The sequence below is a fragment of the Cibotium barometz genome, chromosome 5 (genome assembly GCF_041138505.1).
Source record: "Cibotium barometz isolate CiBa-2024 chromosome 5, ASM4113850v1, whole genome shotgun sequence".
In the NCBI taxonomy this organism is placed as follows: Eukaryota; Viridiplantae; Streptophyta; class Polypodiopsida; order Cyatheales; family Cibotiaceae; genus Cibotium; species Cibotium barometz.
Window position 1 is genome coordinate 10230777 of NC_141050.1, and position 72089 is coordinate 10302865.

Consider the following 72089-nt stretch of genomic DNA (forward strand, 5'->3'; position numbering starts at 1 on the left):
TCCTCTCTCATTTGGTAAAGGATAACCGCCATTGGATGAAACATATATGACTCATTGATCGAGTGACCTTCTCTTCCAAGGCTTCCATCCTTGTAGCCATAGTGTCAAGTTTATCATTGAACTCCACATTTGTAGCCATAGTGTCCATCTTTTTGATTTCCATTAGCATTTGTAGGAGGGTGTCATTGGACACAAAGTGTGAGGATTGCGGGGTATACTTGGGGGCACTCCCAACATTCATTTCTTCCTCCACTTCTCTTGAAGCTTGCCCAAAAGTTTCCTCCTCCACATCCAAAATGCCATACTCCATTGCTTCCTCCCCTTACCTCCTCAGAAGCCAATGCATTGCACCTCGGTCCCTTGGGTTTCGGTGACATAAAATCCTTGTTTTTAGAAAAATGGCAATAGATTGGGGTAGGGTTGTCGGATTAAAGAGATTTCATAGCTTGATAGAGAGCTAATGAGATACTCTAAACCCCTATGCAAAGACTTAAAATATTTGAAGTGTGCTACTACTCTCTATTTTAGGGTTCTCATTGTTATTGGCTTAAATCGTATTTTGACTATATCTTGAGGTAGAGAAATCAGAATTTAAAAATTTCTTGCTCACATCGAAGCCCTTGATGAGTTCTACAAGTAGCCTGTGTGATTAGATCTATGAGACCATAAACTCCCTATGACTGAATTAGGGTCTATCAGTCCTGGCAAAACCCTAATTTTCACCCTAAAGGAATATCGCGTTTCAAAGGTTAAGGGCTTGTTGGGTAGGTCTAAGGAAGTACTAAGGGCTTGTGTAATCACCTTTAATTTAGTCCTAAAGGATTTTGATTGAATTAGGGTTTTGATAATTCTACAGAATCTTGCCCATGTGTCCTTCTTTAGTGACCAATGTTTTCCCGCTTGCCCCAATTCACTTGTTCAAGCGTCCAATCATTGGCATCCAAAAGCTCATAGAATGTGCTCACCAATGCGCATAACTCCAACCATGCATAGGATTTTGGAAAGATTTCAGCATGGTCTCCTTTGTATTAGGAGCCAAATCTCAATCTCCTAAGCATGAAATTTCCAGCATCAATACTCATTGGTATCTTGCATAAACTGCATAACACATTGCCCCAATGTTTGCCTCATCCAATAGGCATCAAATCCATACACAACCCAAGTGGATCACTACAATATATGTAACCAATGTCTTCGATGAAGTGCATCGAAGCTTGCTAATCTCCTAGCCAAGCTCTTCCCACGCTCATACCTAGTCCGATTCTAGGCACAAGTTGGGGCCATGTCTTTACCTCCAAGTACCTAATCCTCCACCGTACCACTTTACCACGGCACTCACGGAACGGTGGATTCAAGCAATGCTCCCCTCGGGCCTCTTCTCCAATGCCCGAGGTACCCTCACAACATACTAGATGCTAGGAATGGAAAGTTGTGAGAACAATTGTGATGTGGAAGTATGCTTTGCTTGAATGTAAAAGCAAGGAAGATTACTTACAAGCACATGGCATGACTCATGCCCTTTTACAACTCATTCATTACAACCAGAGAGCATGGACTCATGCCCTTTCAATCAAATCCCATGAAACTTCCATCCATCCAACAAAACCACTCAACTTCAATCACCACAACAATAGCATGTGAGGGTAAGCAAGATCAATAGCCCAATCCACAATTCTTATGCATGCCCACACTCCATGTGACTCCTCATAGCATTGAGATGGCTATAAGTGGCTTAATAGCATCCAATACCCTTTGCAATACTCAAAGATATGAGAATATGTATCATATCAACGCAAGATTGGTGCCAAGAGCTCATTCATGAGTTCCATAACCCTTCCAATGCACAGAATCATGTGATTCTATGCAAACTCACATGCTCTTGATGGTATGATGGATATGATTCTATGCATTGGGAAGGGTTATGGAACTCATGAGTGAGCTCTTGGCACCAATCTTGCATTGATATGATACATATTCTCATATCTTTGAGTATTGCAAAGGATATTGGATGCCATTAAGCCACTTTTAGCCATCTCAATGCTATGAGGAGTCACATCATAAGAGATTGTGGATTGAGCTATTGATCTTGCTTACCCTCGCATGCTATTGTTGTGGCGATTGGAGTTGAGTGGTTTTGTTGGATGGATGGAAGATTCATGGGATTTGATTGAAAAAGCGTGAGTCCATGCTCTTTGGTTGTAATGAATGAGTTGTAAAAGGGCATGAGTCATGCCATGTGGTTGTAAGTAATCTTTCTTGCTTTTACATTCAAGCAAAGCACACTACCACATCACAACTTTCCATTCCTAGCATCTAGTATGTTGTTAGGGTACCTCGGGCATTGGAGAACAGGCCCAAGGGGAGCATGGCTTGAATCCACCGTGCCATGAGTGCCGTGGTAAAGCCGTACGGTGGAGGATTAGGTACTTGGAGATAAAGACATAGCCCCAAATTGTGCCTAAAATTGGACTAGGTACGAGGGTGGGAAGAGCTTGGCTAGGAGATTAGCAAGATTAAATGTGCTTCATCAAAGACATTGGTACATGTATTGCAGTGATCCACTTGGGTTGTGTATGGATTTTATGTCTATTGGATGAGGCAAACATTGGCGCAATGTGTTATGCAGTTCATGCAAGATACCAATGAGTATTGATGCTGGAAATTTCATGCTTAGGAGATTGAGATTTGGCTCCTAATACAAAGGAGACCATGCTGAAATTCTTCCAAAATCCTATGCATGGTTGGAGTTATAAGCATTGGTGAGAACATTCTATGAGCTTTTGGATGCCAATGGAGTATTGGATGCTTGAACAAGTGAATTGGAGCAAGTGTAAGATCCCTGTTCCCACCGAGCAACAGATTCGGGATACTAGCAGCGGAAGTAGCACTTCTCGCGCGGGACAGGGGTCCCACATTCAGGGCCTCACCCACACGGATATCCGGATAAGAGACTAATCCATCGGTTGTTCTAAAACCGAACCCGAAAAAACTTCCTTTTCCGGAAAGCACGGGCGATTCCACCAGGATAACTTTTTACTCTAACGTAGTCAAGATCATTTCTGATCGAGCTGATCCAATTACATCTATAAGATACTTGGTCAGATCAAGGAAGAAACTTGCACTTGGATCATTGAGATCAACGCTTTTTTTCCCATTCAAGAGACACAACCGTTGATTCCTATCCATAGAACAGTTTTACTGTCCGGGATTTATTTTATCTATCGTAAAAACAAAAGTTTGAGTCTCGATTTACGGATCCATCAGTCCAGCCTAACCCCATCCGATCCCATGGGTTAGCCAACCGCCCAACCACTGTAGTGATGGGATCCAATTAAGAATTTGGTTAGGTTTTGTCCCGGGTACCAAGGAAAAGAGTTCCAAGGCCCCCTAGCCGGATGTTCATGCAAAAATAAACTAGTCACACCACTCACACACCCAATATGAAATTGCCTTTTCACAGATTCAACCAGTTTAAAACAATCCTTTAATAAAACCATAGTATCACTGATCATCATCTTCCAATTTATCCAGTTGATTCTTAATTTTCCCATCATTCCTTCATCAGAGTATCTATGGCATCATTGGCAACTAGGACGCTCACCACCTGTCCACACAGGGGCCGTTTCCTAATCCCTAGCCCATAATACTCGGCAATATAATCTCTTATCAAGATGGACTCTCGTTGAAGATCAGCAAGATCAACCAACAGATCCATATAAAGAGCCATGGACTCATCCATTGAAGACCAGCAAGGTCAATCAACCAGATCCATGCTCGATTTCAGAAAACAACTCCTACTCTTGTTCCAATATCTTCCTCGACGCACGCGTGGGTATCCTAGGCGACCCAGAGCCCGAGCACCGTATGGTCAGCACCCTCTAGGATCCTTCGCAGGTGACCTAGCGCTTCACTCATAGGCCGCTTCCTTGGCCCCTCATCCACCGTATCGGAAGCTCACCATTTTAATCGCACCGAGGCTGGTCAAGACCTCGGCCGACCTTGCTACACGAGACGTCCTTCCATTGACTCCCCGTCAGCAGTTGCAACTTTATCATCACGACCTTAATCACAAGACGGTCAAAATGCTCCCCCCAGCATTCTTGACATAAAACAATCATTTACAAACAGCATTTACAAACAGTTTACAATACAATTTCTATTTTAACTTTCATTTTTCCACATTATCCCTCATCAATCTACATTACTTATTCCATATTCCATTTATATGTATACTCATCCCATCACATCATTTCCATCTCATCACTTCAGATTCCCTCACATCACATATCGTATATTCACATCCATACATCCACATCTATATGCGTACATTCACATCTACATGCATACATCTACATCTCTATGCATACATCCACTCCACATTCACATTCACCTCCATACATCTACATCTACATGCATACATCCACCTCCACATTCACATCCACATCTATACATCTACATCTACATGCATACATCCACCTCTACATCCACATCTACATCTATACACCTACATCTACATGCATACATCCACATCTCCATTCACATCTACATCTATACATCTACATCTACATGCATCCATCCACCTCCACATCCACATCTACATCTATACATTTACATCTACATGCATACATCCATATCTCCATTCCCATCTACATCTATACATCTACATCTACATGCATCCATCCACCTCCACATCCACATCTACATCTATACATCTACATCTACATGTATACATCCACATCTCCATTCACATCCACATCTATACATCTACATCTACATGCATACATCCATATCTCCATTCCCATCTACATCTATACATCTACATCTACATGCATCCATCCACCTCCACATCCACATCTACATCTATACATCTACATCTACATGTATACATCCACATCTCCATTCACATCTACATCTATACATCTACATCTACATGCATCCATCCACATCTCCATTTACATCCTCATCTACACATCTATTTCTACATGCATACATCCACATCTCCATGCATACATCCACCTCCACATTCACACTCACATCCATACCTCTACATCTACATGCAAACATCCATATCTCCATGCATAATAATATTCTTTTAATTAATCTAGGATGATAGTTCCTAGAATATGGTAGGAAGTCCTCTTTTTATGCTTTGAATGAAATTATTTTATGCGTAATTTCTATAAAAATTTTGCCATAGCTCTGCTACTATGACTGATAAATCTCAATTTTTTCTAAGGGATAAGGCTCATTATTAAAGAAATAATTAGAATGGTCTCTAATTGGATCATCAATCCATAATGGATTGAATCATCGATATACATAAACTAAAAGTATAGAAAAAAGCCATTAATTTGGCCTCAAGCATAGCTTAATCTTGGATTAAGGAAAAGCCTTATGAAAAGCTTCATTTGGATTGAAAAGGGTCATGAGTATGACCATTTCTTAAGTGAGAGAGAGAAAGACCATTAGAATTAAATATAAATAGAATTTTATGTAATTCTTTACTATCATTAATTAATTAACTTCAATAGCATTTCAAAAACTATATCAATTAAGCTTCTCAAGCTTGAGAGGGGTTGAGAAGAGAGAACCATTGAGAAATTATAGAAAAGATCAAAATTCACTATACTTATCTTATAATTTGCTTGATTCTTTGATCACGGTAGAGGCCCCCAACCAATCAATTGGTTTAGTATGTTGATGGAGCCACCAATGGGGATTGAAGAAAGAGAGAAGTATCAAAAACTAGTGAATTATTAAAGAATTCACAGTTCTTGGCTTAGGTAGAGTAGAGTAACAATGCATAAGACACTATATCTTTTTCAACAAGGGAAGGCTTCTATTTATAGGAAAAATTGAGCTCCTAACCAAACAAACTAATTCTAGAATTTTCCAAGTTAGTTTGGTTGAATTTGGACTAGATTTGGACCTAGTTTGGTTACTTTTTGATTCGATTTGGTTCCATTTTGATTTGGTTTGGTTCAAGAGATATGAGAGATAAAAATATCACATTATTTTTGAGTTTAAAACTCATTCAAGCATGTGAAATATGCACCTCCTTTAAAGAACTCCCCTTCCTTACATATGTGTCAAAATTCTATTGCTCATAGTTTTTTTACTAATAAACCTTGTACATTTTCAACTCTTCATCTTATGTGAAATATACACCTTCTTTAAAGAACTCCCCTTCCTTACATATGTGTCAAAATTCTATTGCTCATAGTTTTTTACTAATAAACCTGGTACATTTTCAACTCTTCATCTTATGTGAAATATGCACCTTCTTTAAAGAACTCCCCTTCCTTACATATGTGTCAAAATTTTATTGCTCATAGTTTTTTACTAATAAACCTTGTACATTTTCAACTCTTCATCTTATGTGAAATATGCACCTTCTTTAAAGAACTCTCCTTCCTTACATATGTGTCAAAATTTTATTGTTCATAGTTTTTTACTAATAAACCTTGTACATTTTCAACTCTTTATCTTATGTGAGCATTTACTCATTTTTGGATACCCAAAATATCTCATATTTTTAATATTGCTCATAGTTTTTTACTAATAAACCTTGTACATTTTCAACTCTTCATCTTATGTGAGCATTTACTCATTTTTGGGTATCTTCTTTTACAATTTGGATTTATCTCCTCCCTACACATGGATTGATGCTATTGGCCCATAGGAACCTTAATTGGACCATAATCCAAAAATTTCTGAAAATCTAGACCCTTAGACTAAGGTTCTTTATACTTATTTCCAATTAATTCCAATTGCACATTGGAAAATTCTTTTTGAATTTCTGTTTCAGGGAAACTTATTTTAATAAGATGAGTTATTTTTCTATCCAAAAATATTCATAATCTGAATATTCTCTCTCTAGAATAATTTTCTCTCTCTAGGCTAAAACAGTTAGAAACAAGGTCTTTATATTTCTGAAGAGGGATTGATTACAGGGGAAGATACTAGACATCAAAAAGGGGTGGGGGAGGAATCTTACATTCTACCCCACTTAAAAAATGCGAGATGTCCTCATCTCGCAAACTGGGATAATTTCGCAAGATGCACGAATATGAGACTTAGAGAAAAATTTTAATCAAGATTAACCACCAAGAAAAGTCTTAAAGAAAGCAAGATAAGAACAAGATATAAACTTTATTCATTCTCGGAACTTATACAGTAAAGATAGAAGAACTCTTTACACTTCCATAAGCCCGTCCATCATATGGTCACAAAAGCAGCACTCACAAGCTGCACAAGTATAGGGTAACTCATCTATGGGGATGATCCTACTGGTTATTGCCGCACCTATCTCAGTGGTATGAGGTGATCTAACAAAAGGACCTCTGAGAGGCAAGCCAAAAACGGGATAAAGGCATATCTTCTCATGAGGAAGAAAACACGCCAGTAAAGAAGACCCGCTCAGAAAACCCAAGATGCCTTGATCTCATGACGCAGTAGTATCGGGGACCCAAACCCAAAGCTATAATAACCATGGCCAAGCGGACATTGTTACGAAAGTGCTGCTGTCCCCAGGGTGTTACCCTAGTTATGTTTTGATAGGTCCGCCATTTGGTCTGAGCTACAGAAGTTCCTAGGTGAGGAAAAAGTGAGCGCTCATACTGTTCTATAAAGTCTTTCTTCACAGACTCTCTTGCGTCTTGAAGGTGAGAAATCATCAGGGATAAAACTAATTCCTGTTGCCAAGCCATGAAGGAGATTAAGAAAGAAAGGAGATTGATGGGAGTAAGATTACTGTGAGCAAGTTACGACTTATATAAAGGAAGGAGCTAGCGTAACCTAGAAGCCAACGGTAACTTGCCACTGAAGTTTTTCCGTCTTTCCATGATTTGAGTTTGACACATTTTTCTATAGAAGGCATTAAGAATTTTGAGATGAGGAGATAAAAGAAGCTTGTAGGCTAAGTCACCTACTTTCATTGAATTCAGATATAAGGGTCACAATATCTGGGGGATAACTTCTTATACTCCCCAAGAGATAAAGAACTTCTTTTGGGCCGTACTCGAATGAAAACCAAAACCTTGGTATCCAAAACACCGATTCTCACTTCTGAACTCATTGTTCTAAATCCTTAAAACAGGTGGGACTCCTGAGAAGTATTCTAGGGAAGGGTCTTCCTTTTTTAAACAGAAACTTTCTTTTAATTTAGAGAGGGAATAATTATAAGATCAGAAAGGGAGATTCTTACTCTTGTATACCTCGAAGGTTGGGGAGGAATCTTACATTCTACCCCACTTAAAAAGTGCGAGATGTCCTCATCTCGCAAGGTAGAGGACAGCTCTTTTTCTTAAGATCCAATTTTATTCTGGGGTTTCTTATATTCTGGTCAACCCAACAGAACACTGGGATAAATATCCCTTATATAGAACTCATCATTAAATAACAATTCATTCAGATCATATCATTCATATCTTTAACATGATAATGGTCCATTAGACCGAAAAGTTTCCTTCGGAACATTCCTCCACGGAAATTTCAGTCAAGCAAGTTCTCAATTTGACATCCCTTAACTTGATCTACCGGTCAAGTATTAACAGTAGCAATCTAACAGCACAACCCACTGACCTCATAGTGATTTGCTGAATTCATTATCATCATTCTAGTTATGAATATCATCACAGGGACTCGTCCCATTCCCCCTCATTGTGGTTTCATTATATTTCAACTAATTTTTAAAAATCAACATTTTTCAATCAGCATTTTCAATCAGAATCCAAATCAATTCATCAATTCTCAAACAGAATTAAAAATCATATCAATCACATTCGAAATCATCATCTAGATAGCATTAACGCTTATAATTTCAAGTCTTAGATTTACTCATATATACTGTCAGTAAAGAGCTACAGTATACTCTCGGTATATACGGGTAGTCACGGCCCTTGGAATTATAAGGTAAATACTATCATGTCTAGGCCTCAAGCAAGTCAAGGATTCTATATAATTGCGGCACTTCCATCTGAAGACCCAATTACCAAAATTACGAATTTTCGTTTGAATATCAAATTGTATGAATTATCTAACACAATTAAAACCTTTTTGTGTTTCTTGATAAATTTTTGATATATTTGTCTTCTCAGTTGATCTTTATTAACCAAATGCTTTGATACCAACTCTAAGATCCCTGTTCCCACCGAGCAACAGATTCGGGATACTAGCAGCGGAAGTAGCACTTCTCACGCGGGACAGGGGTCCCACATTCGGGGCCTCACCCACGGATATCCGGATAAGAGACTAATCCGTCGGTTGTTCCAAAACCGAACCCGAAAAAACTTCCTTTTCCGGAAAGCACGGGCGATTCCACCAGGATAACTTTTTACTCTAACGTAGTCAAGATCATTTCTGATCGAGCTGATCCAATTACATCTATAAGATACTTGGTCAGATCAAGGAAGAAACTTGCACTTGGATCATTGAGATCAACGCTTTTTTCCCCATTCAAGAGGCACAGCCGTTGATTCCTATCCATAGAACAGTTTTACTGTCCGGGATTTATTTTATCTATCGTGTAAAAATAAAAGTTTGAGTCTCGATTTACGGATCCATCATGCAATATAATCTCTTATCAAGATGGACTCTCGTTGAAGATCAGCAAGATCAACCAACAGATCCATATAAAGAGCCATGGACTCATCCATTGAAGACCAGCAAGGTCAATCAACCAGATCCATGCCCGATTTCAGAAAACAACTCCTACTCTTGTTCCAATATCTTCCTCGACGCACGCGTGGGTATCCTAGGCGACCCAGAGCCCGAGCACCGTATGGTCAGCACCCTCTAGGATCCTTCGCAGGTGACCTAGCGCTTCACTCATAGGCCGCTTCCTTGGCCCCTCATCCACCGTACTGGAAGCTCACCATTTTAATCTCACCGAGGCTGGTCAAGACCTCGGCCGACCTTGTTACGCGAGACGTCCTTCCATTGACTCCCCGTCAGCAGTTGCAACTTTATCATCACGACCTTAATCACAAGACGGTCAAAATGCTCCCCCCAGCATTCTTGACATAAAACAATCATTTACAAACAGCATTTACAAACAGTTTATAATACAATTTCTATTTTAACTTTCATTTTTCCACATTATCCCTCATCAATCTACATTACTTATTCCATATTCCATTTATATGTATACTCATCCCATCACATCATTTCCATCTCATCACTTCAGATTCCCTCACATCACATATCGTATATTCACATCCATACATCCACATCTATATGCGTACATTCACATCTACATGCATACATCTACATCTCTATGCATACATCCACTCCACATTCACATTCACCTCCATACATCTACATCTACATGCATACATCCACCTCTACATCCACATCTACATCTATACACCTACATCTACATGCATACATCCACATCTCCATTCACATCTACATCTATACATCTACATCTACATGCATCCATCCACCTCCACATCCACATCTACATCTATACATCTACATCTACATGCATACATCCATATCTCCATTCCCATCTACATCTATACATCTACATCTACATGCATCCATCCACCTCCACATCCACATCTACATCTATACATCTACATCTACATGTATACATCCACATCTCCATTCACATCTACATCTATACATCTACATCTACATGCATACATCCATATCTCCATTCCCATCTACATCTATACATCTACATCTACATGCATCCATCCACCTCCACATCCACATCTACATCTATACATCTACATCTACATGTATACATCCACATCTCCATTCACATCTACATCTATACATCTACATCTACATGCATCCATCCACATCTCCATTTACATCCTCATCTACACATCTATTTCTACATGCATACATCCACATCTCCATGCATACATCCACCTCCACATTCACACTCACATCCATACCTCTACATCTACATGCAAACATCCATATCTCCATGCATAATAATATTCTTTTAATTAATCTAGGATGATAGTTCCTAGAATATGGTAGGAAGTCCTCTTTTTATGCTTTGAATAAAATTATTTTATGCGTAATTTCTATAAAAATTTTGCCATAGCTCCACTACTATGACTGATAAATCTCAATTTTTTCTAAGGGATAAGGCTCATTATTAAAGAAATAATTAGAATGGTCTCTAATTGGATCATCAATCCATAATGGATTGAATCATCGATATACATAAACTAAAAGTATAGAAAAAAGCCATTAATTTGGCCTCAAGCATAGCTTAATCTTGGATTAAGGAAAAGCCTTATGAAAAGCTTCATTTGGATTGAAAAGGGTCATGAGTATGACCATTTCTTAAGTGAGAGAGAGAAAGACCATTAGAATTAAATATAAATAGAAATTTATGTAATTCTTTACTATCATTAATTAATTAACTTCAATAGCATTTCAAAAACCATATCAATTAAGCTTCTCAAGCTTGAGAGGGGTTGAGAAGAGAGAATCATTGAGAAATTATAGAAAAGATCAAAATTCACTATACTTATCTTATAATTTGCTTGATTCTTTGATCACGGTAGAGGCCCCCAACCAATCAATTGGTTTAGTATGTTGATGGAGCCACCAATGGGGATTGAAGAAAGAGAGAAGTATCAAAAACTAGTGAATTATTAAAGAATTCACAGTTCTTGGCTTAGGTAGAGTAGAGTAACAATGCATAAGACACTATATCTTTTTCAACAAGGGAAGGCTTCTATTTATAGGAAAAATTGAGCTCCTAACCAAACAAACTGATTCTAGAATTTTCCAAGTTAGTTTGGTTGAATTTAGACTAGATTTGGACCTAGTTTGGTTACTTTTTGATTCGATTTGGTTCCATTTTGATTTGGTTTGGTTCAAGAGATATGAGAGATAAAAATATCACATTATTTTTGAGTTTAAAACTCATTCAAGCATGTGAAATATGCACCTCCTTTAAAGAACTCCCCTTCCTTACATATGTGTCAAAATTCTATTGCTCATAGTTTTTTTACTAATAAACCTTGGTACATTTTCAACTCTTCATCTTATGTGAAATATGCACCTTCTTTAAAGAACTCCCCTTCCTTACATATGTGTCAAAATTCTATTGCTCATAGTTTTTTACTAATAAACCTTGTACATTTTCAACTCTTCATCTTATGTGAAATATGCACCTTCTTTAAAGAACTCCCCTTCCTTACATATGTGTCAAAATTTTATTGCTCATAGTTTTTTACTAATAAACCTTGTACATTTTCAACTCTTCATCTTATGTGAAATATGCACCTTCTTTAAAGAACTCTCCTTCCTTACATATGTGTCAAAATTTTATTGTTCATAGTTTTTTACTAATAAACCTTGTACATTTTTAACTCTTCATCTTATGTGAGCATTTACTCATTTTTGGATACCCAAAATATCTCATATTTTTAATATTGCTCATAGTTTTTTACTAATAAACCTTGTACATTTTCAACTCTTCATCTTATGTGAGCATTTACTCATTTTTGGGTATCTTCTTTTACAATTTGGATTTATCTCCTCCCTACACATGGATTGATGCTATTGGCCCATAGGAACCTTAATTGGACCATAATCCAAAAATTTCTGAAAATCTAGACCCTTAGACTAAGGTTCTTTATACTTATTTCCAATTAATTCCAATTGCACATTGGAAAATTCTTTTTGAATTTCTGTTTCAGGGGAACTTATTTTAATAAGATGAGTTATTTTTCTATCCAAAAATATTCATAATCTGAATATTCTCTCTCTAGAATAATTTTCTCTCTCTAGGCTAAAACAGTTAGAAACAAGGTCTTTATATTTCTGAAGAGGGATTGATTACAGGGGAAGATACTAGACATCAAAAAGGGGTTGGGGGAGGAATCTTACAACAAGCGAGAAGCCCTTGGACACTTGGGTAAGATTCAGCAGAATTGTCAAAACCCTAATTGAGTCAAAATCCTTTAGGACTAAATTAAAAGTGATTACACAAGCCCTTAGTACTTCCTTAGACCTGCCCAACAAGCCCTTAACCTTCGAAATTTGATATTCCTTAGGATTTTGCCAGGACTTATAAACCCTAATTCAGTAAAAGAGATTTTATGGTCTCATAGATCTAATCACAGAGGCTCGTAGAACTCATCAAGGGCTTCGATTTGAGCAAACAAGTTTTGAATTCCGATTTCTCTAGTTCAAGATATAGCCAAAATATTATTTCAGCTTATAACCCTGAGAACCCTAAAACAGAGAGTAGTAGCACACTTCAAATCTTTTGAGTCTTTCCATAGGGGTTTAGAGTATCTCATTAGCTCTCTATCCAGCTATAGATCTCTTTAATCTGACAACCCTACCCCAATCTATCGCCATTTTTCTAAAAACAGGGATTTTATGGCACTAAAACCCAAGGGACGATCGAGGCGCAATGCATTGGCTTCCAAGGAGGTAGAAGGGGAGTATGACATTTTGGATGTGGAGGAGGAAACTTTTGGGCAAGCTTCAAAAGAAGTGGAGGAAGAAATGAATGTTGGGAGTGCCCCCAAGTATACCTCGCAATCCTCACACTCCGTGTCCAATGACACCCTCCTACAAATGCTAATGGAAATCAATGCAAAGATGGACACTATGGCTACAAATGTGGAGTTCAATGATAAACTTGACACTATGGCTACAAGGATGGAAGCCTTTTAAGAGAAGGTCACTCGACCAATGAGTTATGTTTCATCCAATGGCGGTGGTTATCCTTTACCAAATGAGAGATATGCTTCATCCAATGATAATCAAGATACATGCAATGATAGGCAAAATGACGCCTATGGTGATTTTTTTGATGAAGGGTATGTTCAACAAGAGGAGACCAATGGTGGCCAAGAAGATGAAGAAGAAGAGGATGCTTTTGAAGAGGAGACCAATGGCCAAGAAGAGAAAGAATATGCTTTTGAAGAAGAGCCTTCTCTCTATCGTTTGGACCTACAAGTGGCCAACCCTTCATCCTCTCCATCTACTTCTTCAATTCCTTCATACCCTTTACCCTCAACATCGCACTCTTCAACTTCATCAACTTTTTCATTCCCTCATGCTTCTACAACCAATCTTGTTTGGACACAAGGCAATTGTAATGCAAGGGCAAGCATGCTCAAGGAGTGGCAAAAGATGCATGAAGATATGCAAGGGCTTCGTCACTCAAGAGTTCCAAGGAACATTTGAGGGTATAAGAAGATTACCATTAAGGGATGTTGCTTCTTTTGATAGTTTTTCTTCATTTGGGGGAAGGATGAGAAATCTTCTTGTTTGCAATGCCAAATGGAAATGATAGAACTTCCATATATGAAAGTCCAGCTTAACTTGGGAGAAGAAGGGGATGGAATACCTTCCTTGGTGTATACTCTTGTACATGAATTGAATTGCAAAATGGAAAAGAGAGGGTTTCCATTCACTCCCGCATTTGGGCTTTGCATGGAGATGGATAGTGAAGATCTTTTGAAGGTTGCTATAAAGTCCCAAGTCAAAGAAGAGTGTGATGCAATTTTTGGACAGATTGGTACATATGGTTTCATCACTAATTATCTTGGCAATTTTGATATGATATCATAGTTGGATAGTTCCCATGTACCACAAGAGAAGTTCCATGCATCATGGAAACACCTTTTTGTGATGCTATGTGGATCGATATGGTTGACTGCATGCTTATTATGCAAGCTAAAAATTTACAGCTCTTGTGTTTGGAAGATAATGGAGTTCTTTCCTCCTCTATGAGCAAGTTTGATACTTGGCCACATGGATTAATGAACTGGGATTCTTGTGGATAGCTTGTATGCAAGAATGGAAACTCTTTTCCACTTTACAGACGGTGTTTTCTTGCATATTTTGAGAATAAGGATGCACCTATGTCATGCAGTGTTGATTCATGCGTGGATCTTAAGCATGAAGAGATGATGATGCTTCCTATGATTTTAGAAGAGACATATATTCCTAAGTTGGAAGAGGCAAGTGATTATGGCATGGATTATTTTGATGCCTACACCACTTGGAAAGATGATGGATTGGAAATCAATTGCATAAAGGAAGCTATGTCATATGAAAGCTTCTCTTTTTGTTGATGTTATGGACTTATGCTCATATTGGTTATGCATGGGCATAAACTTCTACATAGAGCATTGGGAAGTAGCATCTATGTACTCTCATTCATTTTCGCATGATCATGAAGATTTCTATTTTGGAGGCTTGGATTTAGAGCCACATGGGGATTTCCAAAGATCATTACTCATGAAGGATGCATTTTCCGTGGATATTGGGAAGTAGCATCTATGTACTCTCATTCATTGTCGCATGATCATGAAGATTTCTATTTTGGAGATTTGGATTTAGAGCCACATGGGGATTTCCAAAGATCATTACTCATGAAGGATGCATTTTTCGTGGATATTAGGAAGTACCATCTGATATTGGGGATGCCCATGTGGAAGTATTTTGTTTTGATGGGCCGGATTTTGATCATACATGTCCTTTGATGGATTATCCACTTGGTGATATGCTTTTTGGGGAGATAAATCCCCACTATGTTTTGGTGGATCATCATGTTGACATGCCTTATGATCCGGAAGGACTCCTATGGGTAGATGATACAGTTTTGAAGCTCACATGGACACTCATGGATTGTATGGTTATAAGTGGACACTCATGGATTGTACGGTTATGCATGGGCATGATGTTTTGCATTCGGGGGACCATGGTCTTATTCTTCCATGTGATGGTATAGTTATCCACATGAGGCATACTTGGGATCCAGGTGGAATTTCTGAGATTTTACCATGTCTCATTCCATATGGTCCGAGTACTCTATTGGTTTTCATGATAATGGACATATGGATCACATTACCATTTGATCCGGGAGGCTACATCATTCTCGGATCACTCTTGTCATGGCAGTGCCTTACGGGGGAGATGCTTATGCCTTGGCTAGCATGTTTGGCCATGGCATTAGAGGCTGCTTGGCAATCAATGGAGCATGTACAACAACATGGTTTGCTTGATGGAAGTATTCCTTGACCAAGTGGCATGTTTAGCATGTGGAGAATGGGCATTACATGAGGATTACATATGCTGTAATTTCTGGATAGCTTTGGTTGGATCCATTGTTGTTGGGACCATTATTCTACTTCAACACACTTGGAAGATCATTATGGTACAAGGCAAAGATGTGGGATTAATTTGGCTGAGGTTATGCATCAATTGCAGGAGGCCATTTTATGGAGATTTCATGAAGTATTTTCAAGGATCTTCACCGACAACAAAGCTGCCATAACAGTCTCACATGATTGCATTGGAGAAGGAGTTTGTGGGCTTCACTACATTTGGGTTTCTTCTTCCAAATGTACTTCAAGAGCATTTTTGGGAACCTCTTTACTTCTCAAAGGTTCAAATTGCGGCCATACTTGAAGTGTAAATATTTTGTATGATTTTGAGGACAAAATATTTGGGAAGGGATGGTTTGTCTCATGAACCTATAGCATACATGTAAATGGACCCATGGGTAAAACACTATAAATAGGGCCTTGGTTACATGGATAGGACCTTTTGTCATTTTACTAATTTTGGACATTCCATTGTACCTTTGGCTCCTACTATGGAGATGGCCATCTATGGTCAAGGCTCATGGCTAGCTTTCAAGCCATTGTCTTGGTGAGAGGTTAACACACTTAGGCTATTGTGTATCTTTCTCTATGCTACATACACATATGGATTATCTCTCTTGTTCATTTTTTGCTATGATGCTTGGAAATACTAATTTCATGTGTAATAGATGCTAAAAATCATCTTTCATGTGTTTGATTTCATCTTTAACTCTAGATCCAGATGAACCTATAGCATACATGTGAATGGGCCCATTAGTAAAAAACTATAAATAGGGCCTTGGGCACATGGATAGGACCTTTTGTCATTTTAGTAATTTTGGACATTTCATTGTACCTTTGGCTCCTACTATGGAGATGGCCATCTATGGTCAAGGCTCATGGCTAGCTTTCAAGCCATCCTCTTGGTGAGAGGTTAACACACTTAGGCCATTGTGTATCTTTCTCTATGCTACATACACATATGGATTCTCTCTCTTGTTTATCTTTTGCTATGATGCTTGGAAATTCTAATTTCATGTGTAATGGATGCTAGAAATCATCTTTCATGTGTTTTACTTCATCTTTAACTCTAGATCCATTCCATTTGGTATCAGAGCTTTGATTTTGATCCATGTTCAAGGTTTTTGGTGCATGAGATTGGTATTTATTGATGCATTTCTAAAATTTTTGGGTTTCTTGAGGTTTTTGAGCTTACTGTTGATTAATTTTTGATTAATCTTGTGGGAATAGTGGGGTTGAGATTTGCTTTAATGGATTCTCAAGTGATTTTGGGAAGATTTATTCAATTTGGACCAAAGTTTGGAGCCTTGGACCAAATTTTGGGGCAGGTAGACCAAAATTTAGAAAACTTTGAATTAATCACCTACTAATCACTATATTATGATGATTATAAAATTATACTTCTTCCTTAATTTTTCCATCACCATTGCTCCTAAATCTTGCACCATTTTGATTTAATTTCTTGGGGCTTTGATAGAGCTTGATGAGAGGATGAGAATGAGTACCACATTATGGGGTAATTTTTGAAATTTTTACACATTTTCTTTCCCTCTTCCTCATCTTCTTGCCAAAACCTAGATCTCAAAAATTAAGGCATACTTGCTTGACATTTCTTGGTCCTTTCTTGGAGCCATTTCTTGGTTTTCTTGTTGGTCTTCTTCTTGGCATTCTTGGAGCTAATTTTGTGCTTAGGGTTTGCTAAACTTTTAAGCTTGTTAAGCAAAGGAGACCTTGCTCTATGTCATGGAAGGACTGAGAGGGGCAAAGATGGACGAATTAACGGGCTAATGGTGGAGCTCCTGAATCAACAAGCGATGATTAGAATCGACTGCTTCAAGCACATCTAGCAATGATCCCAATCGGCCATTTCAGACACCTCATTCGATTCGAATTGACCGTTTTAAGCTCATTCAGCAGCGATTTGAATCGATGTTTTCGCAAACTAGAGGCTGTTGGAATTGTCATTTCGTAAGCTGGAGGCTGCTCAAAACATCATCTTCATGAACTGAGGGCTACTCAGAGGAAAGACAAGTGCAGATGGTGGACTGAATCATCAACAAGCAAAACGACCTGAGCGGCGCAGATGGCGGCCTGAATCATCAACAAAGGGAAACAACCTGAATCAACCTGACGACCTGCAAATGTGTGTCATGTAGGTGAAGTCGAGTTTCTTTTGATTATCATTCACAAAAAATCTGCTTGAAAACACATGTATGCCATCCTCATGAACTATTGAAGGGAAAAAAATTTGAAGCATTAAGATACATTACATTCCATTGGTGATGCCTATGTTTCTATTGGCATAGCCTATAGCCGAATTGAGTTCATTGGAGCTATGTTGGTCTTATCAATGCTATGGGACATGCATATGTGATGGTGTAGAGATTGACCCACATGCTCTTGATGGTTATGATGGATGTGATTCTATGCAAACTCACATTCTCTTGATGGTTATGATGGATGTGATTCTATGCATTGGAAGGGTTATGGAACTCATGAATGAGATCTTGGCACCAATCTTGCATTGATATGATACATATTCTCATATCTTTGAGTATTGCAAAGGGTATTGGATGCCATTGAGCCACTTATAGCCATCTCAATGCTATGAGGAGTCACATGGAGTGTGGGCATGCATAAGAGATTGTGGATTGAGCTATTGATCTTGCTTACCCTCACATGCTATTGTTGTGGTGATTGGAGTTGAGTGGTTTTATTGGATGGATGGGGAAGATTCATGGGATTTTATTGAAAAAGCATGAGTCCATGCTCTTTTGTTAATGAATGATTTGTAAAAGGGCATGAGTCATGCCATGTGGTTGTAAGTAATCTTCCTCGCTTTTACATTCAAGCAAATCACACTACCACATCACAATTATTCTCACAACTTTCCATTCCTAGCATCTAGTATGTTGTGAGGATACCTTGGGCATTGGAGAAGAGGCCCAAGGGGAGCATGGCTTGAATCCATTATGTCATGAGTGCCGTGGGAAAGCATCATGGTGGAGGATTAGGTACTTGGAGATAAAGACATGGCCCTAACTTGTGCCTAGAATCAGACTAGGTATGAGGGTAGGAAGAGCTTGGTTAGGAGATTAGCAAGCTTCGGCGTGCTTCATCGAGGACATTGGTACATGTATTGCAGTGATCCACTTAGGTTGTGCATGGATTTGATGCCTATTGGATGAGGCAAACATTGGGGCAATGTGTTATGCAGTTTATGCAAGATGCCAATGAGTATTGATGCTGAAATTTCATGCTTAGGAAATTGAGATTTGGCTCCTAATACAAAGGAGACCATGTTGAAATTTTCCCAAAATCCTATGCATGGTTGGAGTTATGGGCATTGATGAGCACATTCTATGAGCTTTTGGATGGTTGGAGTTATGGGCATTGATGAGCACATTCTATGAGCTTTTGGATGCCAATGGAGTATTGGATGCTTGAACAAGTGAATTGGGCTATTAGTCCACTAAGGACACTTAGGCAAGATTTTGCAAAATTGTCAAAACCCTAATTGAGTCAAAATTCTTTAGGACTAAACTAAAAGTGATTACACAAGCCCTTAGTACTTCCTTAGACCTACCCAACAAGCCCTTAACCTTCGAAATCCGATATTCCTTTAGGGTGGAAATTAGGGTTTTACTAGGACTGATAAAACCTAATTCAGTCAAAGGGAGTTTATGGTCTCATAGATCTAATCACATAGGCTCGTAGAACTCATCAAGGGCTTCGATTTGAGCAAACAAGTTTTGAATTTCGATTTCTCTAGTTCAAGATATAGCCAAAATATTATTTCAGCCTATAACCCTAAGAACCCTAAAACAGAGAGTAGTAGCACACTTCAAATCTTTTGGGTCTTTCCATTAGAGTATCTCATTAGCTCTCTATCAAGCTATAGATCTCTTTAATCCGATAACCCTACCCCAATCTATTACCATTTTTTAAAAAACATGGATTTTATGGCACCGAAACCCAAGGGACGATCGAGGCACAATGCATTGGCCTTCGAGGAAGTAGAAGGGGAGGAAGCAATGGAGCATGGCATTTTGGATGTGCCGAAGGAAACTTTTGGGCAAGCTTCAAGAGAAGTGGAGAACGAAATGAATGTTGGGAGTGCCCCCAAGTATATCCCGCAATCCTCACACTCCGTCTCCAATGAGACCCTCCTACAAATGCTAATGGAAATCAATGCAAAGATGGACACTAAGGCTACTGTGGTGGAGTTCAAGGATAAACTTGACACTATGGCTACAAGGATCGAAGCCTTGGAAGATAAGGTCACTCAACCAATGAGTTATGTTTCATCCAATGGCAATTATCCTTTACCAAATGAGGGATATGCTTCATCCAATGATAATCAAGATACATGCCATGATAGACAAAGTGACGCCTATGGTGATTTTTTTGATGAAGGGTATGTTCAACAAGAGACATGTGAAGAAGAGTATGCTCAACACTATGCAAGTGATTGTGACGGTGATGCTTATGATGATTTATTTATGGGTAAAGAGCATGCTTTTCAAGATGCATTTGGCCATGTATGGTATGAAGACAAATATGGAAATGTTGTTACTCATGGGACAATATAGGAAGAGGAATGCTTGTCAAGGTGAAGGCATGTATTATGGGCAACATGTACATCCTTATGCTTATGAGAGTATGCACATTATGATGTCCATGAATTGTCTTCACAAAGTGGTTATGCTTTTGAAGAGGAGACCAATGGTCAAGAAGAGGAAGAATATGCTTTTGAAGAAGAGCCTTCTCTCTATCGTTTGGACCTACAAGTGGCCAACCCTTCATCCTCTCCATCTACTTCTTCAATTCCATCATACCCTTTACCCTCAACCTCGCACTCTTGAACTTCATCAACTTTTTCATTCCCTCATGCTTCTACAACCAATCTTGTTTGGACACAAGGCAATTGTAATGCAAGGGAAAGCTGCTCAAGGAGTGGCAAAAGATGCATGAAGATATGCAAGGGCTTTGTCAAGAGTTCCAACAAGGAACATTTGAGGGTATAAGAAGATTACCATTAAGGGATGTTGCTTCTTTTGATAGTTCTTTTTCATTTGGGAAGGATGGAAAATCTTCTTGTTTACAATGCCAAATAGAAATGATAGAACTTTCATGTATGAAAGTCCGGCTAAACTTGGGAGAAGAAGGGGGATTCCTTGGTGTATACTCTTGTACATGAATTGAATTGCAAAATGGAAAAGAGAGGGTTTCCATTCACTCCCGCATTTGGGCTTTGCATGGAGATGGACATTGAAGATCTTTTGAAGGTTGCTATAAAGCCCCAAGTCAAAGAAGAGCATGCTGCAATTTCTGGCGTTGAGATATCGAGCTCATCTAGTGAGGCGGTGGACATTGATTACCCGCTTGGGGGATAGGCCCACACTTACACCACTGGCATGGTTGGTGAGATCTTGGGTGATATGCGGCCAGTGGGATGACAGGCTGTGTGACAGCCATTTTAGAGACTGGCATAGTTATAGCGCCAACTCATTTAGTCGGGTTCACACTATAGAGAACCCTTGTATGTATTGGTTGAGTACCTTTCATATTGTGTGTACTCTTATCTTTGTATTTGGTGTGTTGAGTGTTGAGTAGAGAAGAAGAAGATTTTCAGCCTCTCACCTTGTGTGTTCTCTATTAGGGTTTTGTGAGTGTGTGTGTGTGCTTACAAGAGCTCAAGATCTTGCAAGGGGAGACCCCCTGCATCTTTTCATGGTATTAGAGCCTGGTTCGTGCTAAGGGCTGAGGTGCAAGCAAGAGAACCATAGGAAGCGGTACGAGGGTAAGAGCTTCAACTACTCTTCCCTATTTGTGTTGGTGACTACACCCTTGTCGGGAGCTCTACGGGAGGCACCGGTAAACGATCTCTGATTGAGGAGCTTTCTTCGCGGGAGTAAAGCTATAGGGCAACTATACTGTCCTATCGGACAATAATTTTTTGGGCCAAAAATGCGTTTCAGGCGCGTCTGGACCTCCGTTTTTCAGAAAGCAGACGATTGCAGGTAAGTCATCGATTCTCTGCAGAACTCTGTTTTAAGAACTGCAGGAAGACAGATTGTCTGTGCAGACACTGTGGGTGCTGCAAAAGAGGTCAACAGTTGCCATTGGGTGTATGTATGCACATTGAGGTCATTGGTTGACATTTGAGTATACTGCAGTACCGCTGCAGAAAACATAGTAGTTTGTGCAGGAAAAACCAAAGTGCTGTTTCTGGTAAATTTGTGTATCTGGCAAGATGTCAAATGATGGCATAACCCAGATTGTGGTTGAGAAGCTTGATAAGAATAACTTCCATGCTTGGAGGTCCAAGTTGACGAATTTCCTGATGGGAAAGGGCTATTGGGACTACATAGAAGGTGAGCATGAAGAGGCACCAGAGATACCGGACATAAATCCAACAGCTGCAGATGTGAAAGAGTTTAAAGACTGGAACCAAGGAGCCAGGAAAGCTATGTATTGGCTCTCCATTAGTATACAGGACACCATGATTGGGCACATTCAGGATGCCAAGTCCCCCAAGGAGGCGTGGGACACCTTGGTAAAGCTCTATGAAACAAATACCAAGGCACGTAAGATACAGTTGAAGAATGAACTTCATACTGTGGAGAAAAAGAGCATGTCTGTGAATGACTATGTGTTGAAGATAAAGGGTATTGTGGAATCCCTTGCATCTATTGGTGTGTCAGTAGATGATGATGATAAGGTGGAAGTCTGTCTACGTGGTCTCGGTCCACAATACAAGGCGTTCAAGACGTCTATTCAGACTCGGGAAAACATTCCCAACTTTACAGATTTGGTGTCTATGCTGATTATAGAAGAGAAGAGCTTGGGTGAAGACCAACAGTCTTCACAAAACAAAAATAGTTCAGAGCAACAGGCCTTCTACACAAGTTCAGGTAGAGGACGAGTAGAGGAGGCCGTGGATGCGGTCAAGGAGGTGGCCAAATAGGTAATCAGAATTATGGCCAATAGCAACAGCAACAACAGTCCCAGAATACACAACAACATCAACAACACACAGGTGGAAGAGGCAAATTCAGAGGCAGGGGGAGTCAAAGAGGCCGTGGAAATTGGCAAAGGTAGTATAATGATGCACGTGAATGCTTTTATTGTGGTAATCCTGGACATGTGCAGGCAGAATGTTATAAGAAGCAGGCTGACATGTAAAATGGGAAATTGCAGCAGAACAACTATGCATCCTCAAGGAGAAACAATGAGGATAATGAAAGGTTGTTTGTTATGCAGCATGTCGTGAATGCCATGTCTGAAAATGTTGAAGCAGCACAAAAAGATGATGTATGGTATGTGGATTCAGGTGCTTCGAACCACATGACAAGTCATGGGGAGTGGTTCAAGGAGATGAAAAACCCGGAAAGACCAGGGTTTGTGGAAACAGGGAATGACACTGCTCATCCAATTGCCCATGTTGGAGATGTGCCATTGTCTATGCAGGATGGCAAAGTGAAGTACCTTGCAGATGTACTTCATGTACCGAACATAACAAAGAATCTGGTTTCAGTTGGCCAGATGATTGAGCAGGGTTTGCAGGTTCGGTTTAACCCTGATGGTTGTTATGTTGAAGACTTTAAAGACAAGTGCAGGTTGGTTGCGAAAGGCAACAGAGTGGACATAATGTTTACGTTGAATGTAGACATGCCTGAAATGAGTGCTGCGATGTTTGCAAATGGTTCAGGAATTGTTGCAGACACAAACATTTGGCATAAAAGAATTGGACATGTGAATGTGCAGAGAATGAAGTCTATGCAGACTAAAGAAATTGTGACAGGGCTGCCAAAATTTAAAGTGGAAGGTATACAGAGAATATGTAAAGCATGCCAATTTGGAAAGCAAACAAAGCATGTATTTCCACATAACAGATATGTGAGCAGAAATGCACTAGATGTTGTGCATTCATATGTATGGGGTCCTACCAAAACCATTTCTATGGGAGGCTGCAGGTATTATGTGACATTCATTGATGACCACACAAGGAAATTATGGGTATATTTCATGAAGGAGAAGAGTGAGGTGTTCACTCACTTTCAGAATTTCAGAGTTATGGTTGAAAAGCAAACAAGGAAATATGTAAAGTGCCTAAGGTCAGATGGAGGGGGAGAGTACTTCTCCAATGAGTTCTCTAAATTTTTGAAGAAGAATGGTATTCGGAGACAGTTTACATGCAGATACACTCCGCAGCAAAATGGAGTTGCTGAGCAGAAAAACAGGCACATTGCTGAGATTGCGCGAGCATTGATGGAAGAGAAGAATATGCCGCATTGCTATTGGGCTGAGGTTGTTTCTACAGCTGTATACATCATGAACAGGACTCCAACTGTAGCCATACATGATGTAACTCCAGAGGTGAGGTTTACTAGCAAAAAACCTGATTTGTCTCATCTGAAAGTTTTTGGGGGATGCATTGCATATGTGCATGTGCCAGATGAGCTGAGAACTAAGCTGGATCCAAAAGCTGAAAAATGTGTGTTTATTGGATATTCCCTTGAGAAAAAGGGATACAAGTGTTATAACCCTGCTACACATGAGTTGAGGGTAAGCAGGGATGTTGTCTTTGATGAGATGAGCAGCTGGTATGCTACTGAAAAAGAAGCTGTTGGGGCTGATGTGAGTGGAAGTGTAGTTGCACAGAATGCAGGTCAGCAATCATAGTCTTTGAGTGGACCAGGAGAGTCCTCATCTAGTGGGTCTGTGTTGATAGACCATGGAGTGGCAGGCTGCGTCATAATACCAGTCCTGCAAATGTGATTAGTGCATCACGTAAAGGAAAAGAGAAAGTGGTTGAGCCCCTTGGTATGCCTGACATTTTTGCAGGGCATTCTCATGTTGATGGAGAGTCTAGTGGCTCAGATACGAGCCTTGATGAGAGGAGCTTGGGATCCCAGCCCTATGAGAACACCTGGTGTAAAGAAGGCTATGGAAGCCATGAATAAAAAGCTGCGAAGATCTGGGAGAGTGAAAAACCCTGTGTAGAGGTTTACCTATGATGGTTATGTGGCACATCACTATGCATATATGGCAAAGGTTGTGCAGGTGTTAGAGCCCACATGCATTTGAGGCTATTGGAAATGTGTGTTGGGAGAAAGCTATGGATGAGGAGATGGATGCACTATATGGAAATGAAACTTGGGATTTAGTGCAATTGCCTGAAGGCAAGAAAGCCATTGGATGCAAGTGGGTGTACAAAGTAAAACATAACAGTGATGGAAGCATAAACAGGTACAAGGTTAGATTGGTAGCCAAAGGGTATGCGCAGACATATGGCATTGATTATGAGGAAACTTTCAGCCCAGTTGCCAAGATGGCAACAGTGAGAGTTGTGATTATAGTGGCTGCGTCAAAGCAATGGTCTTTACATCAGATGGATGTAAAGAATGCATTCTTGCCTGGGGATTTGCAAGAAGAGGTGTATATGTTGCAGCCACCTGGTTAAGAGGATGTGAGTCACCCCGAGCATGTTTGCAGGTTGAAGAAAGCCTTGTATGGCTTAAAACAAGCACCAAGAGCATGGTCTGACAAGATTTTTGAATATCTTGTCACTATTGGCTTTCATGTAGCCAATGCAGATTTCTCGCTGTATGTGAGACATGGTGATAGAGGGGTTGTGTTTGTTGTCATCTATGTAGATGACTTGATCATTACGGGGGACCATGATGCAGAGATCTTTAATGTAAAGATCTTGCTTAGACAGAAGTTCGAGATGAAGGATCTAGGGGAGCTCAGATATTTCTTGGGCATTGAGGTGATTAGATCACCACATGGTATTGGATTACTGCAGAGACAGTATGGCTTGGACATGTTGTCCAAGTATGGTATGATAGGCTGTAAGCCTATTTCCGTGCCATTGGATCAGAATGGCAAGTTGAGTGCAAATTCAGGAGAGATCTTGGAGGATCCTACTCTGTATAGGCACATAGTAGGAGCTTCATCAATATGACGATCACCAGACCAGATTTGAGCTATGATGTTGGATTGGTGAGTCAGTTTATGCAGGTTCCACGGAAATCGCATTTGGATGCATTGAGACGCATACTGAGGTATGTGAAGTCTACTTTGCATTGTGGACTATTCTATGAGACTGGGACAGAGATATGTGTACATGGGTACACTGATGCTGATTGGGCTGGTAGTATCTCAGATAGAAGATCTACCAGTGGCTTCATGTTTTCCTTGGGGAGTGCTGCTGTGACTTGGAGCAGCAAGAAGCAGCCTACGGTTGCACTATCCAGTACAAAGGCCGAGTACAGAGGAGCTGCTATGGCAGCATGTGAGGTAGCTTGGTTGAGAAAGCTACTTGCAGATTTGGGTCTATCAGTGGGATAGACAAGTTGTCATTTTCTGTGACAACATTAGCAGTATACAGTTAGCCAGGAACCCAGTTTTTCATGCTCGTACGAAGCATATAGAGGTCCACTATCACTTTGTCAGAGAGAAAGTCTTGGCAGGAGACCTTGACCTTGTTTATGTCAGCACCACCAGAGGATCAGGTAGCTGACATCTTCACCAAAGCATTAGGTACAGAGAAGCTCCGCAGATTCAGGGCTTCGCTTGGTGTACATGAGATGGAGTTGAGCTCGAGGGGAAGTGTTGAGATATCGAGCTCATCTAGTGAGGCGGTGGACATTGATGACCCGCCTGGGGGATAGGCCCGCACTTACACCACTGGCATGGTTGGTGAGATCTTGGGTGATATGCAGCCAGTGGGATGACAGGCTGTGTGACAGCCATTCTAGAGACTGGCATAGTTATAGCGCTAGCTCATTTAGTCGGGTTCACACCATAGAGAACCCTTGTATGTATTGAATGAGTACCTTTCATATTGTGTGTACTCTTATCTTTGTATTTGGTGTGTTGAGTGTTGAGTAGAGAAGAAGAAGATTTTCAGCCTCTCACCTTGTGTGTTCTCTATTAGGGTTTTGTGAGTGTGTGTGTGCTTGCAAGAGCTCAAGCTCTCTTCCCCCCTGCATCTTTTCAATTGGTACATATGGTTTCATCACTAATTTTCTTGGCAATTTTGATATGATATCATGGTTGGATAGTTCCCATATACCAAGACAAGTTCCATGCATCACGAAAACACCCTTTTGTGATGCTATGTGGACCGATATGGTTGACTGCATTCTTATTATGCAAGCTGAAAATTTACAGCTCTTGTGTTTGGAAGATAATGGAGGTCTTTCTTCCTCTACGAGCAAGTTTGATACTTGGCCACATGGATTAATGAATTGGGATGCTTGTGGATAGCTTGTATGCAAGAATGGAATCTCTTTTCCACTTTATAGATGGTGTTTTCTTGCATATTTTGAGAATAAGGATGCACCTATGTCATGTGGTGTTGATTCATGCATGGATCGTAAGCAGCATGAAGAGACGATGATGCTTCCTATGATTTTAGAAGAGACATATATTCCTAAGTTTGAAGAGGCAAGTGATTATGACATGGATTATTTTGATGCCTACACCACTTGGAAAGATGATGGATTAGAAATCAATTGCATAAAGGAAGCTATGTCATATGAAAGCTTCCCTTTTGTTGATGTTATGGACTTATGCTCATATTGGTTATGCATGGGCATAAACTTCTACATAGAGCACTGGGAAGTAGCATCTATGTACTCTCATTTATCGTCGCATGATCGTAAAGCTTTCTATTTTGGAGATTTGGATTTGGAGCCACATGGGGATTTCCAAAGATCATTACTCATGAAGGATGCATTTTTCGTGGATATTTGGGATGCTCATATGGAAGTATTTTGTTTTGGTGGGCCGAATTTTGATCATACATGTCCTTTGATGGATTATCCAGTTGGTGATATGCTTTTTGGGGAGGTAATTCCCTACTATGTTTTTGTGGATCATCACGTTGACATGCCTTATGATCCGGAAGGACTCCTATGGGTAGATGATGCAGTTTTGAAGCTCACATGGATACTCATGGATTGTACGGTTATGTGTGGGCATGATGTTTTGCATTCAGGGGACCATGATCTTATTCCATATGGTTATCCACATGAGGCATACTTGGGATCCAGGTGGCATTTATGAGATTTTACCATGTCTCATTCCATATGGTCCGAGTACTCTATTGGTTTTCATGATAATGGACATATGGATCACATTACCATTTGATCCGGGAGGCTACATCATTCTCGGATCACTCTTGTCATGGCGGTGCCTTACTCGGGAGATGCTTATGCCTTGGCTGGCATGTTTGGCCATAGCATTATTGAGGCTACTTGTGGTAATCAATGGAGTATGTACAACAACATGGTTTGCTTGATGGAAGTATTCCTTGACCAAGTGACATGTTTAGCATGTGGAGAATGGGCATTACATGAGGATTACATATGCTATAATTTCTGGACAGCTTTGGTTGGATCCATTGTTGGGACCATTATTCTACTTCAACACACTTGGAAGATCATTACGATACAAGGCAAAGATGTGGGATTCATTTGGTTGAGGTTATGCATCAATTGCAGGCCATTTTATGGAGATTTCATGAATTATTTTCAAGGATCTTCACCGACAACAAGGCTGCCATAACAGTCTCACATGATTGCATTGGAGAAGGAGTTTGCGAGGTTCACTACATTTGGGTTTTTTCTTCCAAATGTACTTTAAGAGCATTTTTGGGAACCTCTTTACTTCTCAAAGGTTCAAATTGCAGCCATACTTGAAGTGTAAATATCTTGTATGGTTTTGAGGACAAAATCTTTGGGAAGGGATGGTTTGTCCTCATGAACCTATAGCATACATGTAAATGGGCCCATGGGTAAAACACTATAAATGTGACACGTTTTTTTTAATGGATTACGAAGGATAAAGATGGAAAGAACTATAAAACAAAAACTTCTTCAATTGTCTCTCAAGAAACCCAAGCTATTAATCCAATTCCCAGAGAGCAATGTATTCTCAAGATAATGGAGGATCACAATGTAGGATATTCTCATTTGTATCCATATGCAGAGACCTAGCAAGTACTGAATGTCCTCAACTGAGAGAGAGTCTAGCATTGTATGCGATGGGGTAACTATGATACCAATTCATGTTATTATATTATGATCATTGTATGCGATGGGGTAACTATGATACCAATTCATGTTATTATATTATGATCATTGAATGCAATGGGGTAACTATGATACCGATAATTATTCATGTTGTTACCTTAGAGTATATAATGCCTTGCCATACAAACAAAGATCCAAACAGAGAGTACCACTTGCTTTACCTACACCACTAAGTCCAACCACAGCAACTAATCAAGCTCAAATGTTGTTAACCGAGGGTATCTAATGCCTTATGATGCAAACAAAGAGTACCACACTTGCTTTACCTGCACCACTAAGACCGACCACAACTAATCAAGCTCAAGTCTTGCAGCCTCCAATGGAGAAGGCTACTCAAATCCTCAAGCAATCAGATATTGATTGAGGAACCAATGGAGAACTTGTGATATGAAGTTGAAAATGAAGCTAGCCCACCATACGTAGGTGAAATCCAAGATTATTTGCTAAGCTTTTTTATGCGTAGGGCTCCATTGTCAAGGACCACAAGGGTTGCATAATTTCCTATATAAAAGGTGCCTTGAATACACAAGGAGTAGCATCTGCAAGGAACCAAAGAGTGGGTGATATTGTGATACTTAGATACTATTTAGACTAGATTAATTTATATGCAAAGAACTTCTCGACCACCAAGACTTGCCCAGTCTAGAACAATAGTCGTGGAAAATTAAACAATTTTTTATGCATAGAGTCCATTTTTTGCACCTGCTCTATTTTGAGGTCTTACCCAAGGGTACTTCTAGCAATGGTCCATAGTCCTAAAAGGAGGAAATTTGGAATTCGAAATGAAGGTATAATTTTTCATCAAGCTTGGGTCGTCACCCTTGGGAAAGTACTTTTTGTTGTATGGCTTGGTTGCAGCAACGTGCTAGTCACCTACTTGTTTAATTTATCGAATACCCAAGTGGACTCAAGTTAGAAGTCATCATCGATCGTGGCTCGCATGAGCGCTTCAACGTGATCTCTCGTCGTGTGGCCAAACGAGAGGGAGAAAAAAGGATTTTTCAATTTTTGAAATTTGAAATGAAGGTATAGTTTTTTTTTAATGAAGCTTGGCTATATTTTTTAGAATTTAAAAAGAAGGTATATTTTTTCATGAAGCTTGGGTCAAGCTTTAGGTTCACTACAAGTGAGGGTGTTTCCAGACTACGGGCCTGCCTACAAAAAAGGTTGACAGCTGTAGGCAGGCACCTTTTTGATAAACAATTGCTGGGCGACAATACCCTTTACAGACCGCGGGCATGCCCACGGAAAAGGTGTCTTGCAAACTGAGAGCTGTGGGCAGGCTATTCCGAAGGGAACTGGAACGGTGGTTGTTGGGCTTCAATCAGCAAACACATCGGCGCTAAGGGTGCATGGGCATGGTCACAGTCTATAATATCAGACGAGCGAGTGATTATGGTGATCTGATTGGTTGGGCAAAACTTTTTCGTGGGCTTCCACCCAAGTGTGTAGACACCCTTTAAAGATCGTCGTCGGCCTGAACGCTGATGGGGAGGGAGCGCTGCAGCACGTGCGAGAGGCCTCTCTCCGTGTGCCTGTGCTCTGAGCTACCCGCCCCACCCTTCAACACTCGTACGTGCATAGTGATCCTCCAACATCCACACGAGGCGCGCCACAAGCTCTCCACCCTTCCCATCCTCACCAGATGCCTCGCAAACTGCCATGTCCTCCAGGGTCGCAGCTTTCAAGCAGGCTCTTCCCCTGTTCTGGACTTCTTTACTTCTGACAGGAACAATGGCAGCCACCATGCCCTTCTTCTTTTTCCAGCCGTTTCAGCACAGCCCATCAACGCATGGTTTGCCCATCATCATCATCAGAGGCAGCAGTCTGGTGGCTGCCCTAGTTGCAAACTCACTTCTGATTTTGCAACACATTTTGGGAATACATCAGAATATACAGAAAAAGATTCAGATTCAGCTTCTGCTCACATTTCATGCCAAATCAGTGAAGTGGGCACCTCTGTGTATAAAGCAAAAGATACAGATTGTCACCCTCAGCAAATAGGCACGGGAAAAGATTCAGATTCTCATCCCCTGCAAGTGGGTGCCAGGTCTGCAACCCATATGGGGAAGCAGTTGGGATATGAAGCAAAAGATTCAGATTCAGATTCTCCTCACCTGGTGCTCATCGCCGTTGATGCCACATGGCAGCATGCCCATGAGATGATCAAAGCCAGTGCCCCTTTCTTGAGCAGGTTTGCTGTTCCAGTGTGCTTGCCTTTTGATGCACAGGAGGAGGGCTTTGGCATGGGGAACTCAGATTTGATTCTCAGAAAGGAGCCCTTTAAGGGGTGCATGACCACTCTGGAAGCCATTGCATCTTGCTTGAGAGTGTTGGAACCCAATGGTGCAGAGATTTACCATAAACTTTTAACAGTTCTGAAGTGCATGGTTTGGTTTCAGGCATCCAACATCTCCACCCATAAAACTAGAATGCGTCAGCCGAAGAAAAGTGGCAACATCTACCCAACACCAGTCTCCCAACGTATTGGGGAATGCTAGGTACCTTGAACTGTGTGGCTGAATTGAAGTTCTGCTTTACTTTGTTTTTGTGCATCGATTTCTACAAAGTAGGAAAATAATAAAGTTTTATTTTTTGATGCTTTTGTCTGCGCGCGTGCACACACACATGCATACATGCACACACATGTGCGCACACATGCACACATGCATGCACGTGTGTTTGTGTGCGCTCATGTGTGTGTATGTGTGCACACGTTGTGCTCGAGTCATTTCAACTTACAGTATGTATATACTAGGTTCTTTGCATGCGTGCGTGCATGCACACACATATGCATGCATGTGTTGTATATGTATGCATGTATGTGTGTATGTGTGCACGCGCCGCACTCAAGGCATTTCAACTTACAGTATGTACATTCTAGTTCCAGAGGGCCTACTTCTTAGCTTGCCCTTATTGCCGAAATGTTGTCAAGATGTATAAATGTTGTTACTGCATAAAAGCTGGGGTTGAACTGGTCAACGGGACGGAGCTTTGTGTGTGAGTGTGTAACCCAGGTTTTATGCCTATGGGACTGAGCCTTGATGCATGTTGGCAGAGGGATGTGTCAGTAACGTGGTATTCACAAAGGCTTGTCTGACCCTCAAAGGCAAAGTGTCTAGGGGAGGGGGGATACATAAGAGTGGTTTGGAAGGGAGTTGCAGAGAATGTAGAAGGGGGTTGCAGAGAATGTACTAGCAAAGGGGTGGGGTTAGAATAGACCCGGGTTAGAATAGACCCTCTTGACCCTTGAAAACATAGAGAAGTGGTATCTTGTGGCATTTGGGGGCTAGGGGGGTGTTTACAATTGTGTCACCCCTTCACTATGTGAATTGGGATCTCATTGGTTCAGGTGTGACGTGTCCATGGGGAGTTGCTCTTGTAATGTGCCCTGTGGGAACTCGTGTCCTACCCCTGGTCTTGTCTTCATAGCTGAGGCAATGGAGTGCAAGACAATGAAACTGTGTCTTTTGTGTGCTTACAAAATGAGAAGTCATCAACCTCCTCCCCTAGGAGGCTTGTTGGGTGGTGATTGGTCCACTTCTTCAAATGAACACTACTATCAAACAGATCATGTCAAGGAGAGATTTGTGTAGAAGTGATTATAAAAAGCCTGTATGTATGTATGTATGTATGCACGCATGCTTAAGTGTATGTATGTATGTATGTATGTAATGTATGCATGCATGCTTAAGTGTAGTTACTTTTTCAAGGTGGATTACTATTGCCATCTAAGGAGCAACGAGTGCGAATTCAATATAATTATCTATAATCAAGTATAGTCGAGAGTTGCAAAGATGGAGTAGACTAGTGGCAGGCTATTGACTAGCAAGAAGAATAGACAGATTCAAGAACGTAAGCGATCCCAGTGGCAAGAGCAAGGAAGCTTCAAACCATGAGATGGTAAAAATCAGAGAATAAACCCACAAAAATTGAACCATGAAAAGAAATGAAAAATCTAAGAATTTCTGATTTAGAATTTTATAGGTTGATTCATTGAGTGAGACCAAGGGAAATAAATACAAGTGATACTTACACATCAAAAATACCATAGTCCAAGGTGAAATAGAAAGGAAAAAATAACTAAAGGCTTCAAGCATATCCTTATGGCTCCAGTGAAAGTTGACATATTTCATATGATGTCAGCAATGATGCATTTAAGGAGCCACATGAACTAATTGAGATATTCTTGCTATTGAAATATTTTAGAGAGTGAATCTTGGAGTTATTTTGGAGTCTAGGAACTCTCTCATTAGTCTATAAATTGATGTAATGTATTGCTCATTTCAGGAGCTTGATTAATGAGGATTATTATGAGCTTGTTTTCTTAATTATTGTACCACTATTAAAGATTATCTTAATCTTAAGATAACTTTTTAATCATTGTTAACTCGATTGACTTGCGGACACACAAATATCTTTTCTAGGATTTGCAATCATTAGCCATGTGAATGCAACTACTTTGTTGAGGTGGGCGCAGCATGGCCTAAGGTGACCCATCAAATCATTCTGCTCATTCCTCCGTCTCTTACTTGTTACATAGGAGAGCTAGTAGTAGATTCAAGGAGAGTGCTAACACCAGGATTCTACTTACCCTTTTTTGAGACCTCCTCCTCAAATTTTTGTCATTCTCATTTGTATCTACTTTAACTCATGACTAGTCCGTTCTTGGAGTCTTGCACAAAAGCTAATAATCTTCAAGAAATATGAATTATGAGCGTAGAAGTCAATGATGCTAGGATGGAGCATGTGCAGAGAGGGATGAAGGATCAAGTCATAACTATGGTGGATGGAGAATAGCCATGGTGAGTGTGTGTGTGTGGAGAGAGAGAGAGGGAGAGAGGAGAAGAAGGATCAAGCCATGACTATGTTGGATGGAGGATGGGGACTCGGGAGAGAGGGAGAGAGAGAGGTATGAAAAAGCTCGAGAGAAAGATTGCACAACTCAGATAAAAGTACCCAAGTATATGCTTTTATAGGCATCAAGCCTTATCTTTTGACCTAGACTTTAATAAGGATTGCTCACACTTAAAGAGTATTCCTAAAATACTCAACATCTTGTTGAGATTTGGGGTGACGTGAGCTAGAGAGAAGAGTGGAGACTTATCTCACATTGATGTACAAGGACAAGAGTGTACCTCCTCATATAAAAGGGGGCCATTTCAAGCAATGAAACATGAAGCAAGCTCTCAAGTCTTTTTATGAGTATAAGTCTCAATCTTGTAACCTAATTGTGCTTGAGTCTTAAGCTTAGTCAGAATTTTTTCATTGCCATTCTTGTACTGGGACTAAACACTAGCCGCGAGTCATTATCATGTGAAAAGAAAATCTGTATGAGATTAGACACTACTAAAAAAACAAAATAAAAGCTTGTTAGTAAGACCTTCTTAGTATAGAGCATGTTGAAGTTGTTTCAAGACTTAATGGTAATGGGTCTTATACATGGCAAAGCAAGACTATGTACTTGCTTATGCGTAAGGGGCTTTGGCACCTCATTGAGGATGAATAAGTGGAGGTTGATAACAAAACATTAGGCCTTATCGCTCAAAATCTTAGTGAGATGATGTGATTAGTCACATTGCTGGCATCAAGCATGCCAAGTTGGCATGGCAGGAACTCAACAAGATTTTCGGCACCGACTCAAAGAGCTCAAAGATCAACCTTCTCATGCAATTTTACAAGCTCGACAAGAAGGACACCGATACCATGGCAGAACATATCAGCAAATTCGAAGGTATCCAAGCAGCAACTTAGTGCATTAAAGAAAGTCATTGAGGAAGATGAATCTATTCATGTATTGTTAAAAAGTGTTGACAAAGGACCTTAGAAATCACATGTTGCTATACTTAAAAACGTATCCAACACACTAAAATCCAAGATGTAGAATCATCTCTACTTGAACATGAATCAAAATTCAAGGATAAAGAACCATTCAAATCACATTCAAGTGATTAAGCACTATATACAAAGGGTGGGAGATTTCAAAGGACAAATCAATCAACATCTCAAATTTCAAGATGTAATCATTGTGGCAAGCTTGGTCACATCTTTGCAAATTGTTGTTTTAAAAATAAACCAAAAATAAGGATTGGGAACTTGGAAGAACATTGCTTCTCCAAATAGAATCAAGAAAACAACTATGTGGAAGATGGTCACTTTGTGGCACTCCAAACATCTTTTCTAAAAACTTTGTATATCCTAACCTCTGGCACCAATGATGTAGCCAAGGTAGAAGAAATAGCCAAAATTTGTAACCCTACTCTTAGAAGATACATCTAGACCTCAAAGATACTTCTCTTGGTAGCTCTTGAGCCTTGTGTTTTTCTCCTTCAGGCTATGAAGATGTGCGTTTTTGCATAATCACACCTTGTTTGGACTATGATCTTGTTTTGCTGAGCAATTTTATGCCCCAGCAAGTCGCCCTTCTATACTGAAGATGGGTTGCGTGTTTATTAATTTGACTCTTAGATGTGTTGCATTTTCTGCTCTACAAGTTGTAGATTCTTGTGTTTTTCTCTAGGGCATAGTTGGAACGACAAATGGACCTCTTCTTCCTCGTGTGTTAATGGCTGAATGTTGGTTGTGCTCAACCATAGATGTGTAAGATTGATGAGAGATGGCTGCATGTTATGTGGACGGCAGGAGCCTCATGGAGGAGAGGTACACAGGGCATTGCATAGAATGAGGAAAAATGCAGAGCTTTATAAGGAGAGAAACAATTGCAGCATATCATAAAAAGACATTCATATGGGAAAAAAATGTATAGAGGATATGGCTACTATGGTTTTGATATCATGTGGAAATCTATGGTGCCAAGATGGAGCATGTGCAAAGAGAGGGATGAAGGATCAAGTCATTACTATGGTGGATGGAGGTAACCACGGTGTGTGTGTGTGTGTGTGTGTGTGTGTGTGTAGAGAGAGAGAGAGAGAGAGAGAGAGAGAGATGACAACGCTCAAGAGAGAAAGATTGCACAACTTAAAAAACATACTCCATGTTATGATAAAGCCACCCAAGTACGTCCTTTTATAGGCATCAAGCCTTATCTTTTCACGTAGAATTTAATAAGGTTGTTCACACTTATAGAGAGTATTCACACCAACTAACTCTAATATATGCAATGATGAGTCCCATAGACATGCTTACTCTTTGTTGTGGGTGTATGTGTGTATGGATGCAAATTGAAGTGTATCAAAGGAGGTGGGTGAATGTGAAATGGTGTGCAAGTGCTGTGTGACGATGTGGCACACACTTTTGTGGGGTGTGTGTGTGTGTGTGTGTGTGTGTGTGTGTGTGAGGTGATGTGGCACAATAATATGACCTTCAAAACAAGCACTCTCACCTTTATTTGCCACCTTCTCCACCTCTTACTTAAAGGTCATGAATGGATACTTGTATATTTAAAACTCCTCCCATGGATTGACCCTTGCATCTTGAAACATTTCATCCTAATCTGCACTATTTCAATTTCAAATTAGAAACAAATGTTTGTATGAAGTGCTAAATAAATTTGGCAAGTCTTGGCTCATCATGTGAGCTGAGATCCTATTAACCTTGAGTCATGTGAGACCCCCCGCCCCCTCTACGGTGCCCCCTCCAAGGGTGCAGGCGGCGGAAGTAGCATCAGCCTCTCGCGCGGGGCAGGGATCCACACTCGGGGCCTCGCCCACGAATATCCGGACAAGAGACTAGTCCGGCGGTTCCTCCGAAATCGAACTCGAAAAAACTTACCTCGCCTGGAAGGCACGGGTGATTCCACTAGGAAATCATCTAACGGGAGAATTAATCTAACGGGTCAAAGTCTTAACTATTCAAACTTATCCGACCGAACCTGAAGTCACATGGTCAGATCAAAGAAGAGACTTGCACTTGGTCCATAGAATCACCGCTTTTTTCCTCCTTTAACGAGGCACAGCCGCCACGCTGATTCTCTCCCACAGAACAAGGGTCTTCCTAGGACTTAATCTAACTAACGTAACTAAACGCAACTTATTTGTATCGCAGGAATCCCCCGATCCAGCCTATGGGGTAGCCAACCACCCGACCACTATATTGGTGGGATTCCTTTATAAAGATTTGGTTATGTTTTGCCCGAGTACTGAGGAAAAGAGTTCCCAGGCTCCCTAGTCGGCATTTCATGCAAAAATTAAGGTAGGCATACCACATATGAAATTGCCAAAATTTGATTCACAAAAGTCATTCTTTTTAGTCCATCCGAATCTTCCTCGACGCACGCATGGGTGTCCTAGCAACCGTGAGCCCGTGCATCACCTAGTCAGAACCCTCTAGGATCCTACTTAGATGTCCTAGCACTTCACTCAGGGACCGCTTTGTCGGTCCTCGCCCATCGTACTGGAAGCACACCATTTTAACCGTACCGAGGCTGGTCAAGACCTCGACAGGCTTTGCCATGAACGACGTCCCTCGATGACTCCCCGTCGCCAGCTGTTGCACGAGCCTCTTCTTAGTTCAAACACATACCAAATACTTCCTCCAGCATTTTGGCATAAAACAGTCCTTTAAACGAAAACAGAGATTCTATGCAAGTAAAATTCCCGGTTTGAGATTGGTTCCACAAAACTCTTTTTCCTTAATCCATATTTTCATAATGAGAATCATTGATCTCTCATCAGGGTAATCTACCCATCATTTGACTGACTGTCCAACTAGATTCTTGGTGATTTCGATCAAGGAAAAACTAAGTTAATTCAACGGTAATCTATTCTTTGTATTAAGAACTGGAATTGGTCACAAAGTAGTTTACTGATCGTCCCTCTCATAGTCGTGGTCTAACCAAAATCATTCGGTTTAGTTCTAACAAGGATTTTCTTCAGATAAACATCTATTGAACTTCTAATCGTAAGAAAATTTTAACTTTATGAATTTCATTCCTTCTTAACCATAATAGATTAAGAAATAGTTTTATATGAGAATATCAGATTCCATAAAAAATCTTCTTTTAACTAAATACAAATATCCATTTTTTTGAATAAGCTTAAAATTTCTCTTTTTCTCATTTAATGATTGGATTCCAATTGTCATGGAAATTTCTCTTTTATCATAAAATAAATTTATATAAAATTTCTTTTTAAATTAAATAAAAATATTCATTAATTCAAATATGCCAAGAATTCTACTTTTACCATTTAAATGATTGAATTCTAAATATCATGGGAATTCCTCTTTTGTCATTTAAATTTTCTCATGCATAAAAATAAATTTATCTAAAAATTCTCTTTAAATTTAAATAAAAATATTTATTATTTTAATATATCAAATTTTCTCTTTTTTCATTTAATTACATGGATCTCCATTATCATGGGAATTCCTCTTTTTACATAAAAATAGAAATACCAAAAATTTTTCTTTTCTTTAATTAATTATTTATGCATAAATATCAAAAATTAGTTTTCCATGAATGTGATGAAAATCATTCTTTTAGCATAGGATGACTAATCCTAGAATATGGTAGGAAGTCTTCTTTTCACATTATACATAAAAATGAGTTATGTATTAATTTTAAAAATTTTACCATAGCTTCGTGTGCTATTATTGATAATTTTTAATATTTCTAGAAAGAATAAGACTTTGTAATACAATTATGATAGAATAACTATCTTTAGACTTAAATCCAATTTATGGATGTAAATCATAAGTTTTAAATCTAATTTATGGATGTAAATCATAAGTTTACCATAATTTTATTAGCATAAAAGCATAAAAAAGCCATTTTCTTAACCTCTAGCTTAACTAGCATAGAGTTTGATTTTTGAATTGAGAATTTATCAATGAGAAGCATCCATTTGAATAAAGAATTAGTCAAAGAAATGACTATTCTTTTGGGAGAGAGAGAGATATATAAAAAGTATCCTAGTTAAGCATAAAGACTAACTTTTTTGTGATTAATCATTAGAATTCTTATAGAAAGCTTTATTTGCATTGAAAATAATTAATTTGAAACTTCTCAAGCTTGAGAGGGATTGAGAAGTGAAATCATTGAGAATATTAATGAAAACCATGAAATTACTTCTTACCTCTAGATTTTGCTTGCTTCTTTATCTTATAGAAGGAAGCCCCCAACCAATCAATTGGTTTAGTATCTTGAGAAGAAAGCTTCAAGGATTGTTGAAGAGAGAGAGAAGCTCCAATCTCTCCAAAAGTAGAGGATTTTTAAGGGATAATAGAAAATATGAGTATTTTAATGTAATATTGGCATGGTATAGTTCACAGATGAGAATACAAAAGAATGAGGATCTATTTATAGGTGAGAGAATCTACTAACTGAGTCCAACTAAGTTCTAGAATTTTTCAGCTTCAGTTTGGTTGAATTTAGATAAGATTTGGACCAGTTTAGCTCCCATTTTGATCCAGTTTGATCTAAGAGAGAGGAGAGAAAAAAATATCTTAATATTTTTGAATTAAAAACCCTCCCACACGTGTGAAGGAGAAACCTACCTCAAAGGTCCCCCCTTGCTTACCAAGGTGTCAAAAATTCATCATTTCTCTAAAATATCTCATTTTTTTAGTAATATCTCTTAATTTTTAACTAATAAACCTTGTACTCAGTCAACTCTTCATCTTATGTGAGTATTTACTCATATTTGGGTATTTTCTCTTATTCATTAGATTTATCTCATCCCAACACTTGGATTAATCTTATTGGCTCATAGGAACCTTAATTGGACCATAATCCATAAATAATCTTGATCCTTAGGCTAAGGTCACTTATATCATTTTTAATTGATTCCTAATGCACCTTGGAGATTTTTTTTTGAACTTCTGTTTCAGAAAAATATATTTTTGATATTTGGAGAATTTTTATATTCAAAAATATCTCAATATTGAATTATCTCTCTCTAGAAATTTTTATCTCTCTAGGCAAAAACAAGGAAAAATAATATTTTCTTACATTCAGAAATAGGGAATGATTATAGAAAATTGAGGTAAAAGCTTATTTATTATTCAGGTTGAGGAGGAATCTTACAAGTCAAATACCACATGTAGGTCATACAAATAAATGTTTTCCTATTATGAAGTGTCAATACAAGACCTCAAATTAGGAGAACCAGAATTTTGAGTAGAAGAAAGATTCATTAATGAAGGTCTAGGCACTGACCTTAGAAAGGTGAAGATATAAATACATAAATAAAACAAGGAAAAACTTGTCTAGATACCACTTATTGTGAGAACTAGAATCAACTCTTGGCTACCCTTGAGACGACATGGTCCAACATAGAGTGGGACACAAATTTGTGAATTCCAAGGGTGAGGAGATTTCTATGTACATGACGAGTGAGGATTAAAAAATGAGAGTGAATCTAAAATCATTCTATCTAAAAGACTCTTCAAAACAAAAAAGAAACTAGAAAAGATAAAAACTAAACATGTGACTATTGGACGACCTAACCCCCTCATCCTAATCTAAAAAAGTGAAGACCATTTCTTAAGGTATGTGGGTGAGGTGAATCCTTACCCTAAACTTATGGAAACCCTAAGCAAGGATATCAACAAAATTCTCCCAATGTGGTCGAAGATCAAACCAAGCTTATGGAAATCCCCAGAGCGATAATTCTCCTAGTGAAAACCTTGGGAACTATCATAAAAGTGAGAAACTCTATCAATCCACTAGGAGACAAAGGAATAAGCTGCTCAAGGAAAGCAAAGAAGTTATCTTAGGAGGAGGAACAACTAGAGGAAAGCATGTCAAAGATTCTCGAATACTTCAGAAATTACAACATTAAAGAATGTGCCATACATGATGTGAAGGACAAGAGGACCAAAGATAAAAACGTAGGCCCATCTTATGAAGAAACCATTGAGGTGAAGGAAGTTGATCTTGTGGAACGTGGTGAAGAACCTAGCAAGGACCCCAAACCTATGTATATACATAAGTGATTTCATTGAGCAAGGAGAAAAGGATCCCAAACCTATGTATATCGCAACAATTTAACTGAGAAAGAAGAAAAATATCTCATTGATCTCTTTGAGGAGTTTAAGGATGTGTTTTCTTGGAAATACGCAAACATGAATGGAATGCCTCCAGAGGTTTGCAAGCAAATATTCCTATCGTGAGACTGAGGCTATAATACAATGATCACAACTAATTATGAAAAACTTGTGCAAGGTGTAATTGTTAAGTTTATTTACAAAATCAAACACATGAAATGGATTTCACCTATTATTATTGTTCCAAAGAAGAATGGTAAACTCAAAGTGTGTATCTATCTCAAGCAGGTAAATATTGCAACTATGAAAGATTATTATTCCTTTACCATTCACAGGGTATGTCTTGGAAAGGATGGTAGCAAAAGAAGCTTTTAGCTTCTTAGAGGGGTTTTTTGGAAATAATCACATCCAAATTAGTTCTGCCAACCACACAAGATGGCCTTTATTACCACGGGGTGCATATACCTATAGGGTTACACCTTTTGTTTAAACTAATACTCCAACTACCTTTTTAGAGGCTGATGTGCACAGCTTTCAAGGACTATCTAAGGGAATTCTTGGAAGTCTTTAAGAATTATTTAAGGATAACTTGGTTGTCACCTCTTGTTGGAAGGAGAATCTGAGTTGTTTGAGAAAGGTCTTTCTAAGATGTTAGATTTATCAAATTATTTTAAATCCAAAAAGTGCTAAAAACATGGGGTAATTCTAGGTCACATAGTCTCGAGGAATGACATATGCATTGATGAGAGCAAGGTCAAGGCTATATTGGAATTACCACCTCCAACTAATGCCAAGGGTGTGCATAGGTTTATAGACCATGTCAATTATTATTACCGAAGGTTCATCTTCCTATACGCAAAGATTACATGTTCTTTGTACAAACTTATTTATCTTTGTGTAGACAAAGGCATGCCAAGAGTCCTATGACAAATTGAAGAAAGCCTTCGGGTCCACACCAATACTAAGAGAGCTTTTCTAGTCAATTTTTCTTTTAGACAACTCAATGATGTTATGAGAAAAACTATATCACTACTAAGAGGGAAGGCATTGCTATGGTTTATGCTATGAAAAATCTTTGACTTTGTTGGGCTAATAATTTCATGTTCTTTGACCATATCACCCTTCTTTTACTTGGTAAACAAACCTTATATGACATGTTGCATCACCAGGGGGCTTTTATGATGAAGTTTGATTTCACAACCACAGTGTGCATTTGTCAAGAATTCCAAATAGTGACCCTGTAGTGGGTGTGGATAATGATCTTCTAGATGCTCCTCTCTTAAGTGGATATTGCATGACTGTATTGCATGAGGGTCACTATTTGGAATTCTTGACAAATTTGCATGTGGACCATTTGTCAAGAATTCTAAATAGTGACCCTATAGTGGGTGTGGATATTGCATGATTGTATTGCATGAGGGTCACTATTTGGAATTCTTGACAAATGTGCATGTGGACCATTTGTCAAGATTTCCAAATAGTGATCATGTAGTGGGGGTGGATAATGATCTTCTAGACGATCCTCTCTTAAGTGGATATTGTTCCGAAATGGAGCCTTGAAATTGTCAATTTTTTGACAAAGGGGTTTCCCCTTTGTCAAAGGAGTTTCCCCCTTGATTGCAGAGAGCACGATGGCTTATTAAATGATCAAGGAGAAAGCGTGGCTACATATTAACCTTTCTAGCTCATTGTAAGACACATTTATATAAAATGGGGAAGGATGATGTCCTTTATAGATGTGTCCTTAAATTTGAATATGATAATGCTTGAAGAATCCCATAGTGTCCCATAGTGACATGGGTGGAGGACATTTATAGGGCTGAGATCCTAGCTTGAAAGGTTTTTGATCTATTCTTTAGTGGTCCACATTATTTGGTGATGTAGACAAATTTCTCAAAGATGTGGTGGATGTCAAAGTTTACTTATCACACACACATGCTGGTAGCACATGCCTCATGTCCTTACAATTGGAGAAGTGGGGATTAGACTTTGTCAATCCAATTAATCCACAACAAAATCCGCTCATGCTCAATACATCATTGTGGCAACTTATTATTATTCCAAGTGTGCTAAGTCAAAATCCATAGTTAAAGCTGAATGCGAGCACATCTAAGTTCCTTTTCATTTATGAATACATTATCACATGCTATGGGATACCCACTTGAGATTGTTTAGTGACTAAGGTACACACTTCATCAATGAAGTGATAACCTTTCTTCTTTTTCAAATTTCATGGTTGTGCATAGAAAACCATACCCATATTATCCACATACATTATGGTTAGGCCAACATCACAAATGAGACACTTTGTATAATTCTTACAAAGGCTATATGAGAAAAGGAATGACTAGGAATAGAATTTGTCATCCACTCTCTAGGCTTATAGAATAGCATAAATAAGATTGCGACCCCATTCCATTTAGTCTATGGAATAGAAATTGTAATGCCCAAGTATATCCTTCCTTTCTTAGGAGTGACAGTGTCTAAAAGGCTTGATGGTGATGTGCATATATTGAATATAGTTATTCTGATTGGAGCAATTAGATGAAACAAGATTAAGATCCACCTATGGATTGTATGTGAGAAACTTTTCAAGAAGAAATGGTTTAATTAACAATTAATGAAGAGGGAGATTACAAAATGAATGACCTTATGCTATATATCCTAGAGGTGGACATCCATTCTATGCTATGAGAAATGTACTCTTCAGGGCATTGGGAATCTCGGCATTGGTTCCTTATGTATAAGAAAGGGATTGGCTGCTGGCCTCTTAATGATGTTTGTAATAAGACTTAAAATACTTGATTATTTGGAATGCCCAATCCTCCTCTATGGCTTGAGTGCTAACACATAATGACCTTGTTATGTTGATATCTGTACTTCACATGCATTAATAACACCATACACTATGCTCTGTTTTCTTTTTCTATAACACTATATCTAAAATATTATAAAATAGCACACCCACATGTGACTTTTTCTAGTCCACCCATATCATCTAGAGACATATTTTTCTGTTTAGGTACCATAGGTAGTTCCAATGCTTCAGTCACTAATTCGTTTATCAAGGTTACCTCTACTCTCTGATCATCCACCTCCACTACTACCATTTCATTATGTGGGTGTCATAAGAATTTAGGGGAAGATGTTCATGCAGTTTTGCTCTATAGAAAAATACTCCAGCTCCAATATCTCATCCTCTATTAGCTCCCACACATAATGATTACTGAATCTCAATGTGCTTCATGCGAGCATGAAACACAAGGTTCTTGGAGATAGCCATGCAACTCTGATTGTCACACCGTAAGACTGTAGCCTCCCTGATCTGAAATCCCATGCCAACCAAGATTCTCCTCAGCCATACTACCTCACATGCAAAAAAACAAGCTACCTTATACTCAGCCTCTATGGAAGAAAGTGCCATTGTAGGTTGCTTTTTGCTGGTCCAAGAGAAAGCACTAGAACTAACCAAAAAAATAATATCCAGAAACTAATTTCCTAGAATCACAATCTCCTGCCCAATCTGAGTCACAATAACTTGTCAGAGTGTCACCCATGTTGTAAGTGATGCCATACTCAAGAGTACCTCTGATGTACCCTCATCCCTTCCTTCCAATGAATTTCTCGTCGTGGCTTGTTAGAAAACCTGCTCAACACACCAACTATGAAGCACTGGCCACTTTTTGTTAGTATCCAAGGCAAGTACCGCCCTAATAGTTGTCATACGAGGTGTGGGAGAAAAGGTTTCATTAAAGTCAAAACCCTCTACCTATGCAAATTCCTGTGCAACCAACCTAGCTTTGTATTTTTCAAGTGAGCCATCAGCCTTATAATTAGCTTTCCAAACCCATTTGGTACCAATTAATTTTTCTATTTGGTGGCCAATCAACTAGCTCCCAGGTGTTGTTCTTTATGATGTTGTCATACTTAGACTGCATCACAGCTTTCCACTTTGGATTTGCTAAGGCTTCGTCCAAGGTGGTTGGCTCCTTCACTGTTCCCACTATCTCAGCCCCATCAAGGCCATATTGACAATGAGATCAGATTCTCTTCTCTGCTCCTCTATTCTCCTTGATCCGTGTGGTCCATCTACTAAAGATTTTGGCTTCTCAGGTACAAGATTACGCTCATCAAAGAGATGTTGTGCCCACTTTGGAAGTGTCTTTCTTTGTGGTGTAGCAGTAGGCTATTGTGATGTGTGAGATGTTGTGTCCACTTTGGAAGTGTCTTTGTTTGTGGTGTAGCAGTAGGCTATTGTGATGTGTGAGAGTTTTCCTCCTCTGAAAACTCCTCCTCCTTGAGAGAGGAAATTTGATTGGTGGGTTGGGCTCATGGTGGACTATTTCTCCCAGTTGATGATAGAGTGGAAAGACCTCCTTACTTCACACTGAGTGTGGCTGTTTTGCAAATACCACATCTTGGCTGGCCACAATCTTCTTTACCTCTATATCATAGAGCCGATATGCCTTTGACTCTTGACTATATCTAAGAAAGATACACTTCTTGCTTTTGGCATCTAGCTTGGTCCTAGATGCATCTGGAATATGCACATAACATTCATAGCCAAATGTTCTGAAAGAGAAACTGAAGGTTTCTTACTAGAGTAGGCCTCTTGAGGTGTAACATCCTTGAGTGCCTTTGTGTAGCTCTGATTGAGGACATAAACCACTGTGTTGACTGCTTTAGCCCAAAATATATTAGGAAAACCCTTTGCCTTCATCAAGCCATCTCCATGATAGTTTGATTGCGGCGTTCTACAACACCATTTTGCTGAGGTGTGTGAGCAGTGGTGAGTTGGTGCGCTTGATGCCATTCTCCTTGTAGTAACTATCAAATTTTATTGAAAGGAATTCTCCTCCTCTGTACGAAACTTCTTCACCTTCTTTCCTGTCTCATTTTCCACAAGCTTATGCCACTATTTGAACTTGCCCAAAAGCTTTAGCCTTATCCCAAAGGAAATAAACCCACATCTTCCTACTGTAATTGTCGACTAACAACATAAAGTAAGAAGATCCCCCTAATTTAGTAGTATAAATTTTACCCAAAGATCAGCATGTACCAGCTCTAGAGAGGAGTCTTTGCCTGATTGATGCTTTCTTGTGGAAATGCCTTGCGTTGTTGCTTGCCCATCATGAAAGCTTCACATGGTTCTTGCAATTCTAGAAATGCAGGTAAATTAGCTACCATACCCTTTTTCTACATCTCCTTTAGCACTGCAAATCCAATGTGACCAAATCACTCGTGCTGCCAAAGCTTGCTTATGCTCTTATCTGCAGACACTGTAAAGGCACTCAGCTCAGAAAGATTGTTGCACCTTACTCCTTTGCTGACTACCTTGCCAACAACATCTAGAATTTTTGCTTTAGTTTTCATGAAGCGTACTTCAACCCCATGATCTGTCATCACAACAACAACTGAAAGTAGATTTGTCTTTATTTGGGGTACATAGAGCACATCTAACAGCTTCTTTTCTTCACCTGTAACTACCACAAAAGATATGGTTCTAGACCCTTTCGGTTGGACATTTAGCATTATTCCTAACAACACTGATGGGTTCCTATAGAGGCTTCCAGGAACTATACCAGCCCTTCTTACTAGTCATGTGTTGGGATGATCCACTTTCCAAATTCCATGAATCATCAACTATTGGAGCCTAAGCAGATGAACATACCACTTCAATGGTGACCTAAATTTTAAGCTCAGTCTCAACATTGTTGACCGACTCCTTTCCCTTCCATGAAGACTTCAAGGTGCTATTCTTCTCGTCAGCCTACTTCTTTCTACAGTCTTTGACAGTGTGACCCTTCTTATCACAGTAATAGTAGCTCCCTTGAAACGTCTTCTTCTTTGGATTCTTCTTATTCTCATTAGAAGATGTTACGCCTTTACCTTTAGCATTGGCTAAAAATGCAGCATCAATTTAAACATAGAATTTAAGAGAATTCTAATTTTGATATAAAGATTCTTTACACATCTATTTATGCATAAAAATCAACTTCAGTGGGAATAACACTTTTATAAAAATCCTTTTACGCATCTATTTATGCATAAAAATTAACTTTAATAAGAATAACACTTTTGAAATTAAAAAAAAACCTTTATGCATCTTTCTATGCATAAAATTAATTTTATGAGAATAACACTTTTGAAATAAAAATAAATCCTTTACGCATCTTTCTATGCATAAAATCAATTTTTAATGAGAATAACACTTTTGAAATTAAAAAAAATCCTTTATGCATCTTTCTATGCATAAAATCAATTTTAATGAGAATAACACTTTTGAAATAAAAATAAATCCTTTATGCATCTTTCTATGCATAAAATCAATTTTAATGAGAATACACTTTTGAAATAAATAAATTCTTTATGCATCTTTCTATGCATAAAAATTAAATTCAATTAAAATAACACGTTTATAATAAAAATTTTCATTATGCATAGAAATTAAATTCAATAATTAATATCCGTAATATCCATGCATATTCATAGGTGAATATATACATGGAGTAAATTAGAATATTTCTTTTAGAATGCACAAACGGTGGGAATTACTCTTTTGGAATAACATAAAAATAAACTTTCTTTTCCACAAAATTCTAGAAAATTTTACCATAATCTCCTTTGTATGGCTGAACATTTCTCATTTTTAACATTCTATTTTCAATTTAAATTAACCCCAATTAGATGTAAAGGACTCTAATCTACACAATTTTTAATTTTCAAGAGAGTAAACAATAAGAAAAGTTTAATTAATCTTTTTATTAAACATTCTAGGATAAAGAAAGGCTGAATTGTAAAGAAGAGAAGGGGATGGCCTTTTCATCAAGGCATAGCATTAAAATTTACTTTTATCAACTAAATAAACAAGAAAATCAAGAAAACCGTAGATTTAAAATTAAAAAGTAAAAAATTTTAGCTTACATGGGGTTGTAAGCTTTCCTTTGGCTTGAGGGATTGAGGGTTCTACTCTTTTTTGAAGCAAGAGTGGCCACCAAATTACTTTGGAGAGGATTAAGCCAAAAACAATTGAATTATCAAGAAAATTCAATGTAATTGGCTCTGGGTAGGAGTAGAGTAACAGTGCATAAACACTATTAACCTTTTACAAAGGGGAGGCTTCTATTTATAGGAAAAAGTGAGCCTCTAACCAAGCAAACTGATTCTAAAATTTTCTAGATCAGTTTGGTCAATTTTTGACCATTTTTGGGTCAGTTTAGCTTACTTTTTGGATTTAGTTGAAACAGGAGAGAGGAGAGATAAAAATATCTCATTATTTTTTAGTTTAAAACTCCTCCACACATGTGAAATAGACGCCTCCTTCATGAGGGGAGATCCCCACACTGAGGTGTCAAAAATGCATCATTTCTTCTAAATATCTCTTCTTTTTTAACTAATAAACCTTGTCCTTAGTCAACTCTTCATCTTATGTGAGCATTTACTCATTTTTGGGGATTTTTCTTTTATTCTTCAATTTATCTCCTCCCTACATTTGGATTAATCTTATTGGTCCATAGGAACCTTAATTGGAGCATAATTCAAAATTTTTTGAAAATCTAGACCCTTAGGCTAAGGTCCAATTGCTCATTGGAAAGTTCTTTTTGAATTTCTCTTTCAAAAAGAGAAATTAATTAATTAATTCCAATTGCACATTGGAAAGTTCTTTTTGAATTTCTCTTTCAGGGGAAATCATTTTAGACACTAGGAGGATTTTTATATCCAAAAATATCTCAATTTTGAATTATCTCCCTCTAGACATTTTCTCTCTCCAGGCCAAAATAGATAGAAACAAGATCTGTTATTATTCTGAAAAGGGGATTGATTACAAGGGGAGAAACTGGACATCTTGAGAGGATGGGGAGGAACGTTCGTCTCCCCGCGAGCGTTGTCACATTGCCGCCGCCGCATTATACTACAGGTCCTCGTATTTCCTCTCACCTCACTTTACTCACACACACTCACTAGCATGCATTAGGGAGAGATATTGGCAAGAGGATTAGCAGGAGCAAGACTCAATTGCACAATGGGAGAGTATATTGTATTATGAGAGAAATTCCCTTATATACATGGCCATAAGTGTTCACACTCACTTAAACTATGGCCGGCCGGGCACTTTAGGCTCATAAGAGGCCTTCTCCAAGGACACATAGAGAGCATCTCCTTTCTAGGGACCCATAGATAGAAGCTCCTCCCAAGGAGACATAAAGAGAAGCTCCTCCCTGGGGTTAAATATTTATATGAAAAAAAAGACTAGAGATCTTGTAGAGTGGTTGGCTTTCAAGAGAGCCTATGGACCCTATAGAGATGTGGGTAGCTCCTAAGAGTGATCTTGTGGAACTTATAGAGTGGTGGGTTGCTCATGAGAGTGAGCTTATAGAACCTAGGGATTCTTTGTAGGAGAGAGTGGGAGTGAGCCTATAGAATCGGAGAGAGCCTATAGAGGTGTGGAGAGTGGGAGTGAGCCTATAGAGGTGTGGGGAGGATAGTGTCCTTGAGTGGCTCTTATAAGAGAAAGGTATGGGATGTAGAGGGTTGGATGGCTCATACAAGTGAACTTGGAGAGGTAGTGCATGGAGAGGGTATGGCATGGAGAGGTATGGTGTGGAGAGGGTCAACAAAATTAGCTGCTCCCAAGAGTGAGGATGGAGAGGTCTTAGTCTCGAGCGTGAGCCTAGAGAGATGTGGGGTGGAGAGGTTCACTATCCTCCTGCTTAGAATGGAATGTAGGGTGTGGAGAAGGAGACCCCTCTAGAGCACAGTGAATCAGAGCATGATGGTGGTTAAGTTGTTCCTATCATGCACAATAAGGTGAGGATGAGAAGGATAAAGATGGTGTGGTGTAGCACAAGTAAATGGATGTAAAGGCCTCCCAAGGTGTGTCATCGATGGCAAGGAGATCTAAGAATGTCTCCCAAGATCATGAGGCTTAGATGGATGTAAAGGCCTCCCAAGGTGTGCAGTTTGCGAGACGACAAGGATTTGAGCATGTCTCCCAAGATCGTGAGGCCTAGAGAACATGATGAAGAAGATCCAACTACTATTGTGATAGTCCCAACCTAAAACTCTATAATGCAACAAGAACTTATGATAAGGCCGTATAAAATGTAGTGTCATCAAGACTATTGGAAAAATATAGTCGTGGAAGCTTTGAGGTTGTGAATCATCTAGGGGAGGGAGCATGTGCCTACCTATAATACCTACCTATAATGCATTGGTTTCGTCTTTGCAAAGAGATAAAACTCATTCTTAAGGGTGTCCTAGTATTTCACATGATTGGCTATATACATGATATTTAGGGCCATGTCATGCCAAGATATCCACCAATGATATGGACTAGGTTCGTTGGAGGCAAGAAATCTACAAGATCTTCGCTCACTAATGAACCCTATGATTTGCCAAATTCACTTTATCATCATTTCCTCATCTTTCCATAGATAAATGTGATTAGTGCCCCAGTCATAAATCATTAACAACTACCTCACAAACTAGCTCCCTAGGATAATATCATAGTAACTGGGGTCTTTTGAAGTCCATGATGACAAAATTATGCTTGATGCTAATTTCAAAGGTATCTGTATGCATTTGGATGTGATTCCCTACTAGAGGTCTTTTAAGTGATCCATCAACCATTTTTTTGGGACTCCAGTGGGTCCTAGCCCCCAGGGTTTTCCCACTTCTCCTAATAAGATGCTCACTTTAGCCCCACCATCTAGGATGCTAGATATTTTATTTCATATCTTCGCCTTGTTGATTAGAACCTTATGAATACTTTTCCTCTCAATTATTCTCATCATCACTGTTGAATTCCTCTTTGTCATCTTCTCCTTCTTCGAAGTCAAAATACCTAGATTTGAATTTTCCCTCATGCCACACTCTCACATCCTTCCACAGGGCAAGACTTCCTAGTAAAATTTGACTTCATGCCCAAAGATATAGTCACTAAAGTTGACAAAATTGTTGTAAAGTTCCCCCCTTCTAAAATAGGGGAAACACTTAAGACAGTCCACTAAGTCTTAACTTGAGGAAAAATTCCTATTCATCGACACCTTGACCATATAGAGATTCAAGGATACGATTCATAGGTAAGACCTAGTCCTATCCTACAGGGGGAGCGTGATCTTCTAAAAATCAAATCACCCATAGGGTAATTGATCATAAATTGGGCAACTACTAGACTTGATTCCTAGAGGCAATGCTTTTTTCCTCATCCATGCAAGGCACAGCCGCTGGCCTAGTCTTCTAGAATAGAGTTGCCCAAGAACCTATTTATCTAGCGTAGGGCTTTCACTTAATCTGTTGGAAAGCTACCCGACTAATCGGGTCCACCCGTCCGTAGGATGGTGCCGTCGGGGCATTCCATCCTCCCACTTTTCCACCCTACTCACGCGTCAATTTGTTTTCTAATTAATCCTACCACACTGTTTGACATAAATAAACATGTTCCTTAATTAAGGCCCTTTTCACAAGGTTTGTTAAAACAGCCTTTTTCCACAATACAATAATGCCAAAAACAAGATTTAAAAAAAAGTTTATACATGATTCAATTCCATACAAGCCAAACCGGCTCTCTTATTCTTTTCCTTTATACTACCGATGATCTAGAATTCGGCCTTCCAGCCTCTACATACTGGGCAAAACCCTACGGGACCATACACCTCATCGTCAATCGTCGCTGCTGGCAAGGACTCAAGCCGGCCTGTCGCCCTCTCAGGCTCCATCGCTCGATCCTCCGGCCCCTCAGAGGGATGTCTGCACACTAGGGTGGGCTTATTCACCGCACTAGCCTGGGCCCTCAGAACTAGGCAGCATCATAATCTCTCGCCTCAATCGGCGAACCTTATTCTCCCAATGATATGAGGGATACCTTGGGCCATTCCCGGGATTTGCTAACGATGCCGCCCGGCTACACAAGCACGGAATGAAGTTAGTGTCGCAGCCAGGAAAAACTTGCACTCTTTAAAGAAGACAACAATTTCAATGCAATTTATTGAATACAGCATCACACAATTCGTAACTTCATACAATTTTATGTCATTATTTTAAAAGGAAAAGATACACATTTATTAACACTAATATAAAAAAAACTGTTCTTTAAAAGATAACCAAACTAACCTGGCCACCATTTCCTTGAGGAGCTTGTAAAGGGAGGGTTGGAGCCGCATCGGGAGCATCTTCTCTAATCTCGTTGTTGCGCGCTCCTCCCGAGAGGCAATATTTTGACGTTTTTGGGAAGGGGCCATCTTGGAGGTCGTCTTGTAGGGCTCGCTATCACGGTCGAAACGCTCTAGTCGGATCTCAATTCTGAGATCGTTTGCTCACCGTCATATGAGCAAAAGACCACAACGCATGAACCCTCTCTTAAGGCTAAAACCTCTTACTAAAGTCCACGCAAATGGGGGGGATTGTGAGATGTCCTTAACACAAAAACGTTTTGCTAAAGGGGAGAAGGGCTGAGGGCTGTTGTAAGTCTCTTCACACCGGGGGAGGGTGGGGGGGTGGGGGGTTGGAGAAGAGTTAAGGACACTGCCTCCTAGCAAGAGGGGGATAGAGGAAAATTGCCTTATCTAAAAAGTGGCAAATGAGGGGGTGTGAGAGGGGTGGCTGCAAGGGGCAGCTGTACTATAGTAAGTACACTGCACAGGGACGGACGGCAGCACAGCACAGCATAAGCTACGCAGAAATGCCTGTTGTCCATGGAGCACCCCGGGGGTTTATATAACTGTGGGGTGCAGGTACGGGCACTGCGCAAAGCAAGGACAAAAGGACGGTGTACTAGCAAAGGCTGTAGATCAGTGGCCTGCATGGGTCTAGGTGAAAGGTACGGTGTCAGTTAACAGGGAAAGGAGTGGTACGCATGTAGTCAGGGGCAGCATGGGTGTCCACGTAGCGATACGTGTGGACCACACAGTGAGCGACCGTCCTTTGGTTCTTGTGCGGGCATCGTACGAGCACCCTGGTAAGTGTGTACGGCCCAAATTTGTGGCATCGACCTCGATTTACGTGTGCCGGACCGCCCAAGGGGCGAATTTTTTTTTTTGGCCGCGGGAGGTTCTCCTGGTCGTTAGGGTGCAGACCGTTTGTCAATCGGACGCCCGGTCGTGCATTTATTAAGGTTTAAAGGTCGTCGCTTTTTAACTAAAAATGGTTGAAATTTGCGTATAAGCTTGATCCGGTGTCCGTTTTGGATGCTGTAAAGTCCTATATTAGGGTAAAATCGCATGCAGATTCCAAATTTGGGCTCAAAATTTAAAGATTCTAAGTAGAAATGACTCATTTAATAAAATCTTTGATTTTTATACCATAAAAAGTCGTAAATTTATTTATTACATGGACATTTCTTTATTAGTGAAGATGGGTATGTTACATCCTTCCCCCCTTAAAAAAATCGAGATGTCCTCATCTCGTCATGAATTGGGGATAATCCTTTAGGAGTGTAGCTTCATCTTCCCAAGTTGCATCCTCTTCAGGGTAATCTTTCCACTATACTAGATGTTCTACAAGAGTTCTCTTTCGAAGTTGCCTTTCCCTAGAATCTATGATGCTGCTGGGCTGTAATTCAAGGACTCCTTGAGTAGGGTTTACAACTTGTTCATCATGAAGAATATGATCGAGACTGGGTACATAAGGTTTTAACAAACTTACATGAAATACATTGTGGACTTTGATATGGGCTGGGAGTTGGAGTTTATAGGCACTTTTACCTAGACACTTGATAACTATATAGGGGCCACAATACCTAGGGCTGAGCTTCTTATATTTCCCAAGTGATAGAGAACTTCATTTGGGTGGCACTCGTAGAAGAACTTTGTCTCCTTCCTTGAAGATCCTTTCAGACCTCTTGGTGTCAGCATAATGTTTTTGTCGATCTTGGGCAGCTTTAATATCCTTTTGGATTGCTTTGGTTTGTTCCTCCATCTCTTCGAGCATTTTCCTGGATGCCTCAACTCTTATGGTCGGATCAAAGAAATTTAGAGGAGACAAGCATTCTTGCCCATAGAGTGCTTTGAATGGTGACATTCCTATGCTCTGATGATAAGATGCATTGTAGGCAAATTCTACCAGATGAAGGTATTGAATCCACGTTCTTGGTTCCCATCCACAATATGCTCTGAGAATGTCTTCAATTACTTGATTGACTCTCTCAGTCTGGCCATCGGTCTCTGGATGATAAGCTGTGCTAAAGCAAAGTTGAGTTCTCAGGGCTTGAAATAAGGACTACCAGAACTTTGAAGTGAAGTCAGAATCCCGGTCACTTACTATCCTTTTTGGGAGACCATGAAGTTTAAGGACTTCCTTGATGAATATTCGAGCAACATCAGAAGCTTTGAAGATCTTCTTTGCTAGTATAAGGTGAGCTACTTTGGTAAGTAAGTCCACTACTACAAGAATGGAGTCATATCCTCCTTGAATAGTGGGGAGACTTGTGACAAAATCCATACTAATGCACTCCCACTTAAATTGGGGAATATCCAAGGGTTGAAGTTTCTCAGGCATCTTGACCCTTTCAGCTTTGATCCTTTGGCATGAGAGACATTGCTTCAAGTATCGACAGACATCATTTTTCAAGCCTGCCCAATGAAAGCTCCTCCTTACGGCATTTAATGTTTTTGCATAGCCTAGGTGTCCTGCAGGCAGGCAGGACTATCATGAGCTTCATGGAGGATTAGTTTCTTTAAAGCAAGATCCTTAGGGATACATAGCCTGTGATTGAAGTAGAGGCTTCCTTCATGAGTGGAGTATCCCTTGATTAGATTCTTCTCTTTCTTTGAATTTCCCCCTTCTTCTACTAACTTCATTATCCTCTGATAATCTGGATCATGAGATGAGACTTCTTCCACCTTGACCAGTATGGGATTATTTGGCATTGAAATTGCACTCAAGAAAGATTTGCGGCTAAGTGCATCTGCTACCACATTATCTTTCCCAAGGTGAAATTTGATGTCGAAGTCATATTCTTGTAGAATTTCAATCCATGTCCTTTGCCGCATGTTGAGGTTAGGCTAGGTCAAGATCCACTTTAGACTTTTGTGGTCAGTTACAAAAGCTGGAATTTGCCCCCCAAGAGATAATGTCTCCATAATTTGAGGCAATGAACAACTGCTAAGAGCTCCAAATCATGGGTGGCATAATTTGCTTCATATTGCTTCAGATTTACGACGGGAAGTATAAGCGACTGGTCTTCCTTCTTGGCCTAAGACACCACTAAGTGCTAGACTACTGACATCAATATAACCACTTCAAATTCCTTGCTGAAATCAGGAAGTTTCAGGACTGGGACAGAAGTAATAATGACCTTGAGCTGATCAAAACTGTTTTGATGGATTGGCAGCCACACTATTTTGCAATCCTTCTTAAGAAGATCCGTCAAAGGTGCAACTACCAAGGCATAATCTTTGATAAAAATCCTGTACCATCCCGTGATTCCCAAAAACCCACAAACTTCACGAACTGATTTAGGGGATGGCCACTCCAGAATATCTTTGACCTTGGCGGGGTCTACTGAAATGCCATCTTTGGAGACGATGAACCCAATTACTCAATTTGATGACTAAAGAAGGTACATTTGCTCTTCTTGGCATAGAGTTTGTGTCTGCGCAACAATTGTAGAACTCTACGCACATGCTCCTCATGCTCTTCCATTGATTTGGAGTAGATTAAGATGTCATCAAAGAAAACAAGCACAAATTCATCCAAGTAAGGATGGAATACTCTTACATTAGGCGGTTGAAGGTTGCAGGAGCATTGGTTAACCCGAATGACATTACAGTAAACTCATAGTGGTGGCCATAACGGGTATTGAAGGCTGTCTTAGGTATATCTACTTCCTTGACTTTGATCTGATAGTAACCAAACCTCAAATCTATTTTTAAGAAGACTTTGGCCCCATGAAGCCTGTCAAGAAGTTCGTCGATGCGACGGATAGGATACTTATTCTTAAGTGACTTGTTCAGCCCTCGATAATCTATGCAGAGGCGGAGAGTTCCGTCCTTCTTTTTTTGGAAAAGGACAGGTGCCCCCCAAGGAGAGCTACTGGGGCGTACAAATCCTTGCTCAATGAGTTGGGAAAGTTGCTCTTTAAGTTCAATGGCTTCAGGAAGGGACATTTTATAGAGCGTTTTTGAGATGGGTTGAGCCCCAGGGATCACCTCGATTTCAAGATCGACTTCTCAAGGAGGCGGTAGCCCTATAAGCTCATCAAGGAAGATGTCAGAGAATTCTTGGAGCCAAGAGGGTTCTGTCTCCTTACTAGGCTCAATGGTTTTGTTGAGCTTGACTAAGAAAACTTGCTGACCCTTACGTGTTCCCTTGAGAAGATGTTTTGCCTTGACTACCCTAGATTTAGGTTTTCCTATTATCCCTTGAACGGATATTACTTGGCCATGCTCATTTTCAAAAGTGATACTCCCTTGGTTACAATGAATGCTAGCGAACTCCCCTGGTTACAATGAATGCTAGCTTTGTTTGCAATTAACCAATCCATCCCAAGGATTCCATTATAAATTCCTAATGGCAAGACTATAAAGTGGCCCCATGAGTTTGCTCATTACCCAACTCAAAATCAAGGTTTCCTATAGAGTGGCGAGATACTACTTCTTTCCCACTGGCTAACTCTACAGTCATTCTTCTAACTGTTTTTTGACCCAAGTTTAATTTTTACAAACACCTAGGAGAAAGAAATGATGGGTACTGCCACAATCAATCAAAAGCTCAAATGGCTTACCGTGATGATGAGTGGCTGGGGTTTGGATTACACCAAATTGTTTATTCCGGACCTTGGTGTTCTACTGCCGCATGGACGGTGGCGCACTCTTCTTCAGCCATTTCCAAGGTCAGTTCTTCACTTATAATACAGGTGGTCCTAGCAACTGCTCCTTCGCGGCCTCTGCACGCCCACCGCCTCTTGCACCTTGGTGGATAGGGGTTCCACGGCCTTGATTTCCTCTGCCACCTTGAGGAAATGATGTTGCCATCTTGGGACAGTTGGCCCTAAAGTGTCCCGGCTCATTGCACTCAAAACACAAAGGGCCTTCTCTGGAAGAAGGAGCATACCAGTGGGGGGGACAAATAAGTTGCCTTGTTGCCCTCTGTTGTAGTAGGGGAAATTATGTTGGGGTTTCTTGTAGGGTTGATCTTTAGGATTTGCCTCGGGGTAAGATCTCTTTTGATGCTTAGGTTTGTCAGTCCTCATTTCTTTCACAAGGGGCTTTGCTCCTATGAGAGCATCCTGTAATGTGCTTGGCCTCATTGCTTCAAGGCGGGAATCTAAGGGTTCATTTAATCCTTGTTTGGCAGAAATGAGCCACTTGCTGGGAAGTAGTCATAGCTGGGGCATACTTTCGAAGAGTGATAAATTTGGAATAGTAGTCCTCAAGAGTTAAGCTGCACTGCCTAAGACTAAAAAACTCATTCATCTTTATGGATTCATGGGATGGGGGAAGATATCTTTCCTTCATGCCCTGCTTGATGTCTTCCCACATTTGAGAATGCTCAGTGACTCCCTTGTCACGGCACCACTATTTCCACCAGAGTTTAGCATCTCCAATGAGGCGAAACCGTGCAAGCATAGACTGATTTGCTACTCCAGTACAGGCAGCAGAGAAATAATCATCCATCGCTTCAATCCAGACTTCAGCATCCTTCTCAATCTTTGAACCTTCTCCTTTAAATAAGGGAGGTTGCATTTGCTTGAGCAAGAGCTTCTTCTCCTGGATATCAGTGTAAAGCACATTGGGAAGTGGAGGGTGATCGTCCTGGCCATCATTGTAAAACAATTTTAAGGTTACAAGATTCATATTTGCACAACGCTTAGTTTCTAAGACTCTAAAAACTGATGGTAAGGGTGGTAGACTCTGGATTGGGGTAGGTCCCAACACAGCTACTCTGTCAGCACAACAAGTAAGACTTGCATCACTTGGTCATACACCCAGCGATCCTGAGGTATGCAAATCCCATCTATAGTCACAGAGGTGTCGGCCCTGGGGGTACCGGACGAACCAAAATAAACGGATCATCTTCAACTTTTCAATCCAACGAATCTGCTTTAGGTCGGTGGTAAGGTTCCCAATTCGATCTGCTCAGATGAAGAAATATCTCGGCCCACGACTCCAGAAATCTCTACCCCATCCTCTTTCAATACGAGAGAAATGAGGGAGGGACATCTTCTCTAGTATCTGCACCATGGTGTCATTGAACTCGAAATTTGAGGAGTGACTAGCACGAAAACTAGAAACTTCGAGTAGGCATCTTCCTCTTCCTACAATCATTCAAACATCAATTCAACTTGTTTGTTTTAGTAGGATGTTTTTATTAATTAGCATTATGTTAGGTAAAACATTCATTGCAAAGCAGTCCTTAAATGGCAAGGAGAGCTAAGATCGGCTCTGATACCAATTGTAAGGTTCCCCCCTTCTAAAATAGGGGAAACACTTAAGATAGTTCACTAAGTCTTAACTTGAAGAAAATTTCCTATTCATCGACACCTTGACCATGTAGAGATTCAAGGATACGATTCATAGGTAAGACCTAGTCCTATCCCGCAGGGGGAGGGTGATCTAAAAATTAAATCACCCATAGGGTATTTGATCATAAATTGGGCAACTACTAGACCTGATTCCTAGAGGCAACGCTTTTTTCCTCATCCATGCTGTTGGCCTAGTCTTCTAGAATAGAGTTGCCCAAGAGCCTATTTATCTAGCGTAGGGATTTCACTTAATCTGTTGGAAAGCTACCCGACTAATTGGGTCCACCCGTCTGTAGGATGGTGCCGTCGGGGCATTCCATCCTCCTACTTTTCCACCCTACTCACGCGTCAATTTGTTTTCTAATTAATCCTACCACACTGTTTGACATAAATAAACATGTTCCTTAATTAAGGCCCTTTTCACAAGGTTTGTTAAAACAGTCTTTTTCCACAATACAATAATGCCAAAAACAAGATTTTAAAAAACACTTTATACATGATTCAATTCCATACAAGCCAAACCGGCTCTCTTATTCTTTTCCTTTATACTACCGATGATCTAGGATTCGGCCTTCTAGCCTCTACATGCTGGGCAAAACCCTACGGGACCATACACCTCATCGTTTCGTCGATCGCCGCTGGCGAGGACTCAAGCTGGCCTGTCGCCCTCTCAGGCTCCATCGCTCAATCCTCCCGCCCCTCAGAGGGATGTCTACACACTACAGTGGGCTTATTCGCCGCACTAGCCTGGGCCCTCAGAACTAGGCAGCATCATAATCTCTCACCTCAATCGGCAAACATTATTCTCCCAATGGTATGAGGGATACCTTAGGCCATTCTCGGGCTTTGCTAACGACGTGTAGGGCTCGCTGTCGCGGTCGAAATGCTCTAGTCAGATCTCAATTCTGGGATCGTTTGCTCACTGTATGAGCAAAAGACCACAGCGCATGAACCCTCTCTTAAGGCTAAAACCTCTTACTAAATTCCACGCAAATGGGGGGGGATTGTGAGATGTCCTTAACACAAAAACATCTTGCTAAAGGGGAGAAGGGCCGAGGGCTGTTGTAAGTCTCTTCACACGGGGGGGAGGGGTGGGGGAAGAGTTAAGGACATTGCTTCTAGCAAGAGGGGGAGAGAGGAAAATTGCCTTATCTAAAAAGTGGCGAATGAGGGGGTGTGAGAGGGGTGGCTACAAGGGGCGGCTGTTACTACAGTAAGTACACTGCACGGGGATGGACGGCGGTACGGCTGACGGCACAACAGAGCATAAGCCATGTAGAAATGCCTGTTGCCCATGGAGCACCCTGGGGGTTTATATAACTATGGGGTGTAGGTACGGGCGCTGTGCAAAGCAAGGACGAAAGGATGGTATATCAACAAAGGCTATAGATCAGTGGCCTGCATGGGTCTAGGGGAAAGGTACGATGTCGGTTAACACAGCGAAAGGAGTGGTACGCATGTACTTTATCTAGTCAGGGGCAGCATGGGTGTCCATGACTTTTCCAAGAAAGGGAGATGGCCTTGGAAATCCAATGAATCTCATTGAATTGTTCAATGTTTTCTACTTCTTTCGATTTCCCAGTATCACTATATTGTGAGAAAGAGTTTCAAATGATTATGCAAGAGAGTCAATGTCAGTTCCTCCCTTCATAGGCTATTGGGGTGTGATGCAACATTAATGAATAATGGGACTTTAGATCTTGGAGAAGATCTAGGAGTCAAGTGTTGCCACATGGTGCTAGAGGTTAGATTTAGGAGTCAATCGTTGTTTGCTGCCACCACATGATGGTGCTAGAGGATAGATCTATTGAGCGTTTTAAAAATATAGAGATTTAGGTTCCACTAAGGGATGTGGTTCCATAGGTTCATTAAGATAATTCCCAACCATGGCATCCTTCCAAGGAAATTCCTTGCTCCCATTCTTTTTTCTTCAACAATGTCAATAAATCCTTTCTTAGAATCAAAATCAGGTACCAACATCTCACTTTCCAATTTAGGTAAAGTGTATGATACAATACTCAGGAGTGTCTAAACTTTTGATAGTGTGAGTACTTGTTGTCAGCATCATAAGTCACAATGTGAAGATTAGTTTTATAACCACCATCAAGCCAACTGCAAATATGGTGCATAGAGGTGAGGAAAGGAATAACAAGGGTTTAGTTGTTACTCCGAGCTTCTAGGGTCATGGAATGAAATACAAACATGATGATACTATGCTCAATCAAAAGCTAGGAAATGAACAAGAGGTTCTAAAGAAATAGGATAAGGTACATAAAGAACAAATGGAGGAAGAGTCTTGTATGGAGAGCTAAGAAAGAAAAACTACTAAATCTAGTGGAGACTCATGAGAGAACAAAATCCGAAGCCATCCACCAAGAAGCTAAGAGGGCAAGCCAATGACAGAAATCAGTGTTATAAAAGATTATTAACAAATAAGATGAGCTTTCTAAAAGCTAACAAGAGGTTAATCAACTCAAGAAACTCCTCTCTAAAAGCTAGCAAGGGGTTAATCAACTCAATAAACTCCTCTCTAAGAATAGAACTTCAAAATCAAAAGGAGAAATAAGCATCTCACCTTGAGGAATGTGCTCTAGAGAGAGGAATCAACTTAATGAGCCCTCAAAGAAAAGTTGATACATTCAAAGAAATTTTGGCACTTGACCCTCATTCCTTGTCCAAAGTAATCTAAATCAAAGGTTCCAAAACATCTTTGATCTTAATATATCTGAGATCATCCGTAGGATTCTTGGTTTATTTGCATCTCTCGTCTCCCTACTATGGGCTTGCAACACTATTTGATCCTTCACCCTAAGTTCTTATGTTCTATCCGTGAGCATTGGGGCTTGTCAGGGTTTCCAACTCCTTGCTCTTCTTCTAGAACATCTTTGATCTCAATATATCTGAGATCATCTGTAGGATCCGAATTGAAGGTTCCAGAACATCTTTGATCTCAATTTATGTCTAAGATCATTCATAGGATTGATGGTTTATTTGCATCTCTCATCCCTATTGACTTGTGACACCACTCTTTGGGTGTTCTCCTAAGTTCCTATGTTCCATTCATGAGGATTGGCTCATCAAGGTTTCCCACTACCGGCTCTTCTTCTAAGGTAATTTGAGTAGAGGAATTTGGAACATACTCAATCTCAAAGTAACCTAGTAGGTTTGTAATGCCCTTCTCCTTTGTTTCCGTTGACACCTCAGAACTTTGGGAAGTTCTTGGCTTGAATGTCTCAGATTTAGGCTCATTTGGCAATACTTCTTGTTTCTCCCCTTTTTTATGGGCTCTACACTTTCTTTTCCCTCTTTCTTTTAGGGGTTTTTGATGTAGATAAAGTTATGGATAGGGCCGACTAATCTTGTAATTGCTTAGATTGGGCCCTTGTCTTAACGTTCAATGGTATTTCTTTTTTGTCATATCAAGATGATGCCAAGTACGGCACACTAACTATTCCCACCCCATTGTTGGCCACCATATCCTCATTGAAGAATTTCGAGTTGCTGGCTTGAGAGGGCAGTCACACTAATCAAGTGGTCAATGCCACACTTCATACACCATCTATCCACATGTGGTGGGCTAGCAGTAGGTTCTTCTGGGTATACTCTCAACTGGGCAGTTGACCACTCTGTAAGGGCCTTGGCATCTAAAGGACGCTAGCAAAGCTTGCCTTAGTGCATTGATATCCCTTGGCATGTAAGCTCCCTATGCTATTTGAATTAAGGTGGTCGCACAACTGATGCATGTCAAATCTTTTCTTAGAGCATTGATATCCCTTGGTATGTAAGCTCCCAATGCTATTTGCATTAGGGTGGTCATAACTGATGCATGTCAAATCTTGCCTTAATGCATTGATATCCCTTGGTACATAAGCTCCCTAATGCTATTTGCATTAGGGTGGTCATAATTGATGCATGTCAAAACATCAAATGTCCAGGTTAGGTCATATGATGGTCAACCCTTGGTGGGTTTCTAGCCTGCTAAGTCTTGGTATTTGACATAAAATTCTAGCACATTAGTAGGTTCATCAATAATCAACTCGATCTATACCAACCTTGTAGGAGTAGTTCCTAGTGTGGGGCCACTTGAGGAGGTAACATTGGTGGAGGTGGGCTTTGCATGTTCCTATAAGGATTCCTAACACCAATTGGGTTCCAACTTGTGTAAGTTAAATCTACACCAATGGGAGGTGGTACGGACAAGGCTAATGGTTGTGGGAGATCCTGGCAATGCTTTCTTATTAGTCGTAGGCTAGCCTGAGCTGTGAGAGCTAGCGCCGCAGCAATAGCCAGACAGCCACATGTCACCACCGCCAAATGTCAAGGCCAACCAAATGCTAGCTATAATAATTTATTACAAGAACGGCACTTCCTTAACACCCAACCGGCGCATCTCGTCATAGTACTGAGACGGAGACTGTAAGCAAGCAGTATAAAAGGATGGATCCTAAGCTTTGTAGAGGCTGGCTGTCGATTGTATCATTTTCCTTTTTGGGTTGATATAAAAGCAAGACCATTCTTTTTGTTCTCTCTCTCTTGTACATTTGTCTTCCTGTTACGTCCTTATGTATTCATTTACACTTCGTATGTTATGGTCATTATAGTTAGCGTGCTCTTGCACTGTTTATTAAGTGGTCAGTCCAGTAGTTTTCAATGATCTATGCGCTATGTTTGTCTCTGTGTTAGATTCGTATTTGTCTAGTGTATACTATGTGCTGCATAACCAACCATTCTCAATAGGTTGCTAAGGGAATAAGTGGTCATATTCCCCTACCAAAACTTTGGCGACCACAATGCTTTTTGCTATTTCTTGTTGTTGCCATTTCACTTGCTGCTTGATTGCCGTTGTGTTTGAATCTCTTCCCCTTGTTTTCAAACCCGTCCCTCATGTCAGCACATGAAAGGCACTACTTGGAGTGCAACCAAGCTCGAAAATTCTTGTTCGCCAACCCTAAAGACCCACCCACTGTATCTGAACCCAAAACAACCTACATCCCACTCAGAAGAAGAACCACTCAGCCCTACTACTCTAACCTCACCACCATTGTTCATACCACCACCACCCCCGCAACCTCGCCCCCTCCGCTACCACAACATGATGTAGCGACCAGCTGTCAACGTAAAGTATCCCAAATTTTTAAGGAAATCTTCTGATGATACACATGCTCACATCTTGATGTTCGACACCGCTTGGCATGTCAATGTACATGGCCCGGTTGGACCAGCACCTCAAAAAGGCTACCTTTGTTCCCACACTTTAGAAGAGTTCTGCCTTTTGGGTTGCTCAGTATGAGTATGCCTATTTCCCCACTTATGATGCCATCCTACTTAGAGAAGACAAGACATCCGTGCATGTGCTAGATAAGCTGTGCAGAATGAACCAGGGGAGAATGATAGTGGAAGATTATGCTGCAAACTTATCCGCAAGCTAGATGCAACTAATCGGCCTGCAAAGGAAATTGTCAATTCTTATTTTATGAAGGGCTCGCAAGGCTAGGTCCTAGAGCAAGAAGGTAGGGAAGATAGCCAAGGAACTGGCTCTGCAACTAGGGCTCAATTAGCTAGTGAAGGTGCAAAGCCCACTCCTACCGTCCGGTCAGACATTTGGTGTGCGAAGTGTCGCAATTATGGACATGGAGCCAATGAATGCGGCTTGAATGAACTCTGGTGCACCATCTGCAGGACGATCACACATACAACTGAAGCATGCTGGTACAATGGTAGGAGAGCCCCTCCCCAACCGGTACTCCAACCTCCTATGGTGTCCATAGTCCAATCCACCTAGCCAATGGCTACGCCTGACTAGTACCATAGACCCCAATTCCACCCACATGGAAACTTTCCACCCAAGGATGTGGGTGGTTCCCCAAGGCCTATCCTCACATGCTTTTATTGCCATGTCCAAGGCCACTGGAAGTTGGAGTGTGAAATATGGAGAAAGCACAAAGCAGAAATAGAGGAAGCCCAGTTCGCACCCAGTCAACCCACAGTAAACGTGGTGGAAATCCAAGCTCTGGATGAGCAAGCAATACCCTGGCCAATCACACAAGCGACCGAATCATCAGCCATGGCAGTGACTAGATCCATGCAACCCAAGACTTTGGAGGTGGCGCAAAAACCGACCTCGGATAAGAAGGGAAAGTAGAAAGGGGTCACCTGGCAACAAGAACAACACAAATTCCGGATGGAAGTATCTGCTTGGGTGGAGGAGTAGCAAGCCAGAGAGGTGCTGTAGAAAAAGCACCTGGAAAGGTAAAGGTCAATCTGTTGACTAGAATCACAATTCAGTTCTCTAGAGATGAGCTCGGAAGAAGAAGGCAAAGTGTCCTCACCAATCAAAATGCAATGGCCAATGAAAGGTGCAGAGACACTAGGGCCAGAAGAATGTGTGAAAGCACAGAAGTGGGTGGATTACCCAAGAAGGCTCACAGAAGCATAACACCAGCCGTACAATCGATGGGAAGATTTGAAGTGGCAGACAATACACATGTCAGTGGAACAATTACATTGGTGCCAAGTTTTAGGGAACAGCTAATAGGTCACTTGAAACCTCAGGGAGAGGAAATGCCACCCTTGCAGCCATTGGAAGCCTTGAATATTGAGAAGGTAGATACCCCACCAAGGTAGATACCCCACCAACGGAAGCCCCCATTTATGATGAAGCCATCCCAATGATCCAAGTCAAGTTGGCCAGAGTGGATATAGCAAAAATTTTGCTGGATGGCAGTTCCGGAGTCAATATCCTATCAAATGCAACATGCCGCATGCTCAAGTTGAGCAGATGGGAGCCCATGCCATTTGCTGTCAAAATGGTGGATCAGCAGGGCGAGTGTAGCCACTCGGCTTAACACACGAGCTCACACTGGAGATATCCGGTTACAATTTCTAGTTAGCAGTTATGGTGCTCCAGATGGAGGATATCAAAGGCGCTTATCCAATGTTGCTCGGCAGATCCTGGCCCCACCAAGCATGGATCAAGTAAGATTGGATGCGGATATGATTACTATCCAACATGGAAAGAAGAAAATAAAGATCTATGTTGCCAGTAGGTGGAAGGTGGAGAAACCAGCCCGGCCGGAAATAGCCAAAGGAGTCAATATGCTGGAAGGGCTAGTAGACCTTGATGAGGAGGAGGAGTATCTCCAGCAAAATGCTAGTTTGATCAGCATGTTTGAGGTTGATGTAGTTCAGATAATGGATGGACAGATATCAACCAACAAGCAGTCCGCACAAGGATAAGGTTCCCAAGGATCAATTCGCTCCACGGACAAAAGGACACAGTCCGGATAAAGCAAAAGATTTTATGAGTCTCTGGCCAAGGAAGGCACTACTCCAAGCCTAGAGAAACTCATTGTAGAAAAAAAGGCTTTTGACAAAGATCTCAGGCACTCCAAGAGGATCAAAGAGGATGAATTGATGGAAATGAACCTTGAAACTGATAATGACCCCAAGATGGTCCGAATCAATGCCAAGCTGGAGATTGAGTTCTAAGAGGAAGTCTGGGGTGTTGCTCACTTCTTTCAAAGATGTGTTTGCATGGAGCTACACTGAGATGAAAGGGGTTGATCCCACCTTCTACCAACACTGGATCAATCTAAAGGAGGATGCCATCCCATCCGACAACAAAGATACCAGATGAACACGAACTATGCCAAAACGGTGAAGGAAGAAATAGATAAGCTCCTACAAGTCAGATTCATATATCCAATCCATCGGGCAACATGGTTGTCCCCAATCGTGATTGTGTCCAAGAAAAACCAAAAGTTGAGGGTCTATATAGATTATCAGAACTGAATGTAGCAACCATTTCAAATCCTTTTTCCTTTCCATTCACAGATTCCATGCTTGTTGTAAGAGGCCATGAGATGTACTCATTCCTAGATGGGTTCAGTGGATATAATCAAGATCGAGAGAAAACAGCTTCCATCACAAAATGGGGAGCCTTTGCGTCAAACATCATGACCTTTGGCCTCAAGAATGCTCCTGCCACATTTCAGTGCATGGTCTAGGAAATTTTTTTCAATTTTATGACCACCTTTATTCCGGTATTCATTGGTGACTTTAGTGTTTTTGGCAAAACATCTCAACATCTGATGCACCTAGCAGACTCTAGATTAAGGCTGAATCCAACCAAATGTGCCTTTGCTATCCAAAGTGGAATGCTATTAGGCCACATCGTTTCCAAGGAAGGAATAGCAATCGACCCGCCAATGTCGAGGTGATCCGGAAATCCCCAACTCCAACAAATGAGAAAGAGCTGAGAAGATTTTTGGGGCAAGTCAGATGACACAGTCGAATGCCTAGATAGCTCGCCCATGTAACAACCCCCTTAAATCAAAAGATAGTGCAAATCAAAACACCTCTGACCAAGCAATTGAGGCAAGAAAATTTCAACTGGACAACAAAATGCGACATCGCATTCTGGCATCTCAAGATCATGCTATCAGAAGCACCTATTCCCAACCCCCAAACTCAAAACTGCCCTTTCATGTCTTTGTGGATGCCTCTGATGTGGTAATTGGTAGTGTTCTGATGCAAGAGGCCAATAAAAAATGGTTCTAGCCTATCCACTACGCCAATCAAAGGCTTTCTAATGCTGAGCAGAACTACTCAACCATATACAGAGAAGCCCTTGGAATAATCTACTCAGTCACCAAATTTCGGCATTACTGGGCAATAAGTTTACATTTCATGTGGATCACTTTGTCTTACTGTGTTTGGTGGATAAGAAGAGTCTAGCAGGAAAACTAGCTAGATGGATACTAATACTTTAGGAATTTGAGTTCACAATAGTGCACACCCCAGGTGCCAATCATACAGTGGTGACATATTATGGAGTCCGGAGAAGCCCCAAGCGGAGTAGCCAGATGACCTACCAGATGTTGAGCTATTCACAACTTACATGGTCATCCCCAGTATGATGAAATGCTAACATTTGTTGTTACAGTTCTGATGGAGGATAATCTTTCCAAAGATCAGCGAAAGCGGGTTGCCATCTATAGCCGGCACTTCCAAGTCATAGATGGCCAACTATACAAGAAAGGGATTGACCAAATCCTCCAGAGGTGTATCCCCTATCATGTGAGCAGGAAGCTGTCCTCATAGAAGCTCACCAAGGAATTAGTGGAGGACACTTCACCAGAGAAATCACTAAAAGGAAAAGCCTCCAAGCAGGACTCTGGTGGCTGACACTACTTGGTGATGCCTTATAAATGGGCCAAATAGTGTGACGTATGCCAACATCTTGGCTAGCCAATAGATAGAGACAAGATGCCACACAACCCAATTATCCCCTTAGAACCATTCCAAAAATGGGGCCTTGACTTTGTTGGCCCATTTAAGCTCCCAGCCTGTTTCACCAGTCACAGGTATAACCTGGTGGCTACAGACTATAGCACCAAGTGGGAAGAAGCATGTTCTCTCTGAGATAATACAGCATAATCAACTGCCAAATTCCTCTACGAGATGATAATCACTTGTTTCAGATGCACGATCGAGTTGATTAGTAACCAAGGCAAGAACTTTGTCAATGATGTCATCAAAGAACTGGCCACCCAACATCTCATCATTCATAAATGCTCCACAGTGTACTGTCTGCAAGCCAACGGTCAAGCTAAGTTGACCAACAAAATCCTCAAGTAGATCCTCACAAAGGTGGCCAATCAAAATCGATGACTAGGATGAAAAGTTGTATTCCACTTTATGGGCATTCCGCACAGCCTACAAGATCTCGACCGGAATGACCCCATTCAAACTAGTATATGGCATAGAGGAAAGCTCCCCGCATACTCTGTTTTCTGTACACAAAACAGAGGATTAATTTGCTAATCAATGATTAATCAATACTACTCACTGTATTTTGGTGCAATTGAGGGTTCAAATTAACCATTAGGTATCTGATACAGATCCCTATAACTTCAGATTGCAATTCGGAGTTGGTTTGATACTCCAACCATTCCGTACAAATTGGTTACCCTTGATTTAATGTGATTTCTGGTAAAATTGTGCTGATAAATTTGTGGTAATCATCATTTTGAATTTAACCCTTGGTTAATGCCTGCAAATCACACTCAAATTCAGATTATTCACAGCCAAAGTTGCATTTGGGAATGTGCATAAGAATGAATGCTATATGCATTATGTATTGGGCACATTACATCAGTGTAAAAATGGGATCAGACACTGCCCTTGTCCAGAATAAGGCAAGAGGTAAGACCTCCCGCATAGATTTGGGTTTGCATTGCATAATGACACAAGATAAACATCAAAAACCCAAAGGAACTGTCAGCAAAACATTTAAACATGTTGCTCACATCATGGAGCAAGAAGACCTGATGGACAAGCTCATGGCCCCAGCCATGAAAGAAGAAGAACATCTCTTTCCAAGAAGAGGATCCACACCGAGAAGAATAGAGGAAGCATTGAAGGAAGACATGGACGCGTGAAGAGAAGCTGCCACAAGAAGACTGAAAGAAGAGGAAGACACGGAAGCGTGAAGAGAAGCTGCCACGACAAGAAGACTAAAGACAAGAGAAGATGTGAGGCTCCAAAGAGTGAGGAGCCATGTGAAAATCTCTGAGAGAGAGAGAGAGAGAGAGACCCCACAACCCAATGTAACCTGCCCCAACAAAGTAAAACCACCTCTGAGCCACCAATGATGTAGGCCACGTGGTAGATGTATGTGTGAGCACTTTAGTCAAGGTCGCGGGCACTTGTAGAGAGAGAGAGTGTCAAGGACTATGAGTTTAGGGACTTGAGGCACTGGTCGCAGGCTATCAAGTAAGAGAGAAACTTGGTACAGGGTCCAGGTGTGTTAAATTAACTTGAGGGGAGGTGTGCTAAACACTGGTCGCGCGGACTATCAAGTAAGAGGGAAACTTGGTATAGGGTCCAGGTGTGCTAGGAAGTATTCACTTGAGGGGAGGTGTTGAAATATACAAGTGAATAGGGTGTGTGCGGGAACAAGTCCTTGGTTAGAGGCTATAAAAGAGAATCTGTAAATGTGAGAGAGAACCTGTGAAAAGGTGAGAAGAATCTACTGGGAGAGAATAAAGGGTAGCATGAGAAGATTTAGGAAGTGTGGAGATATTCTGGGAGAGGTGAAGAGAATCAAGCAAAAGAGATGGAGTGAATCAAGGAGAAATCAGTGGGATTAGATGCTTGGATGTAAACTCTATAAATTGAGGCATTGGCCTAATGAGAATTTGCTGGTTTTTTATTATCCATGCCTACATTAAGCTATTAGTTAATTACTCACTAATTATGTCTTAATTATTATCTAATCACTTTGTTAATGATGTTGATTCTAATATTTGATCCACCATAGCTCATCACATTACTGTAATTAACAAAGTGAATAATGTAAAGAATTATACATACAAGATAATTTCATTCTAGGAAAGATATCTATTATGCATTGTGTACTGGATATTAAGAAGCAGTGAAGAATGTAAATTTATTAAGGTCAATAATTTTTCAATTATGATTGAGATCATGGCCTAGTTATTTAAGAGGAAGAGGGAGAGAAAGAGAGGGAGAGGGAGTGAGAGAGAGAGAGGGAGAGAGAGAGAGAGAGAGAGGGAGAGGGAGTGAGAGAGATAAGAACATGACAACATTACATCCTTAGGGTCGAAAATACCACTTTCAATGACAAATAAAACCAAGTTCATTCACATACACCTTCCAAATACAACTCATCTATGTCATAACTATTATTCAAAACATACCATAAACCGAGAATTTGACATAATTAATCAAAACAACAACAAACCAAAAATTTGTCAAAGCAATTAATATAAAATACAAGGTGATCTATAGTTAAGACCACTTTATTCCAAAAAAGATTACATCTACAACTACGTACTTATAAGGGCTAGTGCAATCAAACATTGTTTAAAACTGATAACATAACATAACTACCTACGGTTCCTACACCTATATGCTTTTTTGGGCTACTCTATTCTTTAATTCCTCTCGTAGGGACTCCTCCATCTCTTCGGCAATATAGCCATAACTTTGCCAAGTGCCGATAGTGTTTTTCAATATTCATGTTCCACACATAAAAAACTCTAGAATCACTAGGCTCATCCGCTAGCCATCTTCGTCAAAAGATTGTGGACCTTTGTTGTGATTCTGAGATGTTCAATCACATCTCTGCCCGTTTTGTTGCATAAATCTTTGTAAACCCTGTCCAAGGTTTCCTTTAGAGTATAGAGGTGTGTGCATGATAAGGTGCACCACTATTTGGACTATTTAGTGGTTTACAATAGTGGTGGCTATTAGCACTTTCAAAAGGGACGAGGCACTTTAATTTCAAGGAATAAAAGTGGAGTGGGGTATTTAATAACAAAATAAAATAGTTATGTTGCCACCACTGTGTCATCATTTTGAAGAAAAGTGTCTATTCATGATGGGAGGCGACGCACACTCGAGGAGACATCTATTTTGCACTGACTGAGGAGGCAGTAGGGTTAGGAGAAGATGGGTGCACGTTAGTCTATTCTGCATGCTGGTGGGGCGACACACAGTAGGGAGTCAACGATCGTTCTTCAGGCTTAAAAAAAGAGGTGTGCATCTGTTTATCAATGATGCATGCTCTTTTTCCATTCATGCTCTCCTTGTTTTAGCAACATGAGCCCTCATGCACTGCCACGTTGTCATCTTGGAGAGGGTATCACAACAATGGCATCTAAAACAGGCTCATCTCGTTGGATACCTCTGTTTGTTGAGCTTCCCATGCTAAGGCAATATTGTCACACAAAGCACAATTTTCATACCGAGCATAGGCTTAGCTTGGAAGGGGCCAATCCGAGGCAATTGACGGATACATACGTACCAGTCAAAGATTGGCTATCAATATTCCAAGTTCCTAGGACAGGAAAAACTGTGAAGCGCCGGGATTTAAAGCCTCACCTCTATCCACAAATGGTGACCTTGCATTATAAGGTGTACCACCGAGAGCCCATCAATCATGAGCTTTCCATTGCCTTTGCTCGTGGTTTAATTTATGAGAATAGCACAACAGCCCTTACTACTACTGATAGAGAAAAGTATAGGGTTGCATGGGCTGATTTTGCAGAGTCTGTTAATGCAAATGTTAAAGCACATGGGAAGCTGGAGAAAAAAATCCAATGGGTTACTCACAGCATTGACTCTAAACAGCCCAATTCTAACAATAAGCCTACCCAAATCACACAAGAGACTACTCAGTTTGTGTACACCGCAGAAGATATGAGTAGATTGGCTGCCTTAATTCATCAAAGCAAGAGGAGGGTAGATGATGCAAAGGCAAACTTTGAGCACATAGCTAATGAATTAGAACAAGCAAAGAACATGCTTCACCACCACAATGCGGGTGTCATGGAAGCTGTCAAGAAGTTTAAATCTAAGTTGGCAACGTTGGAAGCTAAATTTTGCAAACTGTAGATGCTGGCAGAGCTCAACAACTCATAGCAGTAGAGATATTGGCAG

General features: G+C 40.3%; 1 protein-coding gene across 1 annotated transcript; it reads left to right on the plus strand.

The window, feature by feature from the left end:
• The first annotated feature begins 30668 nt into the window (after positions 1–30668).
• Positions 30669–33172, plus strand: LOC147638039 (DTW domain-containing protein). Its single transcript, XM_086797749.1, has one exon. It carries the CDS (start codon positions 30703–30705, stop codon positions 31714–31716), a length of 1014 nt encoding a protein of 337 aa, XP_086653875.1. The 5' UTR covers positions 30669–30702; the 3' UTR covers positions 31717–33172.
• The last annotated feature ends 38917 nt before the right edge of the window (positions 33173–72089 follow it).

What these genes read in the sequence shown, in the direction of transcription:
- LOC147638039 (XM_086797749.1), top strand. Translation starts at nt 30,703, where the DNA reads ATGGGGAGGGAGCGCTGCAGCACGTGCGAGAGGCCTCTCTCCGTGTGC.